Source organism: Dioscorea cayenensis, chromosome 19 (assembly GCF_009730915.1).
Source record: "Dioscorea cayenensis subsp. rotundata cultivar TDr96_F1 chromosome 19, TDr96_F1_v2_PseudoChromosome.rev07_lg8_w22 25.fasta, whole genome shotgun sequence".
NCBI classification, from domain to species: domain Eukaryota; kingdom Viridiplantae; phylum Streptophyta; class Magnoliopsida; order Dioscoreales; family Dioscoreaceae; genus Dioscorea; species Dioscorea cayenensis.
In genome coordinates this window covers 22,605,966-22,656,994 of record NC_052489.1, presented here as the reverse complement: position 1 = coordinate 22,656,994, position 51,029 = coordinate 22,605,966, and the positions used below count along the sequence as shown (strand labels likewise).

At 36.1% G+C, this 51,029-nt stretch overlaps 6 protein-coding genes, 1 non-coding gene and 1 pseudogene across 7 annotated transcripts; 4 read left to right on the top strand and 4 right to left on the bottom strand.

Moving 5' to 3' along the window:
* Window positions 1-20,001: 20,001 nt before the first annotated feature.
* Window positions 20,002-20,658, bottom strand: LOC120284167 (uncharacterized mitochondrial protein AtMg00810-like). The gene has a single exon (XM_039290960.1). The coding sequence runs from the start codon at window positions 20,656-20,658 to the stop codon at window positions 20,002-20,004; it is 657 nt and encodes a 218-aa protein (XP_039146894.1).
* Window positions 20,659-23,061: 2,403 nt separating this feature from the next.
* LOC120284166 lies at window positions 23,062-23,868 on the bottom strand. The gene has a single exon (XM_039290958.1). It carries the CDS (start codon window positions 23,866-23,868, stop codon window positions 23,062-23,064), a length of 807 nt encoding a protein of 268 aa, XP_039146892.1.
* Window positions 23,869-24,955: 1,087 nt separating this feature from the next.
* On the bottom strand, window positions 24,956-26,136 carry LOC120250098 (senescence-specific cysteine protease SAG39-like). Its single transcript, XM_039258873.1, has 2 exons — window positions 25,669-26,136; window positions 24,956-25,564 (listed from the first exon to the last, which is right to left on the bottom strand). Exons 1-2 carry the CDS (start codon window positions 26,003-26,005, stop codon window positions 24,966-24,968), a joined length of 936 nt encoding a protein of 311 aa, XP_039114807.1. The 5' UTR covers window positions 26,006-26,136; the 3' UTR covers window positions 24,956-24,965.
* Window positions 26,137-27,652: 1,516 nt separating this feature from the next.
* Window positions 27,653-28,855, top strand: LOC120284165. Its single transcript, XM_039290957.1, has 4 exons — window positions 27,653-28,022; window positions 28,099-28,235; window positions 28,354-28,559; window positions 28,753-28,855. The coding sequence occupies exons 1-4, from the start codon at window positions 27,653-27,655 to the stop codon at window positions 28,853-28,855; spliced, it is 816 nt and encodes a 271-aa protein (XP_039146891.1).
* A 1,582-nt stretch (window positions 28,856-30,437) lies between these two features.
* On the bottom strand, window positions 30,438-31,643 carry LOC120284163 (annotated as a pseudogene).
* Window positions 31,644-38,835: 7,192 nt separating this feature from the next.
* On the top strand, window positions 38,836-38,971 carry LOC120250977. The gene has a single exon (XR_005533303.1). It is a non-coding gene; the product is annotated as a small nucleolar RNA Z247 (small nucleolar RNA).
* Window positions 38,972-41,845: 2,874 nt separating this feature from the next.
* On the top strand, window positions 41,846-42,496 carry LOC120284162 (uncharacterized mitochondrial protein AtMg00810-like). The gene is made up of 2 exons (XM_039290956.1): window positions 41,846-42,191; window positions 42,405-42,496. The coding sequence occupies exons 1-2, from the start codon at window positions 41,846-41,848 to the stop codon at window positions 42,494-42,496; spliced, it is 438 nt and encodes a 145-aa protein (XP_039146890.1).
* A 6,710-nt stretch (window positions 42,497-49,206) lies between these two features.
* Window positions 49,207-50,362, top strand: LOC120250101 (senescence-specific cysteine protease SAG39-like). The gene is made up of 2 exons (XM_039258878.1): window positions 49,207-49,665; window positions 49,770-50,362. The coding sequence occupies exons 1-2, from the start codon at window positions 49,230-49,232 to the stop codon at window positions 50,360-50,362; spliced, it is 1,029 nt and encodes a 342-aa protein (XP_039114812.1). The 5' UTR covers window positions 49,207-49,229.
* Window positions 50,363-51,029: the final 667 nt, after the last annotated feature.

Sequence of the window (51,029 nt, the reverse complement as noted above, 5' to 3'; positions counted from 1 at the left end):
AAGCGACATCGCCATCGCATCAAGGAAGATGATGCCAAGACCCCGACCGAGCAACGAGAGAGATGATCAAGGCCAATCAAAAATGGGACCGGGATCGGCTCGGAAAGCTTTTTATTCAAGAAGAAGAAATGGGTTGGCTCGTCGGCGTTTTAACAAATACTGAGCAGGAGTTGATGAGGATCTTCCTCAACCGCTCTATGGATCGGGTAAGTTTAAAGTTTTTTTATGATATTGTTTAAAGGTTTTTGTTATAGTGTTTAACGATTTTTCTAATAGTGTTTAATGACTTTTATGTTATCATTTACTTTGTCTACTTAACGCTTTAATTATATATAATATCATGTAACAATTGATAATATCATTTAAATATTTACAATATGGTCTTATTATATCTCATATCATTTAATCCTCAAGACTGTCGTGTGGAAGAACGATCATGCCAGCATCACGCGACAAATTATACAGCCGCTTGAGGGGAAGGAGATGGTCATCGATGATGTGATGGACGCTTTCAGATGCATAATACAAAAGTCGCCGAGTAAAGAGCCATATCCTTACAAGAAGCGCGCTCCATCACCGGACGGCTCATACTGCTTATGTCAAAGCAGGACGACGCATCATGAAACAATTATGGCTATGGTCGGGGATGCTGTCTGCGAACCTCGCATGAAGTTCAAATTATCATCCTCCCGATAATCATGAATGGCCACTTCCATGTCGTCGTCCCCGACAATGATAAACAAGAATACAGGGCATTATTCTTCATGTCCGGGGTACGATAAGGACGCGTTGGACATGGTAAGTTCTTTAATTATGTCCGATTAATATTTGTTTGGTATTTAATCGATATTCTAATCTCGACTTGCATATCTCGACAGCGGAATCTATTCGACAATTGTGTCGATGTGGAGTTCGGCGAGTCGGCGACGGCAAAGTACCCGCTCGTGCACGACTTGGAAACCCCACGCCAAAAATAAGGAAGCGTCGATTGCGCCGTCTACGTCATGCGGTTTATCGAGCAATTACTTTGGGGTGAGAAGTTACGGCTACACGCAGCATGCACGTTCCTTACCTCGGATTAAGGTATGTTACCCGCATACTTAAGGAGGGAGAGTAGCCGTGTCCACTGACAAAGGGGGTCATCATAAGCGGGTTAAATTTTTGTTTTTGAAGAACATGTCCCTGTATATCTCAATATCAATTTTGTTTTCGAGTGTAAACCTGGACAAATTCAATTCATTGTTTTTGTTTTCGAAGAACATGACTTGTATATCTAAATGTAAATTTTGTTTGTTTTGAATTATAAAGCAGGTTAAATTCCATTCAGTTTCATTTTATTGTTTAATTTACGTTCTAATTGTGTACATTTCACTTTCATTGTTTAAATATACTATATATCGTTTAAACATCAGATTAAAATATTTCAAATTACAGTGTATCCGTTTAAAATAACACTGTCTCTGTTTAAATAAATACATTCATCGAAAAGAGTAAGAGTTTAAATATGGAAAGTTGCCGATCAATACACAATGTTTCTCTTTAGAAACAATGTTTCTCTTTAGAAATATTTCAGATTAAGGTATGTTACCCGCATACTTAAGGAGGGGAGGGCAGCCGGCGTCCATGAGAAAAGTTTAAATATGGCGACAGCGTTCATTCGGGCTTTCATTTCATTGTTTAATTTACGTTGTAATTGTGTACATTTCGCTTTCATTGTTTAAATATACCATATATCGCTTAAACATCGCTTGAAATATTTCAACTTACGATGTATCCGCTTTAAAAATAACAATGTCTCTGCTTTAAATACATTCAATTCGGGTTAAAGAGTAAGAGTTTAAATATGGAAAGTTGCCCATTAATACACAATGTTTCCCTGTCATCGTCGGCTTATTTACAATGCCTAGTGGGCGTAGCTTTCATTGCAAGATCGCCGATCGTGACCGGATCCATGGCGGCGTACTGCAATGTAACTCGCGGACATCAAACTCTTGCGACTCGATCCTCTTTCGCCCTAGGCCGCCCAGTCGCCTTCTCGTCACAGACGGTCGCAAACGAAGCTCACAATTTCCGCCTCAAGGCCTCGTCATCGCCGGGTATGGGGAATATAGCTTCCTTGTACGCCGCTTTGTAATTGTCGACGGTGAAGTAACCGCTAATAAATCGATGTACGTTGGTGTCATGCTCGCATTATTGCTCGCAAGCGTGTTTGCAAGGGATACCATAAACTTGCCACCTTCGACATGAACAAGTTCGATGGCGAGATCTACGGAGTTCTCTGCGACCGGTCGATCACTCGTAACGATCATCGACACAACGACCAACACGAAGATTTCGGCCGTCCTCAACAATGATCTCTACCTTCGAATGTATGTCTGGGCATAAGTAGGTCTCCTATTTGTTCGCTTGCTTACGCCTATTACATAACATGCGCATCAACTTGAACCTGGCAAATAAGGTTAAACAAAGACAGTGATGGTTAAATAATTCGTAAACATGTTTGAACATTATTGTAAATATTTAAACGAAAGGATTAATATTTAAAGTCAGATAAGTGTAATTAAACAAAGATTGAGAATGTTTAAAGGGTGACACTAAATGTTAAGTGTAAACCAACATTCGCAGACCTTATGGAGTCGACCATTTTCGTCACCGATAAATGACGTGCTTCCTTGATCCAAGCATTGAACCACTCCGCGACGTCTGAATACATCTCACCCCAATGATCACCTCTGAACAGATAATTCAACCAATGTGCCATATCCGATTTATTAATCAACCAATGATGAGCTTCGGGTGATGTGGCCTGCAGTTCATTCACGGTATCATCGAAATCTTTAGCCGTGGATGCCCACGCAATGCGGAAGCATATAGACCAGCACTCCTCCCTCAATGCCTTCCCAAGTCTGACATTGGCTTTCATAAAATTGGCCTCCAAATGTCGAAGACAGTATGCATGTGGCGACGAAGGGAAGACTCTCGCAATTGCGCTCACAAGGCCCTTGGACCTGTCCGACACGAAGGTAATTATCTCATGATAATCTCCATCCTCGTATAAGGCATCGCCTAACTTAGATATGAACCAAGTCCAATTGGTATCGGTCTCGTTGTCGACTATACCGAAGGCGACGTGGAAAAAACCATTGTTTCCATCTTTCCTCGTGGTACCCGATGAGTGTACCCCGATATTTTTCCCTGTGAGGTGTGTACCATCGAGAAAGCAGCATGACCCTGCAAGCCCTCTTGAATCCCACAATACACGCGCTGAAAGAAAAGAATGCACGTTTAAAATGATCACCGTCTCTTTCCACGATCGCAACGCTGCCGGGATTTGTCTCAGCCACCTTATCCACATACCAAAGCAAACCATCGTAGCTGGAGATGTCACTGCCGTCGAGGACCACCCGGGCATGCTCTTTTCCCAACCAAGCCTGCTTGTATGGTATGTGGACACCATGTTCCCGCAACATGTCCTTCTGAATGTTGATGGCCTTGTACAAGGGACGGTCCTTGAGCTTCTGAATCACTCGTGCGCTAACCCATTTTTTGGACGCTTTCGGATGCGACGCCGAACCTATGCCACCACCGCAAGTGTGTGACGGGTTGATTGTCTTGATTCTGAAAGTATTTTTGTTATACTCTTTTGATGCATGAAGGCGCCAATGACAACCATCGGCAGCGCATTCCACAGTCACCTGATGTTTTTCGTTTTTTATGAATTTGAAGTCAAAATTCCTTTTGATTGCATGATTTCGAAGTACATCCCTGAAATGTTCGACACCGTCAAAACGTTGTCCAATATCCAACGACAGCACTTCAGAATGATCTGACGAGGAAGGAAGACATCCCACGCTGTCAGGGTCACCATGGGGATGAACTGGAGCACTCGAAGAATCTGAATTCTTGCCAACACTTCAGTCAAATGAAAAGATCAATATGTTAAGCGGAGAATATAATGTTTAAGTGATAATGACAATATTTAAACGTTAAATTAAATACTTAAGCAGTTAACTAATAACGTAAACGACTAGTACAATATGTTAACTAGTAACAGACATATTTAAACACTAATGACCCCAGACAACTGAAACAATTAAAAGAGAAGGAACTTACAACGAGTAAAACTCATTTTCATTAGGATTCGGCAATGGCACATTTTCTGTCTCGACGACAAGATCAACTACAGCACATTTGAAGATGGAGTGCACGTGACACATCCGCTGGAAGTCAACATCGTTTTCTATTGGGCAAACCGTTTTATATCCATCTGGTGTGATGAACTTAACCCTGACAAGAGAAACTTCGAGATCCCATCGCTCACATATCTCAGCTAACACCAACTCCCAAGAAGTTTGAGCCGTGAACATTAGCACTCTTCCCTCCCCGTTGAATCTAGCAATACCACCAAAACTCTCCATAATATATCGGCCGAAAACCAAATCGTACAAACCAAATGAAATGAAGAACAAAAATAAGCCGAAGAAGAAGAAGATGTAAACAACAAACAACAGTCAGATAGGCAAACAAAAAAAGTGCATATATATATATATCACTGTCGCGATGAAGACCAAAAAGTGCATAGAGGTTAGACTAGACGTGATGTGATTGGGCGGTATTTTTCCCTCCATCAGAAGGGCAAAAAAGAAAAAATATATGCCACTGTCGCGATGAAGACGTATTGTCATCGCTCGACATAAGTATCTGTTTAACCGTCAAGTTTTTTATGTTTAAACAGATACATATAGTGTTTAACATAACGATTATCGGTTTAAATAAAGTCTATATCATGTAAATAATACGTAAAACGTTTAAATATAGTGACTTAACTGTTTAAAATATATGTTATTGTTTAAATTGAATGCTTTCACTGACATAGCGTTGAAGATGGGTACCTCCTGGGTCACTGTTTAAACATTTTTACATATTTTCTTAAACACCGTTGTCATTGTTTAAAGAGTAACTTGAGTATTGTTTAACTTTTTCTATTGTTTACAATGACGTTCTTTTTGTTTCCCACATTGTTTTTTTACTAGGTCTCTGTTTAAATTTCGTAAGTTCACATTCAAATAAAACATTCGTTTACAATATTTACAAAACATTTACAAAACATTTACAACATTTACAACATTTACAACATTTACAACATTTACAAGGACTTTGGACACTCACGACTCGACCCTCGTGATAACAAAAACAAGTGTCCATACATTCGAATGCTCACAGGGATTTGCATAACATGCGCATCAACTTGAACCTGCACAACGTACAACATTAAAAAAAAGGTTAAACAAACACATTCATGAAAACGACTATTAATCAATGTGTCATGGTCGGGACTTAAGCGAAGATATCGTTAGTTAAACACGTAGCGACATAGTTGTACACTCGACGTAATGTTCTTAAACGGTAACAAAAAAAGTCTCAAGTGATAAATATCAACCCTCAGTCTTTAAAGGATGTTTCCCGACCGCCTCCTCTAGAGAATCCTCCGCAATCACGCAATACGTGAAAAACTTTCTTTTTCTTACCCAAGTCGAAAAAGCTCGCTTAATTGCTTGCCCGTCATCCACCGCTGGAAAATCCTCTGCATTCAGGCAATTATGCGAGCATTTCGGCTTGGACAAGAAAAGATAGTTTAACTTGTTGCGTGATTTCGGCTGATTGATTCTCAAGATAAGGAAGGAGGTTCACGAAACATCCTTTCAGATAGTTTAACTTGCTCGCTTAAGGGTAAACAAAACCTCTGTTATTCTAGCTCAGGTCACTAAGGTAAATAAATGACTTTTGATATTTTGGCTCCAATCACCAAGGGTAAACATATAATCTCCTATATCTGTAGTGAATTTGGAGATAAATACTATTACTTGAGAATGGATTATCTTTTTGTTTTACATTTTTAATTAGGATGTTCCTCTAATTGCAACATTTTTTTAGGTTAACGACTATACTTAACCTGGTTATGTATTTACTTACCTTTTTTTATAAAAAAATGTTGGCAACTCTTGTTATAATTTTGATTATTCTATTTGTTTCAAATTCGAGATTTTCAAATTTTGGATTACTTACTAGGCTAGTGAGCTTATGAAGTTGTTTTAAATCCTTTTCAGATCAGGAGCAATAGACCCAAGAGTTGCTTAGTAAGTTGTCAATAGTTGTTTTCTTTTGTGATTATATCTTGAGTTGTATTTGTTATCTGGACAACAAATCCTGTACTTTGGATATTTCTATATTTTAATCATTCTTGTAACTAAACCAATAATATATCCTTAAGTTATACTTGTATTTCTGTTAATTTGTTGTTTTCATCTAGTTTGAGATAGGTTTGGAGGTTTTGTAGGTTTACTAGGTTCATACCATGTAGGATTGTAGTCGTTTGTCTGTGTGTCAAGTTTGGTTTAACCTAGTTCAGGGTGTGACACGCATATTGCCATTCATACCTAAATGTGGCATCACCGCTGATGACAGCGCCTCATTAGTAGCACTAGCCTTCTCAGCTCCAGCTCCCTTCATGCCATGATGTTCAGGCATAGACTCCCTTTAGGGTTTTCTACATCCATGACAATGGTTGTAAATTTAGCAATCTTAATTGAACCAAGAGAAATACTAAACTATACTATCCACTTTCCTAAGATGAATAGTAATTGATTCGGTACAGTGCTAATACAGATAACCCCATGATCGCAATGTACTTGGTGAATTCTTAACAAGAATCGACAAATATTAAAAGTGTAGACAATCATTCTCTCAAAGTGATTACCCCTAATCTCATAAAAAGTAGAAATAAGATCTCTCACTAGATTTACTCCCTATGATTGCAAAGAGTATGGAATTACTTGTCAATTCAGTAGGAAAGATTGTGAGAGGAGAACTCATGACTCCAAAGGACCCTATCTTTAGACTTACTCATAAATCCCCTCCAATCACGGCTTGCTTATGTTATGTGGGTCTCTCGACTCGTCACATAAGCACATTAAACATAAAACTAGGGCATTAATCTCAATAGCATTCAAGACAATAAATACATGCAATTGAATTCAAAAGTAAAGGATTACAATTAGAAATCAATGTAAAACATGAAAGATCCACAACCAATGTCAATCAAATCTAACCCAAGATTACATCTATGACCAAACACCACAAAATTAGTTCTCCATCAAGGGAGAACAATCATATAATTCACAAGAGACGACAAGAATCATTGAAAGCATTAAACCCCCTTTCAATTGTGTCTCTTGAGATTGCCAAAGAACTTCCCCTTTTTCCTTCCACGAGCACCGCCAAGGTGCTCCTCAAAGGCTTCAATCCTCTTCCTTCAAGGTGGGTAAGACTCTTCTCCTTAATTATTCGCCCTCAAGGATCAGGAGAGAATTCCCCCTTCTTTCCCTATACAAGACTGTCAAAAGATTGTATCAAAACCCTGAATAATTCGATACTTTGACTCTATGATTTTTTGAAAATTTTTGTCTCCAAATGAGCTATGTTTAACCCTATCTGTCGAGGTTAAACATTGACCTTGTTGAAAAGAAAATATAGAAAATAAGACTGCAATTTCATATTAATCAATCGATGAAATAATAGCAGCATCTGGTATTTAGTTTTGGGTTACCGAGGGTAAATAAATGACCTCTGTTATTCTAGCTCAAGTCACAAAGGGTAAATAAATAACTTCTTTTATTTTGGCTCCAATCACCAAGTTTAAACAAATAATCTTTGATATCAGTAGTGAATTTGGAGATAAATACTACTACTTGAGAATCTGTTATCCTTTAGTTTTAAATTTTCAATTAAGATGTTCCTCCAATTGCAATATTTTTTTTTTGGGTTAACAGTTATACTTAACCTGGTTATGCTATCTGCTTGCCTATTTTATAAAAAAAATATTGGCAACTCTTGTTTTAATCTTGATTATTCTGTTTGTTTCAAATTCGAGATTTTCAAATTTTGGATTACTTACTTGGCTAGTGAACTCATGAAGTTGTTTTAAAATCTTTTCAGATTAATAGCAGTTGACCCAAGAGTTGCTTCGTAAGTTGTTAATAGTTGTTTTCTTTTGTGAATATATCTTGAGTTGTACCTGTATCTGAACCAATAATATATCATTAAGTTATACCTGTATTTCTATTAATTTGTTGTATTCCTCTAGTTTGAGATCAGTTCGAAGGCTTTGCAAGTTTACTGGGTTCATACCATGTAGGATTGTAGGCGTTTGTCTACTTTTTGAGTTCAGCTTGACCTGGTTCAGGGCGTGACACCCATATTGGCATTTATACCATGATGTGGCATCATCGCTAATGATAACGCCCCATCAACATCTTTTTTTGTCCCCCAACTTATTGCAGCTAATTTTCCTTTTGCAAGTTGTTTTATACTCTCTCCATTCCTTTTACTTATCACATTTATCTAATTTACACCGATTAAAAAAAGTTGGTTGTAGTTAGTTGGCTACCTATATATTATAAAAAAATTCCATCACTTTCCAAAACTACCCCTATTTAAAACTCCACCAAGTGAAGTATATGATTTAATGCTTAATTGATTGTAATTTATTGAAAATTGTACAAGTACATTAAATTAAAGGGTAAATTTAAAAAAAAAAGATTATTTAATGCTGTACAAAATTTCTAATGTGATAAGTAAAAAGGAATAAAGAAGTGCTCCAAAACATGAAAAATAAAAAGGAACGGAGGGAGTGATGCAGCGTTAATCATGAAACTGTTGATCCGTGCACGAATACCAGTATCAAGCTTCCAACTTGTTGATCAAAGAATACCAGGATTGGGCAAAAACTAGAGTAAACTTTATTACTCGATAAAAAGAAACCATTACAAGACTGACTTTTCCCTAGCCCTTAGGTTTACAATAAATAGACCCACAGAAACATGAGAAAGAAACCCAAAAAAGGAGAAGATTCAAGAATTTTCCGGGAAATAGAAAGTTTTCAAATTTCAACAAGAAAATAAGGGAATTAATAAATAAAAGCTAATGCCCAAAATGACATATAAATCCGAGATTTTTAGCCCAAAATATAATCAAATCAAATATTACTATAAACGACAAAATTGTTGTTTTCGAGGCCAAAATGATGGAATTTGGCCAAATTCTGGTATGCCTCACAAGCTTGTATAACAAGCTGGTGACTAGTGTTCGTTGACACGTTTACCATCAAATGGGACCCATAAAACAACTAGACTCCACCGCCTAGACAATTACCAAAATGCCCTGCTAGTTAAAATCCCATTTCTTTATGAAAGCAGAGGCCAACTCCTCAATACGTCCCACATCATTCCCCCTAGGTTTGACAAAATTCACCGTCGAATTATCATTGTCTGAAGAATCACCATAGTAGGGTATCAAGTGCTTGACGTTGAATACATCTGCTGTCTGGATATGGCTTGGGAGCTTTAGTCGGTAGGCATTCAAGTTAAGCTTGTTGTAATCCCCAACTGAAAAATGCTACTTGGACAACACGGCCCACACAAAATCGCCCACTTCGAACTCAACATGGCGGCAGCGCTGGTCAGCATGTTGCTTGTAACAAGCATTTGCGGTGGTCAAGTTGTCAAACATGGTCTTATGAATGCCCTGTAAGCTTGTCTCAAAATTAGCGGCTTTCCCATGGATCCAGGTCTTCGCTGGTAGGGGAATCAAATCGAGGTAAGGGAGTGCTGAGTATGCCACCTGAAATGGGTTGAACCCGATACTACTGTTTGTAGCATGGTTGTGAGCAAATTCCGCCTGACTCAATTTCATGTCCTAACCTTTGGGATGATCCCTAACCAGGTAATGCAGTAAGTTACCTAGGGAGCAGTTGACGACTTCAGTTTGTCCATCTGTCTACGGGTGATAAGCACTGCTAAGGTTGAGTCGGGTATTCACCATCTTCCACAAGCTTCGCCAAAAATGACTTAGAAATTGTGGATCTCAATCAAAGATGATGGAGGAAAACAGGCCATGGAGACGGTAAACATCCCAAAAAATAATTGGGCCACATTGACAACATTCGTTGTCTTCTTGCAAGGGATGAAGTGCACTATCTTGGAAAAACAGTCCACTACAACAAAGATGGAGTCACTACCACGCTACATACGAGGAAGGCTAAGCACAAAATCCATGCTAATATCCGTCCATGGGTGTGAGGTACCGGCAGCGGCATATAAAGGCCAGTGATGGTCACTCCCCCTTTCGAGACCTGGCATATTCGGCATCGTTTAATGAATTTTTGACATCTTTGCGCATGCCCAGCCAGAAGTAGGAGGATTGAATCAATTGGAGTGTCATGTCCCTCCCCACGTGGCCTTCGCTGTGCAACTCCCTAATGATCGGTATCCTCAAGTTGTATTCCAGAACACAAAGTTTATTTCCCTGAAACAAGAAACCATCCTGTAGTAAAAAAATATGTCCATTTTGTAGACTGTACGTCTATTAGAACCTCTGAAAAATATGTGTCAGTTGCAAACAATTCACGAAAAGAGTCAAAACCTTGTACCTCGACTCGCAAAGTAACTAGAAGGCTGCTCCGCCTACTGAGCCCATCCCCAACTTGGTGGAAACCCTTGCCTTATGTTTAATGAAAAAGGTAAATTCATCCAGAAACTTTACCCACCGGCGGTGACGAAAGGATACCTTGTATTGTTGATGTATATGCCGTAGAGAGGCCTGATCTGTGTATAAGACAAACTCTCAGTGAATCTGATAATACCTCCAACGCTTGATAGCCTGCACCACAGCATAAAATTCGACGTTATAGGTGCTGTAGTTCAAATATGCTCCCGAACTTTTCTCAGTGAAAAATGTGGCGGGTCACCCTTGTTGGCTTAACGCAACCCAAATTCTCACCTTAGATGCGTTAGTATGCAACTCAAATGTGTGGGTGAAGTTAGGTAGTGCCAAGATAGGGGCAGTAGTCAAGCGCTTTTTCATTAGATGGAATGCGGCATCAGTATTGTCTGTCCATGCACTCGGTGAGTGGTGCCATAATACTAGTGAAGTGCGAGATGAACCACTTATAAAAGGAAGCGAGGCCGTGGAAACTCCTCACCTCGGTGATGCTTGTGAGAGCCGGCCACTGTTGTACCGCAGTGATTTTCGCTTCATCCACTTGTATTCCTTCTCCTCAAACAACATAGCTGAGAAACAATACATTGGGTGTAAAGAAAACACACTTCTTCCTTGCCGAGTAAAATTGTTGGGATCGAAGAGCAGCGAGGACGTCCTGAACATACATAAGGTGCAACTCATGGCTTAGACTATAAATGAGGATGTCATTGAAGTACAAGACCATGAACTTGCCAATAAACGGTCGCAGAAGTTGATTTATGACCCGTATAGATATGCTTAGGGTATTGGAAAACCCGAATGGCATAACCATCCATTCGTACAACCCCTCGCGCGTCTTGAATGTGGTCTTCCACTCATCCCCAAGTCGCACGCATATCTGGTGATACCCGATCTTCAAATCCAGGCATGTGATCACCGTAGCACCACTAATCTGGTCAAGCAAATCATTGGAACGAGGGATACAGAACCGGTACTTGATAGGAATTTTGTTGATCGCTCAATTGTCCACACACATGTGTTATGTGTTGTCCTTCTTTGGCATCAACAAAGCTAGGACTGCGCATGGGTTCATACTCTCATGAATGTGGCCCTTTGCCAACAGTTCTTCCACCTGACATCTCAATTATTTGTGTTCCCTGGGACTCATTCAATAGTATGGTTGGTGTGGTAATGCAGAGCCAGGTTGTAGCTCTACATGATGTTGGATGTCCCAAATGGGTAGAAGTCCATCTGGTAGGTCGTCAGGAAAGACGTCTTTGAACTCATCCACAAGAGGAAGAACAACTTCCAGAATTTTAAGGTCTCCAAGCTCTCAGCGGTTGTCTTTCCGAGCAAGACAAATGTTATTCCCAAATTCTGTAACTCCTTTCTAAGTGGTGCATAAGACAACAGGCTGACGTTGGTGCTAGTGGAGGGTGGAGTTTCCACTGGCTTGTTGGGCACTAATACAAGCTTCACTCCCTAGAAGCCGAAACTGTAAGCATTTGCACGGCCGTTATGCACCACCCTCCAATCATACTGCCAAGGCCTCCCCAATAATAGGTGGCGCGCATCCATGGGCGCTAAGTCAGACCACATTTCATCCCTGTACTTTGTGCCGATCGAGAAGGTGACCAAGACATGCTTGGAAACTGTCAACTCACCTCCTCGCTTAAGCCATGCCAACTTGTACGGCATAGGATACCACTTAATAGTGATCTTGAGCTTCTCCATGACCTTTTTAGAAATGATATTTTCATAGCTACTTGCAGCAATCATAAACCAACATAGCCTACTTAGGATGGTATATGTGGATTGGAAGATGCTGGTTCATAGCTAGTAATCTTCGGTAACCCGTGGTGTCAAACATGATCTACATACAACTAAGGAAGTATCGATGTCACCTTTAACAACCTCTTAGTCGAGGTCGCCTTCGTCAAACATAGGCGGACCTAAATCTGTCGTGTTATCATCTTCCTCCACAAGCATAACTCTCTTGCCCACCCTCTTACAATCTGCCTAACGATGCCCTTTCTCTCCACAACTAAAACACTGAATTATGTTATTACTGACCCCCTCAAAGTGGTGGTTCTCGCGAATCAATGAACGGTAATCCCCACTAGAGTCACGCCACTCGTACGAGTGGCAATCGGTCTGTTTCCTCCAGGGCCCCCCTGAGCTCATAGGAATCGAGCGTTGCTGTTATCGCCTCGATAATCAATGCCTGTTGATGAGCGAATGAGATGGACATCGGGTCGAACAGGTTGATGGTTTCCTGGATCTGGACTCGCAAACCCCTGATATATCGCCCCACTAACTGGTCTGTTGATTCTTGGACTTCATTCCGAGCCAGCAATTGCTAGAATTCCGTAATGTATTCCTCCACGGCACGAGTGCCCTGGCGTAGATTATTCAAACTACTATAAATCAAGCGCTGGTAATTTTGGGGCAATGCATGTGTTTCTTCATCTTCTTCCAGGAATTGATCTTGTCCTTTCCAAGCCTACTGCAGCTCAGCTTCAATTGCTGCCACTACATGATTGCGCGACTACGAAGCCTCATCGCCACCAAAGGTACCCTCCCATCCTCAGGGACCACCTTGAATTCCAAGATATCCTCGACTGTAGCCAACCAATCAAGGAATTCCTCTGCTTGAAGTCCACTATGAAATTCTGGAATCTCAACCCGCATACCAGATTCCCAATGCATATCTTCATCACGGTGGGTTCTAACATCGTCTCCACGATCCTACCATTCGAGCCATCATGCCTGCTCGATGTCAGCAAAATACCCATTGTCATATTCCATCATGCCATCGCCTGTACGCCCTTGATTGATGCTTCCCATCATTTGTGTGAACCGTTCTGCCAACTTTTCCATCATCCGCTCCACTTGATGGTCCAAGAGGTGACTAACCCACTACTCAAATTAGGCATCATCGTCACGCTCATAGATCTCCTCCATCCGTTGAGTAGAGTCCCGTCCACGCTGTGGCATTATCGATTCGGCTCTGGTACCAAACTGATGCAGCGTTAATCTTGAAACTGTTGATCTGTGCACGAATGCCAGTAACAAGCCTTCTAACCTGTTGATTAAAGATTACCAGGATTAGGTAGAAACTAGAGTAAACTTCATTAGTAGATAAAAAGAAACCATTACAAGACTGACTTTCCCCTAGCCCGTAGGCTTACAATAAATAGACCCAAAGAAAGATGTGAAAGAAACAAAAAAAAAAAGGAGAAGATTCGAAAATTTGACCAAAACAGCAAGTTTTCAAATTACAGCAAAAAAATAAAAGACTTAACAAATAAAAGCTAATGCCGAAAACGGCGTACAAATCCGAGATTTGTATCCCAAATTATAATCAAATCATATATTACCATAAACGGCAAAATTGTTGTTTTTGAGGCCAAAATAATGAAATTTGGCCAAATTCTGACATGCCTCAGAGCTTGTATAACAAGCTGATTAGTTGTGTTTGTTGACCCATTTTACATCAAGTGGGACCCATAAAATAACTAAACTCCACCGTCCAAATAATTACTAAAATACCCCTACTAGTTGAAATCCGATTTCTTCATGAAAACAGAGGCGAACTATTCAATACGTCCCTCGTCAAGGAGTGTCATTTACTTTTAAAAATTAAACTCAAATATTACCAAAAAAATTTGTTTTAATTAACAATTTTATCTTTAAAGATTTAAAAAAAACAAAAATACACAAAATTGAATTAAAATATTTTAAAAAAAATAGAGCATACTATAAATCAATTCAGTCCAAACACATTTTCATCTTTAAACTTATAAGTTTTGAATATATATATATATATATGTATGTATATATATATACATATATATATTTGGGAAAATTATAGAGTTCAATGCAGTAGTTGGTAAATTTTCAATATTTTTTTAATAAAATATTTATTTATTTATAATACAAATAAAAATATATTATAATATATTTAATAATAGTAAAATTTTACAATGTTATCATTTGCGGAGGGCTTTTTCAAAAATAAATAAATAAATAATATACAGATGTGAAAATCATGTATTCATCTAATAAAACTTTCTCATCATTAATATAAAAGTTCAATTTAGTGTTGCACATGGTGAAGTATGATTAGGGACTAAAAACGCTAAAATTTACATTTCCAAAAAAAAATATATAATGGAGGGCGACTTAATTAAAGGGCTCATTGAAGCAACTTTTTTTCTTTATTTTATTGCTGAACTTTATTGAGGGCTTGGTTAAGGTCTTTTCTCACCAACACCATGATATGACCTTTGCTCAATGTATATATATATATATACATATATATATAGAAATTTTAGTTAGGCATTCCATGACTAGTAAAAGAAATCAATACAAATATTCACATTTTCTAAATATAAAATAAAATAAAATCATTGTTAACAAACCATAAAAATTTTTACTATTATAAAAATACAATTACCATGATTCAAGTGTGAATCTGATGATTCATTTTGTCTTTGAGGTGTTTATTTATTTATAAATAAACAGACAAAATAATTAGAACACCCACTTTGGATGGTCTACCCTTTTTTTTTTTAATATTATGCTCTTAATAAAATCAAATTAATTATTGATTTCATTGTTGATGATAAAATCCCACTTTCTTGGCATGAGGTACTTCTAAAAGCTAGCACTCACAAAGATTAAATTGAGATATTAACAAGACTCCAAACAACAACTTGTTTCTCTCTCTTTTTATATATACAACCTATATGTCCCACATAGTGGGAAGAATAAGGTTATTATAAGTGACTATGTACAAAAAAGAGGATCAAATATAGGACATATGAATCACATGAGAAATAAAGATGATGTGTCCCAAATTAAAATGGAGATGATTCAGAGTTGATTTGAAATTTAGCTTTTGATCTCTTCTAAATGCAACTAGCGATCTTCTTTTTTCGCATAAAAGTTGCAGGATATGATCCTTTTGAATCGACTAGAATTTAGTGGGCCAATATATATCAACTATATAAATTACATTAGTTGTATAGTTATGAAATAATTAAGATTAAATTATCAAAACAAAGTTATGATCGTAATCAACCTTTCCTTTGTTAAGAAGAATAAAAAGTGATTAAAGATAGGATTAGTTGAACATGCTTAGTCGTTATAAATAAAAAATATTGACAAAAAATAATAGTTTAATTATAACATGTGTTGATGTTTATAATCTTTATTTTTAACAAAAAGAATGAATTAAGATTTTTTTTGTTTTTTGACAAATGTGAACAAGCCACATGCTAGGGACGGTGAGAAGATAAAATTTATAACATATATACTCTTCACCTGTGTGAGGTAGGATTGGAACTAAAATTTTTAGTGCGATAAATGTTCTATATAGCAGACATAATACCAATAGAACAAACTTTCATTAATAATGAATTAAGATTTTAAAAAAATTGCACCAATATTTGTAAAGATAAAAATGTATCATATGAAAGAATTCTAGAGTTTATAATTCATGTTTTCTTTTGCTTAGTTTAATATTATCGATCACTTGCCATGTTGAAAGTGTTAGTGGGGCTTGAGATCTTTTTCATCTCATTCACCATTTGTTGTAATCTTATCCTTAGTTTGGGATTAGGTTACCGTTTATATGGACTAGAAGTAGTGTGACATGTTTTCGTCTGTGCGTGTGAGAGAGAGTGGGTGACATGCATGTCTGAAAAAAGTAGATAACCCCACCATTTTAAAAAATGCATTAAAAAATACATAGAATTAAACTTGTGCATCATGTTTAATCAAATCTATTACCAATTATCTTTATTTTTATAATCTCTATTAATTACCAAGACAAAAACTTGATCTGTATCTATACTAGACTAATAAGTTTGGGCTAAGAATTTTCTATTTGGGCTCGTACCATCTAGCCCATCTCTGAATAGAGGTAGGCACGGGCCGTCCGGAAACCCGGCCCGGCGGGCAGGTTCATGGACCCGTAACCGGCCCGTACTGTATACGGGCCGGTTACGGGTTGGGGTTCTCCCAACCCGTGGCTCGGCGGGTTGGCCCGCCGGGCCAGGCCCATATTAAAACCAGGTTGCAACCCGGTTCCCAACCCGCCGTTGGCAATAGTTAATTATTATTATTTTTTAATTCAAATTTTTTATTTTCAGGTTTTTTTCTTTTTTTAAATTCTTACAAATTTCTATATATACCCCCACCCCCCTATTATTTACATTTTACCAATTATTACTCTCTCCCAACTCTCTACTCTCATGCTCTCTTAATCTCCTACTTTCATTCTCTCAAGGCATATTATTTGGATTGTTGGAGTTTAATTATTTCAAGTCAACATTATCAAGGCTTAATATTACAAGTTGGAATCTTGGAGACTTGGAGTGGTGCAAATTTGGATTTTCTCTTAATTTTTAACATTTTGGAAGTCCCCAATTAACAAGGTTGGTGATGATTTATTTATTTTTATGTTTAGTTAATTTTTAATCATGCAAGTATTAGTTGTATTCTTAATATTTATTTTAATTATTAGTTTAGACTTGTGGTTTTTAAAACAAATGCATGAAATTATTATTTGTAGCTTTGGTTGACTTTTTTTTATAAATATTTGGACGAAATTATTATTGTAGACATGAATAAAAGTATTAGTTGAAATTGTAGATATTTATTTTAATTATTATTTTGGACTTGTGTACATATAAAAAATGCATGAAATTATTATTTGTAGTTTTCATAGAGTTGTTTTTTTAAATAATTGTATGAATTTATTTTTGTAGACTTGAACAAAATTATTAGTTATATTCTTTATATTTATTTTTATTATTAGTATGGATATGTGGTTTTTTAAAAAAAATACATGAAATTATTATTTCTAGTTTTTGTAGACTTGTTTTTTTTTAATATTTGCATGAAATTATTTTTTGTAGAGTTGAATGAATTACATTTATGATATTTATTTTTTTATTATTAGTTTAGAGTTGTGTTTTTTTAAAAATGCATGAATGTATTTTTTTATGGACTTGCATGAAATTATTTTTTTAACTTGTGGGTTTTTAAAAAAAGTACATGAAGTTAATATTTCTAGTTTTTTTGTAGAGTGGGTTTTCTTTAATATTTGCATGTAATTATTTTTTTGTAGAGTTGAATGAATTTGTTTTTGTTTTTTCATTTATGATATTTATTTTTATTATTAGTTTAGAGTTGTGGTTTTTTTGAAAAATGCATGAATGTATTATTTATGGACTTGTATGAAATTATTTTTAACTTGTGGTTTTTTAAAAAGTACATGAAATTAATATTTCTAATTTTTGTAGACTTGGTTTTTTTCTTTAATATTTCCATATAATTATTTTTTTGTAGAGTTGAATGAATGTTTTTTTGCATCTTTAATATTTGTATGAAAAATATTTGTTTTGTATTTATGATATTTGCATAAAATTATTATGTGTAGTTTTTTTGTATCCTTGTTTTTTTTTTGTTTTTTTAAAATATTTACATGAAATTATTTTTGTAGACTTGAATGAAATTATTTGTAATATTGTTAGATATTTAATTTCATTATTAGTTTTACAGTTGTGTATGCATTTTTTTATATTTGCATGAAATTATTATGTGTAGTTTTTGTATACTTGTTTTTTTGTAAATAATTGCATGAAAATATTTTTTTAGACTTGAATGAAATTATTTGTAATATTGTTAGATATTTAATTTCATTATTACTTTTACACTTGTGTATGCATTTTTTTATATTTGCATTTTATTATTATGTGTAGTTTTTTTGTATATTTGTTTTTGTAAATATTTGCATGAAATTATTATGTGTAGTTTTTGTGGACTTGTTTTTTTTTATTTTTGTAAATAATTGCATGAAATTTTTTTTGTAGACTTGAATGAAATTATTTGTAATATTGTTAGATATTTAATTTCATTATTACTTTTACACTTGTGTATGCCATTTTTTTTCAAATTTAGTGTAATTTAAAATTTTAGTGAAATTTAGTGTAATATGTGGGGCATCTCTTATTTTTTGGAAACTTGTGGTCTTCATGTTTGGGGTCTTAATTGATTTTTTTTTTTCTAGAAAATTTTCTGAATTTTTTCATGAATTTTCACAAATTTTCTGTATTTTTTCGAATTTTTTATGATTTTTCTGTATTTTTTTGAATTTTTTTAAAATTTCTTTTTGAGGTGGGCCAACCGGGCCAGCCTGTCGGGCCCAACCCGCCGGGTCCGACGGGCCAACCCGGCCCGGCGTGTTCTACACCCAGCCGAGCCGGGTCCGGGTTGGTGGGCCGATGAATCGGGACCGGCTGGGTCGGGCCCGACGGGCTCGGTTAACCGGCCTGTGCCCACCTCTATCTCTGAAGATATTTATTTGGCGTGATTTAAATATATATATATATATATATGTTTCTTGCATAAGTAGTTTTTTTTTAAATTAAATTAGTCAGTTTTCTGTTTCCTAGGTAGCTTAGAGAAAACTTTATATATATATATTTTTTTATAAATTTTTGTCCTTCAAAAAAAATTTAACTGTTGTTTTGTATTTTTAGTAATGTTTACGAAAAAACACCAACACAAGGGTTACCCAATTTTTTTTTTTTTGTATTTTTATAAAATAATTAATAATTAAAAATAAGTTGATCAATATTTAATTTTTTATAATTATAAAAATAAGTTAATCTAGCAAGCCTTCTAAGTTGAACTTATGAGTGAGAAAAATGCGTGATTTTTAATTATAATTTTGTTCATAAAAACATACTAATAATACTTTAAGAAACATTAAATATTCAGAAAGAAAATAGTGATATCTAAGGTTTACATCCCAATTGCAAAATATGTCATCCAAATAGATCCTAAAATTAATAATAGACTCTACCTTAGTTGATTGCATGATCCATCCATTAAATTCATAAATTAAACTCACAAAGATTGCAAACATTATTAAACAAAACCTTATGCTCATCATTATATATATATATATATAGATGTGCAAACATTTCGTTAGATGGGATCTGTTAGAAGAAGAGGATATGTATTTAGCAAGCGCACAATAGATGACCCCTTTGGGTCATATTTATAGAGCAAATAAATATGCAAGTATAACTATACGTATGTATATACACATATACATACACAATGTACATACATACATATAACATATCAGTCTAACACGCCCCCTTAAACTCATGGTGGGTCATAAACCGAGAGTTTGTCAATCAGAAACTGAAACCGAGAGACTGTATGTGCCTTAGTGAAAATATCAGCAAGCTGTTGTGTAGAGGCAACATAAGGAAGAATAATACTGCCATCAATATAATGATGACGAACAAAGTGAAGAGCGATCTCAAGATGCTTTGTACGTTCCTGAAAGACAGGATTAGCAGCGATTTTGATGGCACTCTGGTTGTCACAGTGTATAGGAGTAGGGGTAGAGACAGAGACACCAAAGTCCATCAAAATCTGTCACAACCAAAGAACTTCCTTAGCAGTAGAAGACATAGCACCATACTCAGCTTCAGTAGTAGAAAAAGCAACCGTAGATTGTTTCTTGCTTTTCCAAGAGATAAGAGAATCTCCAAAAAAAATGCAGAAACCAGTAGTAGAACGTCGATCAGAGGCATCACCTGCCCAATCAACATCACAATAGGCGCGCAACTCAAGAGAAGATGTGGCAGAAAAAAGTAAAGAGCGAGATATAGTGCCACGAAGATAACGAAGAACTCGTAAGAGGGCAGCGTAATGAGTAGAGCGAGGAGCACTCACAAATTGAATAAGAACACGAACAACATATGCAATATCAGGCCGAGTAATAGTCAGATAGACAAGAGCACCAACAAGCGCACGATAGCGAGTAGGATCAGGCAGAGGCTCACCATCAGAAGATGAAAGACGGTGATGCAGCTCAATAGGGGTAGAGGCAGTGCGAAGATCAGTGATATCAGCTCGTCGAAAAATGTCAGATAGGTACTTCTGTTGAGACACCAAGTAACCTCGACGAGAATAAGCAACCTCAAGACCAAGAAAATAACGAAGAGGACCAAGATCTTTCATCTGAAACTCGGTATGTAACCGCTGTTTCAAAGAAAGAACTGTATCGACATCATCACCAGTGATAACCATATCGTCAACATAAAGAAGTAGAATGGTGATGCCTCAAGAAGTCTGCCTAGTGAAGAGGGCATAATCATTAGAGCTCTCTGTGAAATCAAGAGTAAGAACCACATTGCGAAACCGCTCAAACCAGGCACGAGGAGCCTGTTTGAGTCCATAGATAGCTCGGCTAAGATGACATACATGTTGAGAAGGATGAGAGAAACCAGGAGGAGGAGTCATATAAACATCCTCAGAGAGATCGCCATGTAAGAAGGCATTGGTCACATCTAACTGATGAAGTGGCCAGTGACGAGCAGCAGAAATAGCAAAAAAAAGGCGAACAGTTGTCAATTTGGCCACAGGAGCAAATGTCTCCTCATAATCAATACCATACTCCTGAGTAAAACCACGAGCAACAAGAAGCGCTTTGTGGCACTCAATACTACCATCAGCTCGGGTCTTGATTCGATAGACCCACCGACAACTGATAGGAGTAACACCAGATGGAAGAGGAACAAGATCCCATGTATGCATGCGCTGTAGAGCATCAAGTTCTTCTGACATAGCCTGTTGCCACTGAGGATGTTTCACTGCCTCACGATAAGACTGTGGCTCGGAATGCGAGTGAATAGTGGCAAGAAAGGCTTGGAAATCAGGAGAATAAGAAGATGAAAGAGAAAGGGCGTACCGAGCAGGAGGCCGACGAGGACGGTCTAGGTAACGACGGGGAACAGCAGGAACATCTTCAGGAGAGGATGGGTCGGCGGAGAGAGGAGTCGAATCGCCAAAATCACCAGAATTATCAATACACCCAGAGGAAGGGGAGGGAGGAACAGAGGAAGTGTCGATGGAGACGTGTGGAAAGGGTACTGAATTGGCAATTGTGGTGGAACTCGGAAGAACTATGAAGGGGAGAGAAGAGGATGCAGTGGTGGCGGAGGACTGAAGATAGGAAAGATTTGGGAAGGAGGAAGAAAAGTAAAGGGTATCTTCAAGAAAGGTGACATGACGAGAAATACGAAGACGATGAGAATGAGGATCATAACAGCGATAGCCCTTATATTCAGAGCTATATCCAAGAAAAATACACATGGTGGAACGGGGAGAAAGTTTGGTTCTCTCGATAGTGGGCAGAAGAACAAAACATGTGCAGCCAAAAGTGCGAAGATGACCATAGGAGGGAGGAAGGGAGTATAGACGCTCATAAGGTATGATACCAGATAGAGTGGAGGTATGAGTGCGATTGATGAGATAGACGGATGTAAGAATGGCTTCAGCCCAGAATGACTGAGGGACAGAAGAGGCATAAATAAGTGCACGCGCAGTGTCTAAGATATGGCGATGTTTACGCTCAGCGACACCATTCTGAGCAGGTGTATAAGGACAAGATTGCTGTGGAAGAGTGCCGTGAGTGGAAAGTAATGTGCGAAAGGATGTAGAAAGATACTCGCGTGCTCCATCGGAGCGAAAAATCTTAATGCGTTTACCAAACTGAGTATATATCATTTGCGTAAATTGGGAGTAAATAGCAAAAACCTCAGATCGGGAACGCAGTAAATAAAGCCAGGTATAACGCGAGAAATCATCAACAAAAGAGATGTAATAAAAGAAACCACCAAGAGAGGAGAAGGGTGCAGGACCCCAAACATCAGAATGAACTAGATCAAAAGTAGATTCAGAAATAGATTCTCGTGAAGAAAATGGAAGAGCAGTGGGTTTAGCAAGCTTACAACCCATACATGGATGAGGAGGAAGGGAAGAAACAGAACCAAGATTACCTGAACTTGTTAAGAGTTTCAGGCGAGAACTAGACAAGTGACCGAGTCAACAGTGCCAGCGATCAAGAGAACATACAGAAGCGACAATATCAGAAGATGGAGGAGCTGGAAGATGAAGAGAATCTAAGTGATAGAGACCGCCAACTCTACGCCCGATCCCAATCCTCTGGCCTGTAAGATTGTCCTCCATAGTACAAACAGAGGAAGAAAAGGTAACGGTGAGACCATGATCAGTGAGCCGACTAACAGAAAGAAGGTTGAGAGCTAAGCCAGGGACATGATGGACGTCAGGAATGTCAAATGATGTGGACTGAAGACGGCCACACTGCGTGACAGGATGAAGGCTCCCATCAGCAGTACGAACACTAGAAAAGGTATGAGGCATAGTAATGGAGACTAGGCTAGTAGTATTGGCAGTCATATGATGAGTGGCACCAGAATCTAAAATCCAGGAGGAGGAAGACATACCAGAGGCAACAGACATGGCAGATGAAGTGTTGGATGTCAGAGCACGCTGCATAGCATGAAGCTGCTCAGTAAGCTGAGCAACCTGAGAAAGAAGATCGGTAGAGGAAGGAGAATCGGAGGCGGAGACAGAAGCAGCATGAGAAGAGGAAGCAGGAGATCGAGGCAGAGGACGAGACTTTGAGGACTACTGCTGCTGTCTGTGCTGAAGCTTCAGACACTGATGCTTCATATTACCAGGACGCTTGCAGTAATGACAAATAACAGAAGACCGAATGGAGGTCGATGAAACAGGAGATGGTGGCGCAGAAGATACTTTAGTGACATGAGGAGATGTCACAGCAAGAACAGTGTCTGTAGGGAGAAGTCGTGGAGATAATGTGCTGAGACTTGTTTCTTCTGCAATAACACTACGAATAACATCGTCATATGATGGAAGAGGGTCTCGATTGAGCAGTTGGCTGCGAATAGCCTCAAAATCTGGATGAAGATGCATCAGAAATTCAAAGGTGCGCTGTATTTGGCGAGACTGAGTGCGAGTTTTGCAACATGTGCATTTGAGGCATGTGGACGTCTCCAATGAATCAATCTGATGCCATAAGGACCGTAGGTTAGTGACATATTCTCTGACGGAACGCTCACGCTGCTGAATGTGAGTAAGATCCTGTAAAATGGCATACTGACGAGCAGAGCTAGAATGCTCAAACATATGAGCTAAGTGTTCCCACATTGCATGAGCAGTGGGAAGATGTCCAATTTCCATACGAACATCAATCTCACAAGACTGACAGATAATGGTCATTGTGCGACGATCAGCAAGAGTCCATGATGTATCAGGAGTGGAGGGTTGGGGAGAGGTACCATCAACATGGGCAAGTAGATCCATACCAAGTAAAACGATGCGAACAGTGGTAAACCATTCTCGGTAATTAAAACCATTTAGTTTGATATCGACTGGAGCTAAGAAATGTGGAGCAGAGGAAGTTGATGCCATTTTTAATTTTATTTATTTATTTATTTAGGATAATGTATGAGTATATATAATAATAATAATAATAGATAATGTCAAAGATAAGAAGAGATAAATAAAAAAAAAAAGCAAAGGATTTTTTTTTGTTTTTTTGTTTTTTGTTTTGGTTTTGTTTTTGTTATATATATATATTATATTATATATTATACAGATATTCGTGCTGAGAATCAAAACAAACACCAATTAAAATCTCGGGACTTGAACCACGAGAATTCCGTGGGTGGGAGTCCGTGTTGGTCGTCTGGTCGTGGAAACAGTGAAAGTTGGTCTGGCGGCAACCTTGGAAATAGAACGAAGGAGGTGGCAACCTTGGAACGAAGGTTGCTCTGGAGGCAACCTTGGAACAAAGAAGCAAAGACAGGAGATAGTTACCAGCCGGCCAATGACACCATCACCAGTGACGTTCGGGCGATGTAATCTGGCGCGTGATAACTAACAAAGAGAACGAAGGAGGTGGTTGTGAACACTACCACCAAAACTCCAAACTATAAGCACAAAGTGAGAATCTGTATTGGGGATAAGTGCGGCGGAAGGGAAGCAACTGAGCGTGTCCGGCGGCGCGGATGGGTGCTTGTGATCAGCGCAAGTGACTGTGGTAACAAAAGGCAAGGATATCAGAATGAACAAGCAATCCAGAAGAATCAAAACAAAATGTTCGTTGGAGAGCAACAGAAAATAAACGGATCAACTGTCCGGCGAGATCGGCCGGCGACCGGCATCTGATACCATGTTAGAAGAAGAGGATATGTATTTAGCCAGCGCACAATAGATGACCCCTTTGGGTTATATTTATAGAGCAAATAAATATGCAAGTATAACTATATGTATGTATATACACATATACATACACAATGTACATACATACATATAACATATCAGTCTAACAGGATCAAACACTCATGAGACATCACCAAATGAACAACTGAAAATTAAGATTAAAACATTATCTCCAACTGAAATTTAGTCCTTACCATAATAATATAAAAAAAAAAAAAAGAGTACATATCTAAATAATATTTATCAAATGAAATAAGAAAAAAAAAACCTGATAATTAATTCAATTAACTTCGAGCAGTAGGATAAGAAGCAGCCATGGCAATGCCACACATGCCACGTAGATCAGCAATATCCCTCTTCATCCTCACATATCCTTTCTCCCCCCAACTTTCTCCCCATGAGTTCTTCACAATCCAATACTTAGTACCATTACTAGTAACCCCATAACCAACAGCAGCCACTCCATGATCAAGTAAGTTACCACAGCCTTTATCTGAGAAAACACCACTACTGTAAAACTGGAAAGAACCACCAGCATCAATAGCAACTGAGACAGGTTGGTTAGCCACAGCCTTGAGCAAGTCTGCTTCACTGTTTGCAGGCACATCCTCATAGCTCTTAATGGTAGCAGCGTGTGAAGCCGCTTTCTTGGTGTCACAAGAATCATCTGCTCCTGTATAAGGATACTTATCTTCGGTGTTTAGACCACCATTGTTGATAATAAACTTGAATGCCTCATCCATTAGCCCACCTTCGCATCCTTGGTCGCCACCCTTGATATCACAGTCCACAAGCTCTTGCTCCGACAAGGAGATCAACTTACCTGTGCTCAACATTGCCGTTCCTTCCATCGATGCCACCGCAGAGAATGCCCAACAAGATCCTGTTATTTTTATTAATATTTGTCATTGATATTGATGGAAAAATTAAGTTCTCTATCATGTGAAAATGTATATATATATATATATATATGAGTTAATTAATTACCGCATTGGCCTTGATCTTTGATGGGAGTGACAGCACCCTTGGTTCTCCAGTCCACAGATTCAGGAGCATCAGTGAAGTTTGCATACTTGAAAGAGGTCTTGCTGGCTTTGTTGTTAGAACTGAAAGGTTTGAAGCCAGTGTACATGCCTTTGAACTCTTGGTTGGTAAGATCTGCAAACTGGTTAATGCCGAGTTCAAACGTGTGATTCCCGGCTGCATTGAAGGACTCAATGAACTGGACATTGGACATGAAAATCTCAAAACGATGAAGTTTCTCTTCGGTAGTTTTGTACGTTCGGCCGTACTCAACCATCCACTGCTCATACCTCTCGGCCATGGAGCGTTCAGTACTCTTGAGGATGCAACCATGGAAGAAGAGAGGGTCAGGATGAAGAAGGAGAGGAATAGAGACATGTTTGAAGCCATGAGTGATGATATATGGTATGAGATTTGAGATGGTTGAGTGAGTTGAGAGGTTGTGTTGAGGGTTATATAAGGGTGTTGGAGGTGGTGTGGGAGTGATGAGGTGGTGTAGGTTGAGAGGGTCACATGGAGTTTAGTCTGGCGTAGAGTATGGATTGAGAATGACTAGCTCTTAATGCATGGTGGAGTCTTCTAATATTTAAGGTTGTGTTTTTATTCTGGCATTCATGCGTGTTGCATGGAGTGGTTAGATCTATTAGGTTGCCGGGTTTTATGGGGATCGCAAACCGAGTCCTTAATAATGTGTTTAATTATGCCTTAGAATTAGACAAGTTTGGAGTTGTGTTTGAAAAACAGACATACACGCACTAAGCGCGTGTAACTTACATGCATTTAATTTTATAAATACAAATATAAAGTATTTGTAATAAGAATAATTTGTGTGTGCGCGCGTGTGTAAATGGGGAATATTAATTTTAATTGTAACTGCGAGAAAAAAAAAAAAGGATACATGGCAACTCTTTGTTCGGTATTAAATGATTATATAGAATCATTATTTGTATTGATAAACATTAAAAAACAAATGTTTTTTTTTTCATTTTAAAAATTTGACGGTTTTTAAATAATATAGAAAGCAATGTTGTCAATATTGTAGAATATGACGGCAGAGAAACCCTAAAGAAGATATCGCGCAGAGCTTCAAACCCTCGGTTAGTATTTAAGTTTTCATATCTAGATTTTAACTTTTTTTTATTCATTCTTTATTTCCTCTTATTTACGAAGCTTATCGTTTTTTAGGATTTCATACAAATTTAGATTTGAGGTTTATGATAAATTTATCCTTTATTTGAATAGCAAATTTTAAATTTAAACATAATGCGATTTAAATGTGTTTATCTAGATTCCATATCAAACTTGGATAAGAGATTAAGAATTTAAGAGTCATAAGATTTAAAAATTTTATATGAATAATTCGTGATTTTATATACATATATATCATACAAAATTTATTTTTTATTAGTTTAATCAAGATTATTCATGGTTTAATTTTTTAATTTAACTTTTTAATTTTTTATCAGTGTTATCATTATGGCTAATATCAAAAGTAGGAGAAAAGAAGATATTATATATGAACACTGCACCCGAGTTGATAAATCAAATAGAATGAAATTAAAATGCAATTATTGTGGAGGGATTTATACGGGTGGCTCAATTCAAATGAAGCATCATTTAGGAAGGACTCACAAAAATGTGGCGGCTTGTAATAAAAATCCTGAAGAAGTTAGTAACTTATTTCAAGGGATAATTAAAGATCTAGGAAAAAAAAAAGTATTGGAGATGAGGGGGCTGATGATCTTTTTGAAGAAAATTATGAACAAGTTCCCGATGGCAGCATAAGAGGAACTTTAGACCTAACAGTTACAAGAGGAGGGAGTAAAAAACAAACCACATTGAATGCAATGCTAAAAAATAGTGAGATAGTATGCAGAGATATATGTAGATTTTTTTTTATGGCAACTCTATCGCATTTAATGTGGTGAAAAGTCCGTTGTTTAAGAAGATGATTAAGTCCATTGGTGAATATGGACAAGGATTGAAGCCTCCTAGCTATCATGAAGTAAGGGTTACTTACTTAAAAAAGGAAGTGGAGAATGTAAATGACATGCTTGAAAAATATAAGAATGAATGGGAAAAAAAAATAGGTTGCACATTGATGTCTGATGGTTGGACTAATGGAAGGGGGCGTTCTATCACTAACTTTTTAGTGAATAGCCCTAGTGGAACTGTTTTTCTGAAATCTATTGATACATCAAATATATCTCACAGTGGCGAAAATATGTTTGAATTGCTTGACTCAATGGTTGAAGAAATTGGAGAAGACCATGTGGTACAAGTTGTGACAGATAGTGCTTCAGCTTATGTTTTAGCAGGTGAGAAGCTAATGGAAAAAAGGAAAAAAACTTTTTTGGTCTCCATGTGCTGCACATTGTATTGATTTGATGTTAGAAGATATTGGACAATTGCCGGTGCATGCTAATACCCTCTCCAAGGCTAAGCAAATTACGACTTTTATCTATCGGCATACATTATTGATAAATATGATTAGAAAGTTTGCTAATGGTTATGATTTGATTCGGGCTGGGGTGACAAGATTTGCTACTTCCTATCTTACATTGAGTCGTATATATGCATGAGTTGAAGAAGGCATTGAGAAGTATGTTTGTTTCTAAAGAATGGTTAAATAGTCCATTTGCAAAAAAGAGTGATGGCAAGAAGGTGGAAAATTTAGTTGTTGGTGATGCAAAATTTTGGGATGCCATTGTGTATTGCTTGAAAAGTGTTATACCATTAGTGAAAGTTTTGAGACTTGTTGATGGAGATGCTAAGCCTGCAATGGGATATATCTTTGAGGCTATGGATAGAGCAAAAGAAAAAATAGCAAAAAATTTTGATGATGTGAGCTCAAGGTATAAAAGAATATGGGAGATAATTGATAAAAGGTAGTTGTTGCAACTCCATAGGCCTCTGCATGCAGCTGCATACTATCTTAATCCAAGGTATACTTTATTTTTCATTTGTTAATTTAGTTTTTTATTTTACTATCTATAATTGATTATTATGCATTTTTTATACAGTTAATCACTTATTTATTTTAAATAGACTCCACTTTGATCCTATTTTCAACCATCAAGATGAGGAAGTGACAGTTGGTTTAATTCAAACTATTGAGAGGATGTATCCGGATATGTTCCAACAAGGCTGAAGATAGATAGGCAACTTGAAAAAATTAAAAAGGATGAGGGGATGTTTGGAATGGATATGGCAGTTGTAACAAGAGATAAAGAGCATCTAGGTATCATTTTAATTTATGTTTGTCTCTATTCTTACTTATAAGACATCACATATTTATATAATTATGAATTTTGAAAAGTACTTATTCTGTGAATAATATATGTAGCATTGTGGTGGGAAAGCTATGGAAATCAATGCAAAGAGCTTCAAACTCTTGCCATTAGAGTATTAAGCCTCACATGTAGTGCTACAGGATGCGAAAGAAATTGGAGTACTTTCGAACATGTACATTCAAAGAAAAGAAATAGTTTGGAGCAACAACGTTTGAATGCACTTGTTTTTATTCACTACAATATCAATTTGCAATTGAGACAAGAAAAAAGACAAGGGAATGGTGATACATACGATCCTATCTCATTATCAGACATGGAATCAGATGATGAATGGATAATAGAAAGTGAAGACCCTTGCTTACCTCAAGATACAACATGGATGGATGTTCTTGAATGTTTTTCAGAAGTAGCTTCAACAAAAAGGAAAAGAGGTCAATTCATATATTCTAACAATATAATATTTTATAAATTAATAGTTTAATATAATTGTTGAATATGAAAAACTTACTATTTATATTTTCAGGTCCTAGGAACTTACAAATGCAAGCAAATAAGAAAGGAAAAGAGATCCAGATACAAGAAGAAATTCAAGATGTTGAAAATGATAATGATGAAGAATTTGATGTAGGTTTAAATCAAAGAGAAGATGGAGATAGTGATGTAGCAAATTTGGACATTGATGATGATTTTTGAATACTTTTGTACTTATCTATTCTAGACTATAACTTATTCTTTTAGACTAGTTTCCAAACTTATGAAAGGATGTTTAATTTAGTTAGATGAAAAATGTGAAAATGTGTATGTTATATATTTATATGTGTATATATACTATCTATATAATATCTTACGATAAAAGATACGCTATGTTACGTTACATAAAAATTAAGAATTCGATACATCATACAATACACGATTTGAGGAATAATTAAAAGATAACTTAATATGATTGCATTTTTTCCATTTTGAAAATTAAAAATTTAGGAGTCTAATTAGTTTCACTAAATATGCATACATACTATATATATATATATATATATATATATATAATATTTAATGCACCTTTATTTTTAATATATATATATATATATATATATATATATATATATATATATATATATATATTGTTCTCAATGTTGTCTCCATTGATCTCTTTCAATTGTAACAGATTTAGCCGGTTAGAATTGATCTGGAAAGATAAAGCCTGATTTAGGTGGAAAGATAACATAAGAGAAAGAAAATGATCTGGCTTCAAAAGAAGAAGATGATACTGTATTCCATACCTTTGAATAGTATACAAGACCCATATTTATAGGCAAAGAAGAAAAGTAATAGATGCAGTGAACCTATACAGTACTTACAAGCATTCAATCTAATCTAATCACAGCTGTCTGATTGACAGATATAAATATTCACAAGATATCTTAATATGCCCCTTCAAACTCAAGATGATTTAGCAGAAATCAACTTGAGTTTGGACAAAAGACCATTGAAACGGCGAGGAAGATGAGCTTTGGTAAAGATATCGGTAGGTTGATTGACTGAAGAGACTGATTGTAGTATAATAGTACCTCGAACAACATGTTGTCGAACAAAATGACAATTGCTCTCAATATGTTTAGTGCGCTCATGAAACACATCATTATGTGCAATTTGAATAGCACTTTGATTGTCACAGTGAAGTACGGTGGCTGATGAGTGTGAAACTCCCATATCTTCAAGTAACCAACAAAGCCAAATAAGCTCTTGGGTAGTATCAGCAAGTGCACGATATTCAGCTTCAGTGCTTGATCGAGAAGTGACAGTTTGTTTCTTGCTCCACCAAGAAATAAGAGAATCCCCAAGGAAGAAACAATATCCTGTGATAGATCGTCAATCAACAAGATTCCCAGACCAATCAGCATCAGAATAGGCATGTAACTCAAGTCTAGTAGATGAGGAAAAATGAAGACCATGGAAAAGAGTACCCTTAATATATCGTAAGATACGCAAAACAGCAGCAAAGTGAGTAGTTCGTGGAGCAGCCATAAACTAACTAACAGTATGAATAGCAACTGCTATATCCGGCCTAGTTACTGTCAAATGCACTAGGCTACCAACTAACTGGCAATAAAAGGTAGGATCAGAAAGGGGAGATCCATCATGAGGAGTAAAGTGTACTTGAGCTTCTATAGGAGTAGAAGCAACTTTACTGTTAGTCAATCCTGCTCGATCAAGTATGTCAGAGGCGTATTTAGCCTAAGTCAAAAAATAACCATCAAAGTTGGATGTGACCTCCAGTCCCAAGAAGTAACTCAAAAATCCCAAATCCATCATTTCAAATTGTTGATGAAGAAAGGTTTTTAATTCATTGATGCCATCAATATCATTGCCAGTAACAATCATGTCATCAACATATAGAAGAACTTGTATGGCACCAGATTTATTGGAGCATCGAAACAAAGCTGAGTCATATGGACTAGGACTAAACCCAAGTTGATAAATGGTAGGGCTGAATTTTGAAAACCAAGGTCTCGGAGCTTGCTTAAGACCATAAAGTGCTCGATGAAGTTTACAAACCTTATGTGGTGGATGAGAATAGCCTAGTGGTGGTTTCATATAAACATCCACAATAAGATCACCATTCAAAAAGGCATTCTTTACATCCATTTGAAACAATAGCCATTGCCAAACTGTTGCAACAGCAAGTAAACTTCGGACTGTAGTAATTCAAGCAACAGGAGCAAAGGTTTCCTCATAATCAATACCATGTTCTTGTGCAAAACCTTTGGCAACTAAACGAGCTTTGTATCGATCAATAGTGCCATCTGATCGAGTTTTTATCTTATAGACCCATTTACATTTGACAGCAGATTTTCCAAGAGGCAAGTCTATAAGATCCCATGTTTGTATTTTGTCAAGAGCCTGTAATTCCTCAATCATAGCTTGCTGCCAAACTGGATTAGAACATACCTCTTGATAGGAAATAGGCTCATGAAGGGAAAGAATAGTAGAAAAATAATGAAAATCATTAAAACGAGTAGATGGTTCTCTTACCCTCTGAGATCTACGAAGAACAGGAGGAGATGGAATAGAGGAATCAAACTGGGTTGATGCTTGATCTGCAGACGTTACAGAAAAATGAGAACCAGACGAGTCATCAAGAGTTGGTTCTGCATTCAATGAAACTTGGACTGGTATTACTGAATGGTCATCATCAGGAAAAATATCAATGGAAGGATTTGTGAAAAAGGTTGTAGATGAATCTGAAGAAAGATGAAATTTAGACATAGTAGCAAACATCTTATGCTCCCAAAAGACAACATGACGGGAAATTCTGAGCCTTTTTGATTGAGGATCCCAACACCTATAGCCCTTGTGTTCAATCCCATAACCAAGAAAACAACACAAACGAGCCCGAGGTTCTAGCTTGGAATGTTCATGGGGTTGTAGAAGAACAAAACATGCACAACCAAAAACTTTAATTTGGGAGTAATCAGGAGAAGATCCAAAAAGGTGTTCAAAAGGACTTTGATTGTGTATGACAGGAGAAGGAATTCTATTTATAGTATAGACAGAAGTTAAAACGGCTTCTCCCCATAATCGTTCAGGACAACCAGTAGAAATGAGTAAGGAACGAGCAGTGTTAAGAATATGACGATGTTTTCTCTCTGCTCGACCATTTTGTTGAGAGGTACCTGGACAATAACTCTGAACAATTGTACCATTCAAATGTAAGAAGTGAAGAAGTGAGGATTCTTTGTATTCCAATGGCATTATTAGTTCGAAGTATCTTAATTGCAGAGGAAAATTGAGTTTTGATCATAAGAGCAAATTCATGGTAAATCTTTGGCAAGTCTAATTTATGATGCAACATATAAAGCCATGTATATCGGGAATAGTCATCAACAAATATTTTGTTATATTTGTTGATGACTATTCCCGATATACATGGCTTTATCTGTTGCATCATAAATCTTTGGCAAGTCTGATTTATGATGCAACAGATAAAGCCATGTATATCGGGAATAGTCATCAACAAATATAACAAAATATTTTGATCCACCCATTGTTGTAGTAGGGGAGGGGCCCCAGATATCAGAATGAATTAAATCAAGAGATGCAGAAGACATAGAATCACTTTTATTGAATGGTAAAGCATGAGTTTTAGCAAGTTGGCAAGAAGAACAATCGAATTGATCATTCTTGACAGAACCTAAATAACCTTGGGAAGATAATAATCTTAAATGACCAACAGACACATGGCCCAAATGAGAATGCCATAGACTTAATGATGGAGTGGATGTGGTAGATGCAGCAGATTGAGATGGAGCGAACAATGACCGAGGAAGATGAAGGCAAACCAACTCAAAAAGATGACCAATTTTACGGCTGGTCCCAAGATTCTGCCCCATCTGCGGATCCTGCTCACAACAACCAGAAGGAGTAAAAAAAAACATGAAGTCTAAGGTCATAGATTCTCCCAATAGATAATAGATTAAGTTGTAGTTTGGGAATTAGAAAAGCTTCAGATAATGTAACATCAGATTTGGAAATATTTCCAATCTAACTAACATGCAAGCAAGAACCATCAGCTGTTTGTATAGTAGGTGCATTAGGATGACTTTGTTTTGTAGAGAAAAGAGTGGGATCTGAAGTCATATGGTTGCAACATGCAGAATCAAAATACCAAGAAGTACCCGAAGTCATAGATAGAGCTGTAGATGTGACAGATTTTGATAGAACTTGTTTGATAATTGATTCAATTTCACTCAATGGGACCATTGATGAAGCAAAGCCAAGATGATCATGATCAGAGATTGGAGAAGAATTAGTAATGGCAGCATCATGAGAAAATAAACTTTTCCCGCTAGACTTATCTGGATTCTGAGGATAATGCTGAGGAAAATGACGAGGGCCTTTCTTCTGGCAAATGAGACATACTCTGGTGGGACAATCCATAACAAAGTGCCCAAGTTTGTGACAATAGTTACAACTTTTTGAGGAAGAGGATTTTACACTGGAATGAGTAACAAGAACTGTATCTGTGAAACGGGGAACAGAAATACATCTACGAGTTTTTTTTGAGAGCAAAATCTTAATGGCATCATGAAGAGTAGGGAGTGGCCTTTGATTGAGAATGGAAGCTCTTGTGGGCTCAAAATCATCATTCAATACCATTAGAAACTGGATAAGACGATTGGCATCACGATGGGTAGTAAATTTCTTAGCATCACTCTTGCAATCCCATGGTGGTTCAGACTTAGCAAGTTGATCCCATAAACAAACCATGTCAAAATAAAATTCTTGAATTGACTGTCCAGGTTGTTGTTTCATATCATGCAAGCGGAGTGAAATTTGATACTGACGAGAGAGATCAGTAGCAGTGTAGCGATTAGCCAAGAAATCCCAAAAACATTTTGCAGTGTCAAATCTGCTAAATAAACAATTTATGGTAGGCACTGAAGTGTTAGTAATCCAAGTAATGATCTTGTGATTATTACTGTCCCATTCTTCAAATCGAGCCTCAAAATTATCAGAATATACTTCTTTGTTTGCTACAGGAAGGCTAACTTGACTTGTAACCTATTTCCAAAGCTTGCGGCCACGAAGAAAATTTTGAAAAGCTTGAGCCCAGTGTGAATAATTGGTACCATCAAGGATAATGGTTATGGGCTATGAAACATCAGAGTTTGCCATAAGAATTGTACTAAGATCAACCCACCAGGTAAACAGCAAGTGGAATAATAGTAGCATGAATACAACAAGGTAAACCAGATCAAAACAAGCCAAATAAACAAAATTAGTTGCAGAGCTTTAGGAAAGCTGGATTCCAACGATGAGATCTAACAGATCTAACAAATCTCTGATGTAAGGGATGAAAACTAACAGAAGCCTTAAGCAAGAGATACTAAATTTTGAGCAAAAATTTTATAGAGCTCTGATACCATAAAAGATAACAGAAGAGAAAGAAAATAATCTGGCTTCAAAAGAAGAAGATGATACTGTATTCCATACCTTTGAAAAGTATACAAGACCCATATTTATAGGCAAAGAAGAAAAGTAATAGATGCAGTGAACCTATACAGTAATTACAAGCATTCAATCTAAGCCAATCACAGCTGTCTAATTGATAGATATAAATATTCAGAAGATATCTTAACAATATATATATATATATTGTTCTCAATGTTGTCTCCATTGATCTCTTTCAATTGTAACAGATTTAGCCAGTTAGAATTGTTTTTTTACGTTCACCGAATATGAATTATTCTTCTTGAAAGGCATTTTTAATTTCGGGCTTACTTTTCATTAAAAAGCTAACATATTACTAAGAGATGCTAAATTGATCCACCCTTTTCTAATTTAATACATGGCTTGATATTAAAGCACACAAAGACATTTAACTCAATCTGGTTCTTGAGTGTGCAGAAACCCTATCTCACAGTGCTAAAATTTGAATTATTATTGTTGCTAGCCCTAGCAATACTTTTCATGAACTTTATGGTTGTCTATCCACAATGTTAACTAAGGGTGAATTTCAAGACTTGACCTTGGAACAAAAATGAGAATTTCTCAGTTAAGTTCTTTTACAATTTCTTGAATGATGGTGGGCTTAAATGCCCGTTAGCAAATCCCTATAGAAAAGGGCCTATACTCTCAAAATTAAAATCTTTAACTGACTAGCCTTGGACAACAAGATTTAAAATATGAATAATTTGGTAAATTGTGGCTACGACAAAATTTTCATGACTACTTATGTACTCGATCTGCCATGCAGCGACGGAAAATGGACCACTTTCTCTCAAATTGTCTGTTCACATCTAGTATCTGGGCGCACTACTCTACTTTATTCAATGTCCCAAACACTCCAACAACCCTCAAGGATGTTTGGTCCTCCCAGTGGACTAATAGTGATTAAGTTTATGTGGTTTAGGAAACCTGCTTTTTCGAGTGATCTGTTGGAATATTTTGATCAAATGGAATAATCATATTTTCTCTTGCATAGGATTACCACATCTTTCGTCTATCTACAAAATTTATCACATGCTTATTGTTTGGATAAATGCAACACTATACTTTCAAAAGATTAAATTGGAGGAATCACTTCCATCAATTAAAAGAAGCCTTAACTTTGTGAGACCTTTGGTTTCTGCTTCCAAATGACCTAATAACTCCCAGAATAATGCAGGCAATCTAGATGTCTGATGGTTGCCTTATCCGCTTTGCATTTTTAGTTATGTGTGTAGTTTTTTTTCTATCCACCTCTAGTAGATGTATAGTTTCCTTTTTGTTTTATTTTCTCCTTCCTAGTATGGTTTAATCTTAGTCTTCTGCAATGGATTTTGTTCTTGTTATGCTACAATGATTTCACTTTCAATAAATTGAAGTTTATTCACCTTTATCAATATATATATATATATATATATTTTGTTAAAAGTAGTTTGCTATATATATACATATATATAATGGGGGTTTTTCTTTTCAAAAATAAATCAAAATAATTTTTTGGGGTTCTATAAGAGTGCCCTTATGTATGTAAATATATGAAAAGAATTTTACATAACTATTGTTGGAAGCAATACTGGAAAGTACAAAAAAGCCCAGCAATAAAAAAGATTTAAAAAAATTTCTTATTTTTGAGGATATGATATTAGAAAATACATCCGAAATGTTGGTTTTATATATATAAAAAAAAAAAAAAAAAAAAAAATCGCTCTCTCACATACAAGGCTTTAATGATGGTCTTCTCTCAATATTCCATTTCCTCCTCATATGTCTTTGCTTCACCGGTGAGTGTTGTTTAAACTATAAATCTATTCTTGTTGTCTTTAATTAGTATTACCTAAAGAAAACATCAAAGACAAATCAAGGAATATATATATATATATATATAGATATAAAGAAGTAGCTTTTATAATGGATATATATATATTTATAATTCTCCATCGGAGCATTCTTAATTTTTTTTTATTAAATGAAGGAGTATGTATATGTAGACTAGTTTTAATAATGCTCATAAACTCAAACTTCAGTTTAGAAAGAATTCAGTAAATTATAAAAATAATTAGCTTCATGAATGTGAATGAGATGGATATATATTTTATGCTTATAAAATTAATGTCTTTCTTTTATCCAATGTTACTATCTCATTGCTAGTCATGTATTTTTTTTATTTCAATCGCATTTAGTATTAGCTACTCACTGCGCACACACAAAAAAAAAATCCTAAATCGGCACAGAAAAATCAGCACAGGAAAAAAATCGTAACAAATTTGTTACAACATTTGACACAGAATTTACAAACTGTGTCAAATATATAATTTTTAGAAATATTTTTTTAATTATGTGCTAAATACCGTGCCAAATATATATACAAATTCAATAATTTTACTCAACGGTGCCAAATGTAGTGCTAAACATATTTTTTTAAAAAAATTAATTCATTAATACAGTGTCCAAAACCCAAATATATTATTATATTAATACCGTGCCGAATGCAGTGTCCAAATACAAATATAATAGTATATTAATACCGTGTCTAATACCGTGCCAAAAATATAAATATAATAATATATTACTATTGTGCCAAATACTGTGCCAAAAATACAAATATAATAATTTATTAATATGGTGCCAAATATAGTGTAAAAAATATAAATATAATTATAATATTAATATCGTATCAAATACCGTGCCAAAAATACAAATTTAATTATATTAATATAGTGTCAAATGTCATGCCAAAAATAAAAATATATTAATTTATTAATATCATGCCAAAAAAATATAAATATAATATTTATTAATATTGTACCAAATACAGTGCCAAAAATCTAAATATAATAATTTATTAAAACCGTATCAAATGGCGTGTCAAAAATAAAAATATATTAATTTATGAATACCTTTATTAGTTAAAATTATGTATTAAAAATAATTAGTACAATTGGTGGTTTGCCAGCTACGCTTAATTAATTCATTAAATATGATTGAGGGTAATCAATCATGATTAGATCCATATCATTGTCCATAATTAGAACTAACTCTTTTTAACCCCATCTTAAACAGTGGTCAAAACTTCAACACATTCACTTCCACCCTGTTAAGATAATTAGGATCCATGTATAGTTGGTAAGAAACCAAATTATATCACATCTATGTATAGTTGGTAAGAATCAAATCATATCACATAATTACAGGGTATGTATCAACGTTGATTGTAAACCATAAAATTGTAACACTATCTTATATATAAATATGAGAAGGATGCAACCTGCAAGGTACGCAAATTACAAAACCATAATTCGTTAATTCCTTTTATGGTATCATAGAGGTCTCTTCCACAAAACATCCAATGAATTCTGGTGCTTCTTCAACCGGCACAGCGGCATTATCTCTTGGTCTCACCAACTTCATCAATGTGAAACTCATGAGGGAAAATTACCTTCTATGGAAGGCGCAACAAATGCCTATCATCCGAGGCTATCAACTTCTTGGTTTCATTGATGGATCGGAGGTCGCGCCGCCAACAACCATCAAGGTGACTGAGATGATTAACCGCAAGATAGTTGAGAAGGTCATTCCCAACCTGGAGTACAATGTCTTACTTCTCAAGGATCAACAAGTACTCGGCACACTTCTTGTGTCGCTTTAACCGGCAGTGCTGTCGCAGGTCATTGGCTTGACATTTGCATCAAAGGTGTGGGTTATGCTTGAACGCATGTTCACATCACAATCCAAGGCCCGGATCATGCAAATCTGGATGCAACTCTCCACAATGCGCAAGAATGATTTGAGCGCGATGGAGTACTTCAACCGCATGAAATTACTTGTGGATCAGATGGCGTCTACAGGTCATCCAATGAGCGATGATGATATGATCGGCTACATCATAGCGGGTCTCGACACTGAGTACAACCCGCTGGTTTCCTCTATCATGACCAGGTCTGACTCGATCGATCTGTCTGAGTTCTATGCCTATTTTCTCTTCTATAAGACTCACCTGGAAAAATAGAATCAGGCTCTCCAAATTGGTTCGACCGTCAATCTCCCTTCATGAGGCTATCAAGGTGGCAGCCATGGTGATGGTTTCGGGGAGGCCATTTTGGTGGCGGCCAAGGTGGCAGTCGCGGCGGCAATGGTTGTGGACCACAACAGAAGGGCCGCGAACACCGTGACTACTCCAAGGGCCAGAACAAGAAGGGCGGTGGTAGCTTAAGGCCTACATGTCAAGTGTGTGGTAAGGTGGTACACAATGCGTTGAAGTATCGTCATCACTTCAATCACTCCTACCAGGCAGAGGATGATTGTGTGGCTAACTACATCAACAACATCCCTTACAATGCCGATACCAATTGGTACACTGACACAGGCATCACCAACCACATCATTAGCGAGTTCGATAAGCTAACAATCTGTGACAAATATCATGGTCATGATCAGGTGCACACTGCAGATGGTGCAGGTATGTTTATTAGTTATATTGGTCATTCCTCGATTAATACCCCGGATCAAGCTTTATCCTTGAAACATATTCTCCATGTCACTAATGCCTAGAAAAATCTTGTTTCCGTTTACCTTTTAACCTCTGATAACAATGTATTTCTTGAATATCATCCTGACCATTTTCTTATTAAGGATCAGAAAATGAAGAGAATGCTTCTTCGTGGGGAATGTAGGGGTGGCCTCTATCCCCTCCTATCGAGTTCACCATCTGCGTCCTCCAAACATGCCTATTCCATTGCCACACCCACTCAAGAAAGATAGCATAATTGTCTCGGCCATCCATCGCTTTCTATAGTTCTTCGTGTGCTTAGTCTAAATAATCTTCCATGTTCCAATAGTTCCAATAATGTGTCAGTTTTTTATTCATGTCAACAGGCTAAAAGTCATCAGTTACCTTACACTACTTCGCATGAACTTTTGTTGTCTCTATTAGCACTTGTCTACTCCGATGTATGGGGTCCTGCTCTTACTTCTGCTGGGGATTTTAAATATTATGTGAGTTTTCTCGATGATTTTAGCAAGTTTGTTTGGGTATTTCCTCTTAAAAAGTAAGAGTCGATGTTTTTTTCGCACATTTGTTCATTTTTCAAACTCTTGTTGAAAAAAACAACTTGATAGGAAGATTCTTTGCATACAAACCCGATTGTGGGTGGGGGGTGAGTATCACAAATTACATTCATTTTTTAATCAAGTTGGCATTGCTCATCATGTTTCTTGTCCTCACACACCTCAACAAAACAGTGCAGTTGAACGAAAGCATCTGCACATCGTCGAAACTGGTTTAGCTCTTCTTGCCCTTTCAGGTGTTCCCCTCAAGTTTTGGGATGAAGCCTTTAGCACTGCTAGTTACCTCATCAATCGGCTACCAAGTAAAGTTATACATAATTCCACTCCACTAGAAAAATTGTTCAATAGCAAACCTAATTATTACTCCTTAAAGGTTTTTGGGTGCACGTGTTAGCCTCATCTTGGAGCCTACAATGCTCGCAAACTTCAGTTTTTCTCTCGTCGATGTGTATTTCTCGGCTATAGTACTTAATATAAGGGCTATAATTGTCTTGATCCAACATCTGGTCATATATACATCTCCCGCAATGTTGTTTTCGATGAGGGAGTACTTCCTTTTGCCACCTCTTTGTGCATGACTGGTCCTCGCATCCTATCAGAAATTGTTCTTTTTCCAATTGTTCCGGGTATTGATCATGGCTATGCGACTAATGAACCTACTAATGCTCTTGTTGTTGTGTAGCCTGGTGTTTTTATTCAGCCACAGGTTGCCCCTGTGCATGGTGAGGCGAACGTGCATGACACTGTAGATGCGGTGTCTCCTGGTGTGGTGGATGAAATGACTGGGCTGGGCTTGGCCCCGTTTGCTCCTACTGGAATGGGACTGCCTTATGGGATGAAAGCGGTAGTGCCTACCAAGTGTGGGCCAGTGCAGCGTCGAGCACTCCTAAAGCATCTGAGTCTCCTATTGTGCCGCCTACCCCACATGGGAGCACTCACTACATGACGACATGTCTACGTGGCAACATCAGGGTGCCTCATATATTCATAGATGGCATTGTTCGTTACGAGTATAGTGCCACTGATAAACCGGAGTCGCTTGATATAGCGCTGGCAGATCCGAATTGGAAGCATACTATGGATCAGGAATTTGAAGCACTTCAGCTACCTGGAGTCTTGTTCATCCCACTTGCGTTCAAAACATCATAGACTATAAGTGGGTTTACAAGGTTAAGCACAAGGCGGATGGCAGCATCGACAGATACAAAGCTCGTCTAGTGGCAAAAGGATTTCGACAGCGTTATGGTATTGATTATGAGGATACTTTCAGCCCAGTGGTTAAACCTGCTACAATTTGCTTGGTTCTCTCCATTGCTGTATCACGTGGTTGGGACTTGCAGCAATTGGATGTTCAAAACGAGTTTTTGCATGGTGTTATGGAAGAGGAAGTCTTTATGCATCAACCTCCTGGGTACATAGACTCATGGCAACCGCATCTTGTGTGCAAGCTGTATAAGGCTCTATATGGTTTAAAATAGGCACCGCGAGCTTGGTATGCTAGACTCAGCTTAAAGCTATAGGAACTTGGGTTCATGTCTTCTCGCGCTGACACTTCCTTATTTATTTATAACAATGGTGCAACTACTATCTATGTTCTCATTTATGTTGATGACATTATTGTCACAAGCTCTTCCTCATTGGCTGTTTAGACTCTTTTGCGAAAATTGCAAAGTGAGTTTGCCTTAAAAGATCTTGGTGAGTTACACTTCTTTCTCGGAATTGAGGTGAAATAATTGGATAATGGCATTGTTCTCTCTCAGTTCAAATATGTGACATATCTTCTACGTCGGGTTGGCATGACGACATGCAAAGGTGCTACTACTCCTATGCCTAACACCGACAAGCTCTCTGTTACTATTGGGGATCCGTTAGGTCCCGAGGAGGCCACCAAATACATAAGCACTATTGGGGCGCTTCAGTACCTTGTTCTCACACGGCCTGATATAGCTTATTCTGTTAACAAGGTGTGTCAATTCCTGCACTGTCCTACCAACGTACACTGGACGGCGATGAAACGGATACTTCCGTATCTTAATCACACTGCAACAATTGGTATGAAGATTTATAGGTCTGCCTCCACCTTGGTGGGTACCTTTCCCGACGTTAATTGGGTGGGATGTCAGGATGATAGGAGGTCTACAGGTGCCTTTGTTGTTTTTTTTAGATCCAACTTGATCTCATGGAGTGCGCACAAGCAAGCAATAGTCTCTTGATCTAGCACAGAAGCAGAATATAAAACAATTGCTAATGCTACGGTAGAGATTTAGGTACAGTCGTTACTTGGTGAACTTGGTGTATTTCAATCTCGGACGGCATGCTTATGGTGTGATAATCTTGGTGCCACCTACTTGTCAGTGAACCCTGTCTTCCATGCCAAGACCAAGCACATTGAAGTGGATTTCCATTTCGTCCGAGATCGAGTTACATGCAAGGTTCTTGACATTTGATTCATCCCTTCACAAGATCAAGTGGCGGATGGTTTTACAAAGCCATTGCTAGTATAGCTACAGGAGAAATTCAAGCGCAATCTCAATCTTCATCAGTTGTGATTGAAGAGGGATGTTAAGATAACTAGGATCCATGTATAGTTGGTAAGAAACCAAATCATATCACGTCCATGTATACTTGGTAAGAACCAAATCATATCACATAATTATAGGATGTGTATTAACGTTGATTGTAAACCAAAAAATTGTAACACTATCTTATATATAAATATGAGAAGGATGCAACCTGCAAGATGTGCAAGTTACAAAACCCTAATTCATTAATTCCTTCTACACCCCATCTTCTTCGTCCCCTCCTTCATCGGCACCATCACCACCATTGCCAATCGCCGTTGATCTCACCACCATGGTCATCTTCGTCCCCCCAACAACCCCATAATCCCTCAATGCCCTCTGCGGATCCTACATCTCCACGCCCTCCACCATCAACGCCATCCTCCCCGATGCCAAACCCTCGATCATGATCATCTTCTTCAGCTGTGCCACCGTCTTTCCACCCTCCACATCCATCGCGATCCACTGCCTCATCGCAGGTACACTTATTGTGATCTTGAATTTGATCATCATCTTCTTCTTCTCCCCTTCATTGCAAAAATGTTTCCTTGTACCAAATTTTTTATTGAGTATATGCTCCATTGCAGATATTTTCTAGTAACGGTGACAACAACACCTAAGATAGTGTTCATAGCTTCACCTGCAAAGGCTTCAGGCTCTGAAAATCTCCAATGAGCAATTGAGGATTTGAATGTTTGCTCTTCCTTGCGACTGTTGCATGCTTCATTGTTTTCATTCCCATTAGTTAAGCATTATTCTTGTTCTTCTTCTTCTACCATGTCAGCCCATGTTTTCCTTCCATTATTAGGCTTCCGCATTTTTTATCAGTAGTTGAACCCCCAGCATTAAGGTCTTCAGTTTTTTTTTATTCCTAAATAATTATAGAGCCATGTAACAGATAATGTAGAGGGTGGAGGAATGGTGGTGCAACTGAAGAAGATGATTAGGATCGAGGGTTTGGCAGCAGGGAGGATGGCATTGATGGTGGGGTTGTGGAGATGTAGGATCCACAAAGGGCGTTGAGGGATTATGGGGTTGTAGGGAAGACGAAGATGACCATGGTGGCGAGATCAGCGATGATTGTCGATGGTGGTGATGGTGCTAATGAATTGAAGGAGGGGATGAAGAAGGTGGAGGTGGAGGTGAATGTGATGAAGTTGTGACCATTGTTTAAGATGGGGTTATAAAGAGTTAGTTCTAATTATGGACAATAATATGGATCTAATCATGATGGGTTACCCTCAATCTTATTTAATGAATTACTTAAGCGTAGCTACCAAACTACCAAGTGTATTAATTATTTTTAATATATAAACTTAACTAATTAAGGTATTAATAAATTAATATATTTATATTTTTGGCACGGTATTTGGCACAGTTTTAATAAATTATTATATTTAGATTTTTGGCATTTTATTTGGTACAATATTAATAAATTATTATATATATATATATATATATATATATATATATATATATATTTTTGGCACGGAATTAATATATTATTATATTTATATTTTTGGCACGATATTTGGCACGATATTAATATTATTATTATATTTATATTTTTGGCACTGTATTTGGAACCGTATTAATAAATTATTGTATTTGTATTTTTGGCACGGTATTTGACACAATAGTAATATATTATTATATTTATATTTTAGGCACGATATTAATATACTATTATATTTGTATTTTGGCACCCATTCGGCACGGTATTAATATAATAATATATTTGGGTTTTTGGCACTGTATTTAGCACGTTATTAATAAATTAATTTTTTTAAAAAAATGTTTGCCACTACATTTGCCACCATAGTGTAAAATTATTGAATTTGCATATTTGGCACGGTATTGGACACAAAATTAAAAAAAATATATTTTTTATAAAATTATATATTTGACACGGTTTGTAAATTCTGTGTCAAATATTGTGACAAATTTGTCATGATTTTTTTTCCCGTGCTGATTTTTTCGAGTCGTACGTTTTAGGATAGTGAGTAGCTAGTACTAAATATGATTGAAATAAAAAATGCATGACTAGCAATGAGATAGTAGCATTGGATAAAAGAAAGACATTAATATGATAAGCATAAAATATATATCCATCTCATTCACATTCATGAATCTAATTATTTTTATAATTTACTGAATTCTTTCTAAACTGAAGTTTGAGTTTATGAGCATTATTAAAACTAGTCTACATATACATACTCCTTCATTTAAGAAAAAAAAATTAAGAATGCTCCGATGGAGAATTATAAATATATCCATTATAAAAGCTACTACTTTATATATATATATATATATATATATATATATATATATATATATATATATATATATATATATATATATATATATATATATATATATATATATATTCAGTTTGAGTTTATGAGCATTATTAAAACTAATCTACATATACATACTCCTTCATTTAAGAAAAGAAAATTGAAGTATGCTCCGATGGAGAATTATAAATATATCCATTATAAAAGCTACTACTTTATATATATATATTCCTTTGGTTTTTCTTTAGATAATACTAATTAAAGACAAAAAGATTAGATTTATAGCTTAAACACCACTCACTAATTAAAGACAAAAAAGAATAGATTTATAGCTTAAACAACACTCACCGGTGAAGCAAAGATATATGAGGAGGAAATGGAATATTGAGAGAAGACTATCATTAAAGCCTTGTACGTGAAAGAGAGATTTATATATATATATATATATATATATATATATATATATATATATATATATATATATATCAACAACATTTTGGATGTATCTCCTAATATCATATCCTCAAAAATAAGAATTTTTTTTAAATCTTTTTTATTGCTGGCCTTTTTTGTACTTTCCAGTACTGCTCCAACAATAGTTATGTAAAATCCTTTTCATATATTTACATACATAAGGGCACTCTTTAGAACCCCAAAAAAATTATTTTGATTTATTTTTGAAAAAAGACCCATTGCATATATATATATATATATAGCAAACTACTTTTAACAATATATATGTATTGATATAGGTGAATAAACTACAATTTATTGAAAGTGAAAGCATTGTAGCATAACAAGAACAAAAGCCATTGCAAAAGACTAAGATTAAAACATACTGTGAAGGAGAAAATAAAACAAAAAGGAAACTATACATCTACTAGTGGTGGATAGAAAAAACTACACACATAACCAAAAATGCAAAGCGGATACGGCAACCATTAGACATCTAGATTGCCAGGGTTGTTCTAGAAGTTGTTGGGTTATTTGGAAGCGGAAACCAAAAGTCTCACAAAGTTAAGGCTTCCTTTAATTGATGGAGGTGATTCCTCCAATTTAAACTTTCGAAATTATGGTGTTGCATTCATCCAAATAATAAGCATATAATTAATTTTGCAGATAGACGAAAGATGCATATGCAAGAGAAAATACGATTATTCCATTTGATCCAAATATTCCAACAGATCACTCGAATAAGCAGGTTTCCTAAACCACATAAACTTAATGCACTATTAGTCCACTGGGAGGACCAAACATCCTTCAGGGTTGTTGGAGTGTTTGGGACATTGAGTAAAGCAGAGTAGTGCGCCCATATACTAGATGTGAACAGACAATTTAGGAGTAAATGGTCCACTATTTCCGCCGCTGCATGGCAGATCGAGTACACAAATAGTCATGGAAATTTTGTCGTAGACACAATTTACCAAATTATTCATAGTTTAAATCTTGTTGTGCAAGGCTAGTTAGTTAAAGATTTTAATTTTGAGAGTATAAGCCCTTTTCCATAGAGATTTGCTAAATGACATTTAAGCCCGCCGTCATTCAAGAAATTGTAAAAGAACTTAACTGAGAAATTCTCATTTTTGTTCCAAGGTCAAGTCTTGAAATTCACCCTTAGTTAACATTGTGGATAGACAACCATAAAGTTCATGAAAAGTATTGCTAGGGCTAGCAACAATAATAATTCAAATTTTAGCACTGTGAGATAGGGTTTCTGCACATTCGAGAACCAGGTTGAGTTAAATGTCTTTGTGTGCTTTACTATCAAGCCATCTATTAAATTAGAAAAGGATGGATCAAGTTGGCATCTCTTAGTAATATGTTAGCTTTTTAATGAAAAGCAAGCCGAAATTAAAAATGCCTTCCAAGAAGAATGATTTATATTCGATGAAACGTGAAAAAAAAAAAAAAACAATTCTAACTGGCTAAATCCGTTATAATTGAACTAAGGAGATCAACGGTGACAACATTGAGAACAATATTTTTCTCAAAAACATAAAGGTGATACATATATATATATATATATATATATATATATATATTCATATTTAGTGAAACTAATTGGAACTCCTAAATTTTTAAATTTTAAAATGGGAAAAAAAAATGCAATCATATTAGGTTATCTTTTAAGTATTCATAATACTTTCTATATTATTTAAAAACTGTCAAATTTCTAAAATGAAAAAAAAAAACACTTGTTTTTTAATAGTGGAAATTGCTAAAAACACCCCCAAAGTTTGCAATATGCACAGATTCTCCCCCTAAATTTGAATATCCATAAAAACTTCTTCCTTTTGAATACAATGATTTTTTAAACCCCCAAATCATCTAATAGTGATTGATAGAGTTAATTGGGAATTTTTTGGATGAAATTGTCCTTTGCGTTAGAAGCTGTGGCAAGTGTGACATGGTTTGGCCATAATGCCCTTCGGTGCAATGAGTTTCTATTTAAAACATGAGGTTTCTGTTTAAAATATAATGTTTCTATTTAAATTATGAGGTTCTGTTTAAAAAATGAGTTTTCTGTTTAAGAAATAAATACATGCTAACCTAAATTATTTTTCAGAAACTTATTAAATTTTTAATGTAAATATCGTTATCTCTATATAATAAAGAACGGTCGTCTTTATACTTGGTTGTCTTTATTTAACTATCGATGTTTTTGTTTAATATATTATGTTTACATTTTAAAAAGTGTTTAAATATCGTTGTTTCTATTTAAATATGTACAAGTGACCAAGATTAATTGGTTTTCATACCCAAGATTAATTTGTCACGTAAATATTGGTTTTCATTTTAAATATCAATGTTTCTGTTTAAGAAATGAGGTTTATATTTAAAAAATGAGATTCCTGTTTAAAAAAATGAGTCCTCTATTTAAGAAATGAGGTTTCTGTTTAAAAAAATGAGTTCTATGTTTAAGAAACGAGTATATGCATTACTCTTCATGCTAACCTAAATTTTTTTTCTTGTAGTTTGTAGTTATAATGTAATCATGCTAACCTAAATTCTTTTCCACAAACTTATCAAATTTTTAATATAAATATCTTTATCTCCATATAATAAAGAACGACCGTCTTTATGCTTGGTTGTCTTTATTTAACTATCGTTCTTTTTGTTTAATATATTGTGTTTACATTTAAAAAGTGCTTAAATATCATTGTTTCTATTTAAATATGTACGAGTGGACAAGATTAATTGGTTTTTATACCCCAAGATTAATTTATCACGTAAATATTGGTTTTTATGTTTAAATATCAATGTTTCTGTTTAAAAAATGAGTTTTCTGTTTAAGAAATGAGGTTTCTGTTTAAGAAATGAGTTTCATGTTTAAGAAATGAGATTTCTGTTTAAAAAAATGAGTTCTCTGTTTAAAAAATGAGGTTTCTGTTTAAAAAAATGAGTTCTCTATTTAAGAAATGAGGTTTCTGTTTAAAAAATAAGTTCTCTGTTTAAGAAATGGGTTCTCTGTTTAACATATTCTTTTGTTTCTGTATGTGTTTAACAAAAAGGAATGCAAAAAGAATGAAAAAATGTATACAAAAAGGTTTAACATGATGTGATCGGACGATTGTTTTCCCACCATTTTTAAGGACAACGATGGAATTTCATAACATGGAGCCAGTCCTAGTGACCTGCAGGGGCAAAAAGGAAGTGAAACAATAAAGGAAGAGTTGTCTGAGTTATTCAAAACAGTAATTTTCCCTTTTAAATATTTATCAATACAAATAATGATTCTATATATATATATATATATAATCATAAATACTAAACAACGAGTTACCATGTATCCATTTTTTTTTCTCACAGTTACAATTAAAATTTAATATTCCCCATTTACACACGCGCACAAACACACACGTACAAATTATTCTTACTACAAATACTTTATATTTGTATTTATAAAATTAAATGCATGTAAATTACACGCGCTTAGTGCGTGTGTATGTCTGTTTTTCAAACACAACTCCAAACTTGCCTAATTCTAAGGCATAATTAAACACATTATTAAGGACTAGGTTTTCCCCATAAAACCCGGCAACCTAATAGATCTAACCACGTAAACGCTTCTCAATCCATGCAACACGCATCCATGCCAGAATAAAAACACAACCTTAAATATTAGAAGACTTCACCATGCATTAAGAGCTAGTCATTCTCAATCCATACTCTTCGCCAGACTAAACTCCATGTGACCCTCTCAACCTACACCACCTCATCACTCCCGCACCACCTCCAACACACCTATATAAACCCTAACCCTCAACACAACCTCTCAACTCACTCAACCATCCCAAATCTCATACCATATATCATCACTCATGGCTTCAAACATGTCTCTATTCCTCTCCTTCTTCATCCTCACCATCTCTTCTTCCATGGTTGCATCCTCAAGAGTACTCAAGAGTACTGAACGCTCCATGGCCGAGAGGTATGAGCAGTGGATGGTTGAGTACGGCCGAACGTACAAAACTACCGAAGAGAAACTCCATCGTTTTGAGATTTTCATGTCCAATGTCCAGTTCATTGAGTCCTTCAATGCAGCCGGGAATCACACGTTTGAACTCGGCATTAACCAGTTTGCAGATCTTACCAACCAAGAGTTCAGAGCCATGCACACTGGTTTCAAGCCTTTCAGTTCTAACAATAAAGCCAGCAAGACCTCTTTCAAGTATGCAAACTCCACTGATGCTCCTGAATCTGTGGACTGGAGAACCAAGGGTGCTGTCACTCCCATCAAAGATCAAGGCCAATGCGGTAATTAATTAACTCATATATATATATATATATATACATTTTCACATGATAGAGAACTTAATTTTTCCATCAATATCAATGACAAATATTAATAAAAATAACAGGATCTTGTTGGGCATTCTCTGCGGTGGCATCGATGGAAGGAGCGGCAATGTTGAGCACAGGTAAGTTGATCTCCTTGTCGGAGCAAGAGCTTGTGGACTGTGATATCAAGGGTGGCGACCAAGGATGCAAAGGTGGGCTAATGGATGAGGCATTTAAGTTTATTATCAACAATGGTGGTCTAAACACCGAAGATAAGTATCCTTATACAGGCGCAGATGATTCTTGTGACACCGAGAAAGCGGCTTCACACGCTGCTACCATTAAGAGCTATGAGGATGTGCCTGCAAACAGTGAAGCAGACTTGCTCAAGGCTGTGGCTAACCAACCTGTCTCAGTTGCTATTGATGCTAGTGGTTCTTTCCAGTTTTACAGTAGTGGTGTTTTCTCAGATAAAGGTTGTGGTAACTTACTTGATCATGGAGTGGCTGCTGTTGGTTATGGGGTTACTAGTAATGGTACTAAGTATTGGATTGTGAAGAACTCATGGGGAGAAAGTTGGGGGGAGAAAGGATATGTGAGGATGGAGAGGGATATTGCTGATCTACGTGGCATGTGTGGCATTGCCATGGCTGCTTCTTATCCTACTGCTTGAAGTTGAATTAATTATCAGGGTTTTTTTTTCTTATTTCATTTGATTAATATTATTTAGATATGTACTCATTTTTTTTTATTATTATTATGGAAAAGACTAAATTTTAGTTGGAGTTAATTTTTTAATCTTTTCAGTTGTTCATTTGGTGATGTCTCATGTGTTTGATCCCATCTAACTATATATTTGCACATCCATATATATATATATATAATGATGAGCATGAAGTTTTGTTTAATAATGTTTACAATCTTTGTATGTTTAATTTATGAATTTAATGGATGAATCATGCAATCAACTAAGGTAGAGTCTATTATTAATTTTAGGACCTATTTGGATGACATATTTAGCAATTGGGATTTAAACATTAGATATCACTATTTTCTTTCTCAATATTTAATGTTTCTTAAAGTATTATTAGTATGTTTTTATGAACAAAATTATAATTAAAAATCACGCATTTCTTACACTCACAAGTTCAACTTAGAAGGCCTGCTAGATTAACTTATTTTTATAATTATAAAAAATTAAATATTGATCAACTTATTTTTAATTATTAATTATCTTATAAAAATGCAAAAGAAAGAGGTAACCCTTGTGTTGGTGTTTTTCTGTAAATATTACTAAAAATACAAAACAACAGTTAAATTTTTTTTCTTAAGGACAAAAA

What these genes read in the sequence shown, in the direction of transcription:
- LOC120284167 (XM_039290960.1), bottom strand. Translation starts at nt 20,658, where the DNA reads ATGGTTATCACTGGTGATGATGTCGATACAGTTCTTTCTTTGAAACAG.
- LOC120284165 (XM_039290957.1), top strand. Translation starts at nt 27,653, where the DNA reads ATGATTAAGTCCATTGGTGAATATGGACAAGGATTGAAGCCTCCTAGC. An exon ending in TTCAGCTTATGTTTTAGCAG is followed by an intron (nt 28,023 to 28,098) that starts GTGAGAAGCTAA and finishes ATTTGATGTTAG; the next exon opens with AAGATATTGGACAATTGCCG. An exon ending in TTTGATGATGTGAGCTCAAG is followed by an intron (nt 28,560 to 28,752) that starts GTATAAAAGAAT and finishes TATTTTAAATAG; the next exon opens with ACTCCACTTTGATCCTATTT.
- LOC120284162 (XM_039290956.1), top strand. Translation starts at nt 41,846, where the DNA reads ATGACGACATGCAAAGGTGCTACTACTCCTATGCCTAACACCGACAAG. An exon ending in GGATGATAGGAGGTCTACAG is followed by an intron (nt 42,192 to 42,404) that starts GTGCCTTTGTTG and finishes CCTACTTGTCAG; the next exon opens with TGAACCCTGTCTTCCATGCC.
- LOC120250101 (XM_039258878.1), top strand. Translation starts at nt 49,230, where the DNA reads ATGGCTTCAAACATGTCTCTATTCCTCTCCTTCTTCATCCTCACCATC. An exon ending in CAAAGATCAAGGCCAATGCG is followed by an intron (nt 49,666 to 49,769) that starts GTAATTAATTAA and finishes TAAAAATAACAG; the next exon opens with GATCTTGTTGGGCATTCTCT.
- LOC120284166 (XM_039290958.1), bottom strand. Translation starts at nt 23,868, where the DNA reads ATGGCATCAACTTCCTCTGCTCCACATTTCTTAGCTCCAGTCGATATC.
- LOC120250098 (XM_039258873.1), bottom strand. Translation starts at nt 26,005, where the DNA reads ATGGCCGAGAGGTATGAGCAGTGGATGGTTGAGTACGGCCGAACGTAC. An exon ending in CAAAGATCAAGGCCAATGCG is followed by an intron (nt 25,565 to 25,668) that starts GTAATTAATTAA and finishes TAAAAATAACAG; the next exon opens with GATCTTGTTGGGCATTCTCT.